This window comes from Macaca fascicularis, chromosome 3 (assembly GCF_037993035.2).
Source record: "Macaca fascicularis isolate 582-1 chromosome 3, T2T-MFA8v1.1".
NCBI lineage: Eukaryota > Metazoa > Chordata > Mammalia > Primates > Cercopithecidae > Macaca > Macaca fascicularis.
The window spans coordinates 160,879,277-160,951,365 of NC_088377.1; the positions used below are offsets into that span (position 1 = coordinate 160,879,277).

The window sequence follows — 72,089 nt, forward strand, 5'->3', positions numbered from 1 at the left end:
AGAAAGTAAAACTTCTTAATTATCTTTGCTCAAATGTGCCTTACCTCTATGTATTTTGCTGCCATTCTATTAATGATTTGTGTTGTCGTTTTACTCATTTAAAAAGTGGTGGTGGAGGAAAGCCTATTGGGCTGGCGAATATAATCTCTGACTTCACAAAGATTTATATTGTGATGAATATATGCTATGGAAAAGTCACTTCAAATTCCTGGAGTTATGCCAGCCATCTCTGTCTCATTGATAAAAATGCTGGAGAAGAAACAGGAATACATGTGCAACTTACTATCACTTAGCAAATGCTATTTAAAATGTATATTTATGAAAATATTAATGAGATTCAATATCTCTGTCCATTACTTTTTCTTTCATAAAAATTTTTTTTAAATGGATTATTATTTTATCACAGGAATGTGAAGAGTAAATAAATTGACACACAAAATATTTAATCTAGTGCTGGCTCATGGTGAGAAATATATATCTTTGTACCATTATTATTATGATCTTTGAGACTCTGTGTTTTCTGGGCTAGCATTTAGAAGACAAATAGGACTGGGAATGTGAAATGAAGGCACAGCTTGCCTTATACTGGATAGCCCATCAATTCCTCTATTGAAACAAGAGCCCTCTGTCTAATTCCCATTTCTGTGACCTTGTTGGCATCTAAGCCTTCAAAATATGATTAAAAAGTCTATCACATGTGAAATATTGTAAGATAAGTTGCCCCTGAGTAAGGCCAGAAGAATGTTTCTCTAAAAGGCTTAGACTGGATGCAAAAATGTAAATAATTGCTTCACTTGTCGTAAGTAGTGACATGAAATCCCACAGAATTTTACTCTAGGTAAGAGGAAGTGTTACTATATTAATCTAATAAGAGAATTATTAGCTTTACAGACATTTGACATTCATTTCCTAAAAAAAATAGCACATAGTTAAATTTAACTAAAGAATTTATTCAGCATTCTGCTAAGACCAGCTGTCACACAATGCCTGGCAATGTTGCAAACTCCTATTTGCATGCACATTCACAGATAGTAGGAATCCCTCCACTTTTTATAATGGATGTTGCATTTTTGGTGAAACATCTGTGTAGTCTGGAGTGTGTTATGACTTTTAATCTTTTAGTTAATACATTTGTAGATGTATTGTTTCAAATTTGGTTTAATAATTATTTAAATTTGTTTTAAATGTTCAATCTTTAAATATTTGATTAAATTGTTTTCAGTGTGATTTGATTTCCCAATGGAAGTTAAGGTACCTTATTTTGATTATGATCTGTTTAAATTTACAAAAAAAAGTATTGCAGCAATATTCTTAAGATACTGGCATATTTCCAGTTGTGATTGTCATAATTAAAGTTTAACTGAAGCTTTTTCATTAATAGTAGGATATTTAGTAGCATACATATCTTTTACCATTATTGTTGTTATTTTTGAGACCCAGTGTGTTTTCTGGGTTAGTATTTATGTTCACAGGATTTGAAGTAATGTTTTATGTGTGTGTGTGTGTGTGTGTGTGTGTATGCATTTATATACATTTCAAAGTAGATGCTAGGAGAATAAAGTTCTGATACAATAACTCTACTTTAATTTTTACATTCTGAAAACCTCCAAAGAATATTGCAACTACATTTCCAGCTTTGGAGATTTCTGCAAGTTTATTTATTTTCTTTTTAATTTTTTTGTCTGTCTACTTTTACCTATTAATTTGGAAATAATCATATATTCAGAGAAAGTTGTGAAGCTAATACAGAGAAAACCCTTGTACTGCTCATCTGGTTTCCCCCAGTTGTTACATCTGACATAGTTATGATATCAAAGCTAAAAATTGACACTGGCAAAATATACATTCTATGCCATTTTATCATATATGTAGATTTGTGTAACCAGCATCACAATCTACATACAGAATTATCCCATACCCCACAAATGTCCCTGGTGGTATTCTTTTATAATTGAACTTATGCTTCTTTCCAGCTTCTTCCCAGAACTTACGCTTCTTACTGGCAAACCCTAATGTTTTTTCAATTTCTGCAATTTTGTCATTTGAAGAATGTGATGTAAATGAAATAATTTATAATGACACCTTTTGAGACTGGCTTTTTTTCACTCAGCCTGATACCTCTAAGATCCAATGAAGTTTTTGCCTGTATCAATAGCCCATTACATTTTATTTATGAGTAGTAGTCCATGATATGGATGCACCAGGGTAATTTTTAATCGTTTTCACCTATGGAGGAGAATTTTGGTGGTTTCCGCTTTCTGTTGCAAATAAAGTGGCTATCAACAATCACATACACCTATTTGTGTGCATATAGGTTTTCATTTATCTGGGATGAAAGCCTAGGAGGGAAATTGCTGGATTATGTGAGTGGGTATATTTAGCTTCTTAAGAAACTGCCAAAATGTTTTCAAGAGTGACTGTGACTTTTTTTTTTTTTTTTTTTTTTCCTGAGACGAAGTCTCGCTCTGTCGCCCAGGCTGGAGTGCAGTGGCCGGATCTCAGCTCACTGCAAGCTCGGCCTCCCGGGTTTACTCCATTATCCTGCCTCAGCCTCCAGAGCAGCTGGGACTACAGGCGCCCGCCACCTCGCCCGGGTAGTTTTTTTGTATTTTTTAGTAGAGACGGGGTTTCACGGGGTTAGCCAGGATGTTCTCGATCTCCTCACCTCGTGATCCGCCCGCCTCGGCCTCCCAAAGTGCTGGGATTACAGGCTTGAGCCACCGCGCCCGGCCGACTGTGACATTTAACTTGGATTTCACAAGTAATAAATGAGATGTAGTTTCTCTGCATTAGAAACACCATTAGCCGGGCGTGGTGGCGGGCGCCTGCAGTCCCAGCTGCTCAGGGGGCTGAGGCGAGAGAATTGCCTGAACCCAGGAGATGGAGCTTGCAGATCGCGTCACTGCTCTGCAGCCTGGGCGACAGAGCGAGACTCCGTCGCAAAAAAAAAAAATAAAAATAAAAAATAAAAAAAAAGAAACATCATTAAATATTTTACTGTTCCTTTTTAAAGCTGTTTTAATTGGTTTGTAGTGATATATCATCATAGTCTTAATTTGGATTTCCTTGATGATTAATGATATTGAAAAGCTTATCATGTGCCTACTAGCCATTATATGTACAGTACTTTCAGAAAAAAATAGCTGTTTATGTATTTTGCCCATTTTCTACTTGGATTTGATTTTTGAGTTTTGAGAATTTCTTATATATTCTAGATATAATTTCTATTGTCAGATTTATGGTTTGCAAATATTTTGTTCCAGCTCATACCTTGTTTTTTCTTCCTCTTAGCATGATCTTTTGCCGAGAAAAAATTCATCTTGATGAAGTCCTGTTTATCAGTTATTTTATTGGTAATGCTTTTGGTGCCCTATTTCACCCTTCGCCATACCTTCATCATACCTTCCTTCATCATACCTTCGCCGAGATGTAGATTCTAAAGATTTTCTACTCTTTTATCTTTTAAACCTTCATTATTTTAGATTTTATATTTAATTATATGACTTGCTTTGAGTTAATTTTTAAATAAGGTATGATGAGGAAAGCTTATTTTTTAATTTTAATTTTTAATTTTTATTTTTTTGTTCATAGATGTCTACTTTCAACACTATTTGTTAAATAAAGCTATTGCCCCTCCATTGAAGTGCTTTTTCATATTTGTCAAAAAATTCATGTGGCTAGTCTCCTGCAAGGGCATTACTGAACTTTCTATTCTATTATATTAATCTATGTTTTCTCCTCTACCAATGTCATGTAATCTTTGATTACTGTAGCTATATAATGAGTCTAGTAATTTTACAGTAATTATATCTTTGAAAATTATTTTAGCAATTAGTTTCTTTACCTTTTCATATATTCTTTTAGAAGAATCTTCCTTATATCTAAAAAAAACTTGTTGAAATTTTGATAAGAAGTTTTCTTAATCTAACTGTAAGAAAAATTGTCATCTTTATCACGTTGAGTCTTCCGATTCACAATCAAGGTATGTCTCTCATTAATTTAGATATGGTGTGATTTCTTTCATCAGTGTTTCATAGTTTTCTGCAAAAAAATCCTAGACACTTAAAAAATTATACATATTTCATTTTTTAAATAAATAATATTGTAGTGTTGATTTTTTTTGTCTACATGTTCATTGCTAGAATATAGAAATGCAATGATTTTGTATGTTGATCTTGTACCTTGTGACCTTGCTGAACGCATTAATTAGCTTTACAAAATTTTGTAGATACCTTGGGATTTTCTATGATATTGATATGCTGTGGTTGTGTCCCCACTCAGATCTCATCTGGAATTCTCACATGTTGTGGGAGGGACCTGGTGGGAGGTAATTGAATCATGAAGGCAGGTCTTTCCCATGCTGTTCTCATGGTGGTAAGTCAGTCTCCCAAGATCTGATGCCTCCATAAGGAGGAATTTCCCTGCACAAGCTCTTTCTTTGCCTGCTGCCATCCATGGAAGGCATGACTTGTTCCTCCTTGCCTTCCACCATAATTGTGAGGCCTCCTCAGCCACGTGGAACTGGAAGTCCATTAAACCTCTTTTTCTTCCCAGTCTTGGGTGTGTCTTTATCAGGAGTGTGAAAACAGACTAACACAGACATTCATGACATCTGCACAAAATAGCAGTCTTATTTCTTCTTTTTGAAACTGTATGCTTTAAATTTTTTTATTACCTTGTTTCCCTGTCTAGAACCACTTGTATCAAATAGAATTAGTGGTGAAAGTGAGCATCCTTGCTTGATTTCCCATATTAGAGGAAAGTCATTCAGTCTTTCACCATTAAATATGATGTCAGCTTCAATTTATGGAGATACTCTTTACCAACCCAAGGAAGTTCCCACATATTTACTATTGTTCTGATTTTTTATAATCAAGAATGGATGTTGAATTTTGTCAAAGGCTTGTTCTATATCTATTGATATGATTATGTAATTTTTTAAAATTTAGCTTGCTAATTTCACAAATTAACTACTTTTCAAATGTACTATCAGCCTTGCATCCCCAAAATAAACCTCATTTAGTCAGAGTGTATATAGATATTTCTGTGTACTGCTAAGTTTTATTTGCTAATATTTGGTATAGAATTTTTGCATATATATTTGTGAGAGATACTGATGTGTTGTTTTTCGGAGGTGTGTGTGTGTGTGTATGTGTGTATGTGTGTGTGTGTCTTATCTAGTTTTAAAGTAATACTGACTTTAAAGAATTATTTGGGAAGTATTTACTTCTTTTCTATAAAAAAAGGTGTAGAATTTGTTTTAATTCCTTTTTAAGTGTTTCATAGAATTCTTCAATGAATGTCAGGGCCAGAAGATTTCTTGTTGGGATGTTTTAAAAATTATGAATTCATGTCTTAATAGTTACAAGGCTTTTAAATTATGTATTTGATACCGAAATAATTGTTTTAGTATGTACTTTTAAAAGAATTGCTTTATAGAGTCCAAATTGTTCAGTTCAGATATGTAGAGCTACTTCTATTATTCCCTTACTATCCTTTTGATTTCTGCAGTGTCTGTAGTTATATGCACTATTGTATTTCTTATGTTAGCAATTTGTGTCTTTACTCTCTAATTTTCTTTTTTGGTGAGACTTTCTAAAGGTTTGTCAGTTTTATCAGTCTTTTCAAATAACTTTGACTTTGAATTTAAATAATTATTTCTCCTTATTTACTTATAGGGGTTTTCATTTACATAGAACTCTCAAATGTACCTACACTACATAAACTACACTATAATGCCATACTAGCAACACTATTTTGTGAGTCAGGATGAATACCTCTAGTACCCTAAGTAATTATTATCCTGTGTTATGCATCTCAGCCAGATGCATTATACCACATTCTATGTCATCATAATGAGGGTCTATATTTTTCTTAATTATTCTGCCACATTTTAAGTCACAGTAAAAAGAAAATATTATATCAATAAATGAGGCTTAATTCACACAGGAGAAAACATGATTTTATGAAACAATTTATATGCAACTCTCTCATTATATTTAACCAATGTTTTAATTTACAAAACTGCAAACTACCTTTATCTTTTCATGATGGCTTTTTTAAAAATTTCAAGTATTTCTGATGAAGAGTAATTTTTTCAGTGTCCACTTAACGTCATTTTCAACATAATTTTAGGGTCATATTAGTGTGTAAAATAGTATTTTTAGAATTATTATTAATAATTACCATTATTCAAGCTAATTACCATTACTATTAATAATAGTAATCATGCTGATGTCAAATTTAGATTGCAACTGACAACTGAATTTAAGTGAGAAAAATATTCATAAATATATTTTTTAATTAACATGACCTCATTTTCTGTAACAACAAAATATGGATATTTAAAAAATGTATTATTGGTTTATACGTTCATTTATATTCTGTGTCTTTTGTGATAAATGATAAAAATAACTCATTTAAGTTTTTTCAGAAAACAAATTAAATACAGGCTGGCAACTTTGTGTTCTGGTTTGTTTTTATATGAATTAAAATCATTGAGTCATAAACTCGTGACAAACTGCAATTACAATAGAATGCTGCCAGCAAGATCTGCTATAATTAAGTTTTAAATAACAATAATGACAAAGTAAAATAACAATTTCCATGTTCATCTTGAGTTTAAAAGAACCCTTAACTTTCAGTGCTAAATGATAAAGACTCATTATTTTCAATGGGTTAAATTAATAAGAAAAGAAATCTTGCAGCAATCACATGTAAAACTTTTAGATTTTTGTCTCTGTGTAATAAGCTTTAAGTTTCACAGGAAATACCTATATCTAGTTAGCAGGTTATGATCTTATTGAGTAGTAATAGCCATTAGCACTTTATTTAAAATAGAAAAAACAACTTTTTTTTTCTCCCTAGAGTAAGTTATCATTGTCCACCTTTTGTAAGAATTTAGAATACCATTACGATTTATTTCGAACTGCAAAGTAGAATAGAAATGTTTTAGCAGCTAGTTGATTTAAAGCTTTTCCCATTGACACGTGTTAAAGCAATTTTTTTTGTTTGTTTTAGTTGAAAATGAGAAAATTTTCATATAGATTTGCACTATACTTCTAAATATATGTTCAGTTCACTTTTTAGTTTGTATTTGGAAAAAGTAGCTTGGGGATCCTAAATAAACCCACACTAATTAAAATCCAAGACCAGCTGTTACTTCCAAGGACACTTGCCAGGGACTATAACCCACCTCAGCTGGGGACTCTGAATTTGTGGGCGTCTTGCCCAAGGGCAGTGAGAGATATGCTCTGGTATCAAAGATTCTATAACTATGTTAATTCTATAACAATCATTGGCATTAGTATGAAAATGTAAGAAAACACAAACATAGACAGTTTTTTTTAAAGATGAACAATATTCACATTAAGTATTATTCTTCACCAATTAAAGAAATTAATATTATTTGAAATGGTTTTATTTTTATTAGAAAAGTAGCTTTTATTTATAGAGGATTATTATGTTTTTTAGCCAGGTGCAGTGGCTCACTCCTGTAATTTCAACACTTTGGAAGGCTGAGGCAGGTGAGTCACTTGAGGTCAAGAAGTTCAAGATCAGCCTGGCTCACATGGTGAAACTCCATCTCTGAGTTCGCACCATTGCACTCCAGCCTGGGCAACAGAGTGAGATTCTATCTCAAAAAAAGAAAATAATATTATTATTATTCTTTTTTAACTTGAGGCATTTACTAAACCAGACAGTTAAAAGAGTCAAACCAATTACTAAGAAGTGGTTTGCGTAGTTGCTGAATGATCATGGCTATAAGATCTAAATATTTAAGAACCAAAGTTATTTTTCTGTAACTTAGAAGCTTCTTTGTATATGACTCTCATCTAGCTCTTCTCTGTTCAAAATCCTGAATTTCAGTTTATAATTTTCCTGTTTTTCTTTATAGATTCACCTTCCCTGAATATATTAATAAACCACATGTTCTTTAGTTTCACCTGCTTTGAGACTATTTTGTTTAATTTTGAAAGGTTAATCTTTATATGTAATTAATTTGATGTTTCATTTGATACATAGAAATGATGTCTATTTTTGTATCTTCCAATCTGTTTCTTTTTGCTGTCTATGCATATGCCAAAGACACACTTTTTTAGTTATCAAAGCTGTGTGAGTACTTAATATATGATTAATATAGACTTCCTCTTTGCTCCAATGTACCACAGTTTCAGGTATACAACTGCCTCTATATTAATGTTAGAATTTACTTTATGAGTTCTGGGAAAACTTTGTACTGTTTTAATTTTGATATAATTATATTTGTTATCATTGATGTTATTGATATATTCTGTTTAATATTTCTGTCAAAAAACATAGTGTGTTACTCTTTTTACTTGTCAATTTTTCTGTTTCAGAAATGTTTTGAAATTTTTCTCACAAAGATATTTTGTACATTATTTCTAAAGGTTAAAACTAGATATTTTAAAAAGGCATTTCTTAAGAAGGGATATAATGATATTTTTAAGTGTTTGTGCCTAATTCTATGAAAGTCATTCACATTAATGCTATATTTTGCAATATCTTAGTAGTGTTATTTTTTGTTTGTGGGATTTTTTGTTTTTACTTGTACATCTTAGTTTTCCTGCCATACCATCTACAAGTAGAAATCGAACCAATTCTTTCATTTTAATTATTATACTTGTAATTTCATTGTCTTTTCTAATGTCATTTAAATAATTCAAAAATAATATCAAATGACAGAGATGACATGAACGTGAATATTATAGAAGTTTTATTTATAATTGCCAAACTTGAAAATGATCCAGATGTCTTTCAACAGGTGAATCAATAAACTGCTAAATACTATTCTTCAATAATAAGTAATGTGTCACCAATAAACACTACAACATAGATGCATCTCCAAGTAATTATGTTGAAGGACATAAGCTGGAAAAAAACATTACTCTTTGAATTTATTTACATAAAATTCTAGAAAATGCAAGCTAATCTTTACTGACAGAAAAGTCATTGGTGATTAGCTTGGTAAAAGAAGCAGAACGAAAAGGCTGGGAGCAGTTATTACATAGGGACACAAGGAAAGTTTATTCATTATCTTGACTATTATGAAAAGTTCCTAGAAGTATATACCCATCTCAATATCTAAATCTGTACACAGTATGTGCAGTTGATTGTATGTCAATTATATCTTAGCAAAAGTGCTTTTTAAAAGAGAATTGGCTATCTCAAGCAAATATAGTGACATTGTATTGTGAGGATTTATCATAAGTAGAAATCAAATGACAACAATAGTATAATGAGTAGGTGGTAAGAAACATTATATTGTTGAAAGATTATTATACTATTTGGTATAATTTTTTTTGTAAGTAAACTCAAAGATGTATAACCTCTAGGGCAAAGGTTAAATAAAAATTTATAACTAGAAAGTCAAAACAGAGGAAAAAATGAAATAAAAAATTGGACTCTAATCTACAAGAATGCAAAAACAGAGGAGAAAGGAACAAAGAAAGATGAAACAAACAAATGTTCATAATATGGTACTATTAGATCAAATCATATTAAGAATGTGTTACATACAACTTACATAAGTACATAGATTTTATACAACTATACTAATAACACATTGAGTGTGAATAATATGAAAACATTCCAAGTGAATGGTTTTCCAAATTCATAAATAAAGGACAGCATTATAGATTAAAAACATAGTTACATTGGAAGACAAAAGCTACTCTCTCATTTATTGATTAAAAAAATAAGAAAATCGGTTAGAATCTAGAAGACGTGCAAAACAAATCAATCCTATTAACCTACTTGATTTTCATAAGACACTTCACCTACCAGCAAAATATAAAGTTTTTCCAAGTAATATGAAATATTAACAAGATAGACCACGTTCAGACCAATAAAATATACCTTAATAAGCTTAAAAGAACTAACTTATACAAGGTATGTTCTCTTGTTATAGCAGAATTAAAGTAGAAATCAAAAAGTGTGAAATAGCTGAATACCTCCAAATGCTTAAAATCAAACAACAAAACTAAGTAAAATATGAATCAAAGAAAAATTCCCCAAAATTTTAAATTGTTTTGAAATAAATAAAAATTAAATCACAGCCAAAATTGGTGAGATATAGAGATATCAGTGATTAGAAGAGAAAAAAAGAGAAGAGGAAATTAAATCTAAAGCAAACAGTGATAAACAGATGTGGACTATAAAAGCAAAAATCAATAACATTGAAGGAATAAAAGCAAATAAAATCAATAAAAATAAAAGTTGAAATTTTAAAAGGATTAATAAAAGTGATAAAATCTTTGAAGAAACTGAGTAAGAGGAAGTTTCAAATAGACAAATCAAGAATGAAGAAAAAAATTACTTCATATCCTACAGGTATTAAAATTATAATAAGGAAATATTGTAGATAATTTATGCAATAAATTTGATAAAACAGATGAAAAGTTCAAATTCCATGAAAGATACAAATGCTAAAGCTCATTGAAAATAAAAATGTATGTCTTGAATAGCTTTATATCTATTAAAGAAAATGAATTAAATATTAAAAGATTGCAACACAGAAAACTCCAGGATCAGTTTCCTTCACTGTAACTTCCCTGAAATTACACCAGACAGTTAGGAAAGAAATGATAGCCATAGCACACGAAATATTCAAGAAAGAAGAGAAAGATGAAACCCATTCAAGTTCTTTATAAGGGCAATACTATCCACTACCACAATCAGAGACAACGACATAGAAAAAAAGAAAACTACAAACAAATATCTCTCATGAATATTAAATAAAAAAATTTTACCAGAATATTATCATATTGAACTCAGAAACATAAAAAAAAGATGACACTTAATGGCTAATTGGGTGTTATCCCCAACAAGATTGATTCAAAATTAATCACTGCAATTTGATAGATTAACAAAATTAAAAAGTAAAGACATGTATTGAATTAGGGTCAACAAACTATTTCTGTAAAGGCAAGATATTAAGAGAAGAGATTTTGATTATGGGACCACATGTACCTTATTGCATATTCTTTTCTCCTCCTCCACTTCTTTCTTTTTTCAATATTCCTCTGTCTCTGCCTCTGTCTGTCTCTCTCTGGCTCGCTCTCTCTCATGTGCACACACATCTTTAAAAACGAAAATCCCTCCTTAGCTTGGAGGTCATACCGAAAATAGGCTGCAGGCCCGATTTGTCCCACGAGCTGTTTGCCAGTCCTTAACCTAAGCAGAATTTTTTAAATTGCAAATTTAACAAACTCAGGATAAAAACCTGCAAGAAACTAGAAATAAAAATGTATCTTCTCAATATATTGAAAGTGACCTATATAAAACATATAGCCACCATCATATATAATGGTGAAAGACTACATTTTGTCTGATATCAGAAACAAAGTTAAATGTTCACTCTCACCACACTTATTAAATAATTAACTACAATTTTAGTCTACACTGCTGGTGTATGTTTTCTTAACATATCCCATGACCTTATTAATTAATTTGTTATTACTAAATTATAAATTTAGTAATAATACCTTAAGACAAAGAAAATAAAAGGCATACAGATTGGAGAGCAAGTTCTTATGAATGTTTTGTTCATCTAAACAGACAAATATTCTGCTACAAATTCTAATGGGAGTCATGAATAAATTTAGCAAGGCTGCTAGATACATTTAGGACTCCAGCTTTCTTTCTTTCTTTCTTTCTTTCTTTCTTTCTTTCTTTCTTTCTTTCTTTCTTTCTTTCTTTCTTTCTTTTGTCTTTTTTTTTTTTTTTTTTTAGATGGAGTCTCACTCTTGTCACCCAGGCTGGAGTGCAGTGGCATGATCTCAGTTCACTACAACCCCCACCTCCTGGGTTCAAGTGATTCTCCTGCCTCAGCATCCTGAGTAGCTGGGATTACAGAAACCCACCACCATGTCTGGCTAATTTTTGTACTTTTAGTAGAGATGGGGTTTCGCCATGTTGGCCAGACTGGTCTCGAACTTCTGACCTCAGGTGATCCACTGAAAAAAACTACCTTTGATAATAGAAGCAAAATATGTAAAACCGTTAGAGCTGTATCTGACAAAATAACTTCCAGATAAAGGCCTCAATTAATGGGTGGGTATCCTAGATTCATGAAGGAGTAGACTAAACATTTTCAAGATGCCAGTTTTCTATGTGTTATTCTATCAGTCAAATGCAATTCAACTCATACTGTGGTCTCTTTATAGCTATTTGGCCTCACATCCATCTTGGCCATGAACTTGTATTTTAGTCACACATCTTTTTTCAGTACCACAAAAATGATCCTTACACCCTTATGTTTTTCTACCTCTGTATTCTACCTCCTTGTCTGTTAACTCCTCCTCATCCTCAGATCCCTACTAAAATCTCATTTTCTCATTGAAGCCTTCACTACACCTTCAGACCAAGCCACGTAACCTCTTACAGACTCTCATGAAAACCTGCGTATTTTCTTCACAGCACTTCTAATTGTTATTTCACATTTAAATTAATATGCCTCTTTACCCCTAAACTGGAAGTTTCCTTAGAATAAAAATTATCTTATTTGTTGTTATATTTTTATTCTAATATAGCACATTGTCTTGTCCAGTGTAGGGACTCAGATTAGTTGAAGCAAAGGAAGAATTGAGAAGACAAAATTTGCCCTACATTGGACATATTCATTTGGTGCAAAAGTAATTGCAGTTTTCACCATTACAAGTAATGGGAAAAACAGTGATTATTTTTGCACCAACCTGATAGATACATATACATATATATACGTGTGTGTTTATATGTATATATATGTGCACACACACACAGAATCTAGGCATGTGTGCATGTGCACACACACAGATTCTAACATACAATCTGATTTATATCTCTGCTACAATATCAAGCTGTCTGTGGTAGAAACCTTTTCTAAAGCTGCAATATTATGAATGGAGATTTTGTTCTACATCTTTTATTATAACACAGTAATCAAACTAGATAAAGTAAATTTGAAAATAACATGAAATAATAATGAATGGTTTTTGAATATTTATTAACTATGAAAAGTAAAATACTCTATAAAAATCTGTCAATATGTTCCCTTGACAGAATTTATATATTTCTGCTGCTGGCTTTACTGAGGCCACTTTAATGTGAAGTCATTTGAATTTGGGGTGGAGACAGATAGTATCTACTCTCCCTAATACATTTTCTCGGGGTAAGAGTAAGCGCTCTTGTGGATCCAAAGAACTTCTTAATTCATTAAAATTTAAATACAACTTTTTTATGATTCAAACATTTTATGAAGGCAAAATCCTGTGAGATTATTCTACGGAAACAACTTCTAGGAGAACTGTATTCCTTGTTACCACTACTTTTTTTTTCTTCTTTTAAACTTTACATTTTAATGTCAATATGATCTTCAATAGTAAGCTCCTATGAATGAAACATCAACCACTTGACAATCTTTAAAGCAGAAAATTCTTGTTTCACTTGATATATTAAACACATAATTGATCAGTTTTGATGATGCCTGTTACAGGGTTCCAGACAAAGTATTTAAAATTCTCTCAAGACAACAAATTATATTCTACAAAATTATGTTAATGCTATTTCAATGACCACCTTTCAAGATTTGTTACCAGTTATTTAAATCGTTCATTGAATGTCTTTGACAGTCCTTTGATCTTTTCACTGTTTTTCTTGTCAATTAATCCAGACAGCCTTTGAAAAGCCCTTTGAAGGAAATAAGACCTTGGGAACAAAATGAGGTTAATTCACATGTTGATGCTTTTAAGGCACATAAAAACAATCTTTAATTTAGGATATTGCTTGTGAATTCATATTGTAATAAAATATGTTGCAATATCTGGAACAAAATAATGAAAAAAATTTTATATCGTCACATTCATTATACCGGAACTAGTGACTTGATGTTTTTATGTAATTCAATTCTGGAATGCTCTAGGGTTCTCAGAACAACAATATAAGTAATGCTTTAAACTTGTCTTTACTTTTTGTATCTGCCCTCAATAATATAAACAACATAATCAATCAATTCTTTTCTCTATTTGGACAATCATTGACTTGATTTTTATTCCTTGCCTTGTAGCAACTGGCAAGAATTTATTTACAAAATAATAATAAATATAATAAATATTGACAGCTTATTTTGCTTTAGGCTGTATTCTATATTCTTTATACAAATTATGTAACTTAATCATCATGGTAAACACATCAGGTGTGCACTAATATTGTTCCATATTAAAGTTGATAAAACTAAGACAGAACTTTTTGGTAACTGCGAAAAGCCACAACCTCAATGTGGCAGATTAAGGGATCATATCACACAATGTGAATCCAATAAGGTGTAGCTATCTTATGCACTACACAATAATCCCTCTCTCTTCCCAAAATGTTACTATATTTATCACTTTAAACATCTATTGGGAATATATGGAAACCTTTCTAATTAATGATTTCAGTTAAATTTTTAAGAAAAAAATTGTGAATATGTATTGATATTTAAATATTCCCCCGAAATTAAGAATAAGGCATTCCTTTCTCTACTGGAGCTGAATCTTTCTGTGTTGTCTCATCAAACTCAATAGTTGAGAATTTAAAAACTAGGTTATATCTTTGCTGAAAATTGTGTCTGCCTCAGAAAAATATGGAGTTACTTTATCTAATCGTGGTTTCATAACATCACATTTTGCCATATTGCCAATCAACCCATCATAACTTTCATACCAGATTTCATTGAATTGATCTATTAATCTTCACTTTTTCTCACTTTTCAATTTTCCTTTGACTTCTATGTATTACTACTACTTCAATTCAATTACAATTACTTTTTTTATTTTATTTTTATTTATTTTATTTTATTTTATTTTTTTTTTTTTTTGAGACAGAGTCTCGCTCTGTCGCCCAGGCTGGAGTGCAGTGGCCGGATCTCAGCTCACTGCAAGCTCCGCCTCCCGGGTTCATGCCATTCTCTTGCCTCAGCCTCCCGAGTAGCTGGGACTACAGGCGCCCGCCACCACGCCCGGCTCATTTTTTGTGTTTTTAGTAGAGACGGGGTTTCACCGTGTTAGCCAGGATGGTCTCGATCTCCTGACCTCGTGATCCGCCCATCTCGGCCTCCCAAAGTGCTGGGATTACAGGCTTGAGCCACCGTGCCCGGCTACTTTTTTTATTATACTTCAAGTTTTGGGGTACATGTGCAGAACATGCAGATTTTTTACATAGGTATACATGTGCCATGGTGTTTTGCTGCACCCATCAATCTGTCATCTACATTAGGTATTTCTCCTAATGCTATCCTTCCCCTAGTCCCCCACCCCCTGACAGGCCCTAGTGTGTGATATTCCCCTCCCTGTGTCCATGTATTCTCATTGTTTAGCTCCCACTTATGAGTGGGAACGTGCGGTGTTTGGTTTTCTGTTCCTGTCTTAGTTTGCTGAGAATGACTGTTCCCGTCTTCATCCATGTCCCTGCAAAGGACATGAATTCATCCTTTTGTATGACTGCATAGTATTCCATGCTGTATATGTGCCACATTTTCTTTAGTCTATCAATGATAGGCATTTGGGTTGGTTCCAAGTCTTTGCTATTGTGAGCAGTGCCACAATGAATATACAACACAATCAAATTAGTTTTAGCTCGTGTTATATACTGAAATGTGTTTCTCAAAATTCGTATGTTGTACTCCTAGACACTAATGTTAAGGTATTTTGAGATAGGGTTTTTAGGGAAGTAATTAAGTTTAAATCAGGTCATAAGGGTGGGGCCCTAATCCTATGGATTTAGTGTCTTTATAAACGGAGGAGGATTTCCAAAGAGCTGTTTCTCTCTCTGACCACGTGGGAGCATAGCAAAAAGGAGACTTCCTGCAATTAGGAAAAGAGCCCTAACGTGAAATAGATTTCTAGCCTCCAGAACCGTGAGAAAACGAACGTCTGTTGTCTAAGCCACCCGGTCTGTGGGTTTTTTTTATGGTGGCCCAAGAGGGCCAATACAATGAGGAATGTAAAAGCGGTTCAATGTTAGAAAGTATATACAAAGAAATAACCACATTAATAGAGCAACTAAAAATCTGTTATGATCAATTAATAAAGAATCAAAAGCATCTAAAAGATTGTAACTTATTTAGATAATAAATGTTAGAAAACTAGGAATAGAGAAATTTATTTGACGCGTTAAAAAGTTGAATACCAAAAGCCTTTAGCAAAGGTATCCTTAATAGATAAAAAGCAAAATGGTGTCCCAAAGTTTCGCAAACAGACTTGAATAGCACCATAATTGCTACTGCTTAACACGAGAATAAAGGTCTTAGACAATGCAATATGTCAAAACCAAACCAAACCAACAAACAAAATAGCAACTATAAAAACAAACCTATGAGGGCTTTATAAAACCTGAATAAAAGACATAAAATTCTCATTTTTGAAAGATGACATTATCCTCTACTTTCAAAAGCCAAGAAAATCGTAAGTTGTTAATCAAATAACTTAGCAAGGTTGACTGATACCAGATCAAGTTATAAAATTCAATAGCAATTTTCTAAAAATAAGTAAATGTAATTTATGGTGTGATGAGTATCATACAGGAACTCGTTTACAGTAAAAACATATTAAGAATAGCAAGCCATTCACAATATCATCAAAATAATAAAATCTCTAATAATTAATTTAATATTTCACAAGTTCCCAAAGGATAAAAATTTACAGATCAAGAAAATAATATAGAAGCTATGATAAATTTGTAAGTATTCTTGGATAAAGTGACTTAATATTAGATATATGCTTGCTCTCTCCAAACAAATTTATTAGGTAACAAAATAATAAAATATTTCACGTGGAAATCAAAAACCTATTTCTAAAATACTTATGAAAGAAAAAAGTTGTATATATCACAGTATAGACTCTTCCATTGAGATACACCACACCCCCCATCCCAATGCTTTTCAAGATACACTTCTCCATGTCTGTGCTTCTTTAGAATAAGACTATTTTTTAGAAAGTCTCTTACTTAACTTAGATGGTATATAAGGCACCAACACTTCAAATTTTTCAAAGGTTTTATCATAAGGTCTTAGAGACACAGGCTTTAGGCCTTGTTTTAGGTCTTGTTTCATTTTGAGCATCTTTTACTGACTGGTAAATTGGAGATGAAAAACACTTTTATTTCTCAGTGCAGCCATTGCAGAATCTTCTGTATTCTCTCCAAAACCTGCTTACAAACCAGAAAGTTCTTACTTAGCTCAGCGTTGTGATTTTCCCTTTAGAGGGCATTTGGAAATGTCTGGAGTTAAGTTTGATGCTATGCCTGGGGGTAATGGTGCAACTGACATTTAGTGTTTAAGACCAGTAATTCTGTCAAACATGGACTCTTCAACCCCTTCCCCCAACATAGACTTATCTAGCCTCAAATTTCAATAGTGCTGAGTTCTAGAAACCCTGACTTTAACTCATCTTTCTTACCTTGTGTCTGAACATAGGAAGCAGAATAAATCCAGTCGATATTTCAACATTCTGCATTGGCATCATCTTGCCGAATTCCACGGGTCCATTATGTGCATTTTCTAATTTCCAACTTGCCAAAAATGTTAGATTTAATTGCTCTCCTACTGTATGTCATGAATTGCCACATTACAAGCCTGTTTTACCACTTTCATTACCACATTTTCTTCTTCTGCCCACATTTTAGGCTTTTCTTACAGCAGCACTTCAGGTTCACGTGCCCATTTCTATACCATTTATCTGTCATTGCATTAAAACTAAAAAATTTTAACACTTCAAACAGTTACTCTAAACACAAATCCTCATGCAATTCATAACTGAATTGAATTCAGTTGGACATGTCCTTTGGTGATCTGAGTTGGACTTGCTCGGATATTTGCAGTGCCTTGCAGGCACATTAGCCTGCTCTGCTTCAGTGAGTTGACTTGCTGTCAGTTGGGGTGACTTTGGTGGCTAGACCATGTATCTCAAAATCCAGAAGGCTAGTCCAGGCTTGCTCATGGGGCGTTGTCCAAAATGTCAATACAGCAAGCTCTAATGTGCAAGTATTTGTAAAGTCCCAGCCTGCAATGCATTTCCTATTGTCTCTTTGGCCAAAGCAAATCACAAGGCTAGTTCAGATACAAGAGTTAGAAAATGAGACCATTTATTTTCCAAGTATGGAAAAAGTTAATTGAAAGAATTTGTGACCATTTTGCAACTCATCACACTGCTATCCAGAAATGTATTTCATCCATATGTATGTTAAAGACATATCACACATATAGCCATGAAAGTACATATATGAGAATATTTAATGGAACATAATTATGGTAACGAAGAAGAATTTGAAGTATTTGTCTTTAAGGAAACAGTTGTATAAAATATTTGAAATGCACTTCATGAAATGCTGAGTACAACACAGTTGCTAGAAGTACTGGATGAAGTACACACATAACAATGTTGAGTTTTTAAAACAGTGTTGAGTGAGAAACAAAAGATGAAAACAGAAAGAAATGTATATCATGATAGCATTTACACATATTCAAAATAGATACATATGTTATATGAAGACCTACAAGCAAAACAGGACACATTAAATTCAGTAGAATGTTTGTCCCTGGTTTGGACTGAATGAGGGTGGGAATATGATGCGAGAGGAGTACAGGTTTTGTGGAGCTCATATGTAAAGCCCTACTGTAGTGAATAGTTTGGTCCCTTCCTGCCCCAATAGCTACACTCCAGATCCATTCTTTATTGTACTTGCATTTTAATCAAACTGGCTTTCAAAAGTGCCATGTCCTTTATACCCCTGGGTACTTTCACTTGATATCTCTCTGTGTTAAAAAACTTTCCACATTTTTGCATAGTTAAGTGCTGCTTATTCTTCAGATTTTAACACAAATGCCACTTTCTTTGTGAGGCTTTGCTAGGCCCTCAGATGAGGCCAAGTGTCCTCTTGCAGATGCACATAAGATTATGAATAATTCCTTCAGAGCACTTGCCAGTTATTTTACATATAAATTCATATCTCTCCCCTGAGATTACATTTTATTATGATAAGGACTATCTTATTTATCACCATTTTATTTTCTTGAGCAGTACATTGTATGATGCAATGTAGAGACTTGAAAAATAGGTGGTGAAATAAGGAAATGTAGAGAAATTAAAATCACCCAATATTGGATGGCAACACACTCACACACACTGTCACAGACACCTCCATATATGTACACATGCACAGATATGCATATGTGAAGAGTTTGGATTATAATCCCAGAAAACACAATCCCAAATGCCATAATCCCCAATGCTGACATCATGAAAGATCAAAATTACTAAAGATCAAAATCTCTAAAGTCTAAATCCCTAAAATAAAAAGTCCCTAAATGCTAAAATCCTGAAAAATCACAATCACAGAATAATTGCATCGTGTTAGGTGTAAGTGTCACCTCTTACTTTATTTATTTGGAAATTAAGTGTGGTTTAAGATGTGTATTGATGCCATATTGACAAAGGGTGAACTTGTGAACTTAATTTTATGTATCAACCTGGCTGAATTAAAGAATAGCAACTTGGTAAAGTATTATTTTGGGTATGCCTGTGAGGGTGCTTCCAAAAGCAAATAGTGTGAGTCTGAGTGGATTTGGTAGGGAAGATCTGCCTTCTATGTTGGTGAGCCCCATCTAATCAACTGGGGACAAAGAGAGAACAAATACAGGTGAATTGGTGTCTGAAATCCGGGACAAAATTCTTCTGTGGCCTTGTATACCAGAACCCAGGCTTTCCATCCTTTGGACTCCAGGTCTTACATCAGTCATCCTTCAGGTCCTGGAGCTTTCATTCTGAACCACACTACCAGCATCCCAGGGCCTGCAGCTTGCAGATTGCCTGTCCTGGGACTACTTGGCCACCATAATTGTGTGAGCCAATTCTCATAATAAATCCTCGTATACATATATATATATGTATATGAGGATGTGTGTGTGTGTGTGTGTATGTGTGTATATATATATATATATCCTATTGGTTCTCTCCCTCTGGAGAATCCTGACTAATAACAATTTTGCACTGGGAAAGCCAAGTGTCATTCTTTTTTACTGTGTTTCTTAAAATACAGTGAAAGGATCTGTGAAATTGTTCCCTCATTTAAAAAAAAAAAAAAATAGCTGTGATAAGTGTAGGAGGCTACTTAATGGTAAAAGATAAAAGTTTAAAAGCTAATTATTATTGGTGCTGAGAAAGCAGAAAAATCACTTAATTGCCATAGTCAAACAATAACTAGACTTTCAAATGGATAGCATATACTTAAAAAATGTGTAGACCACAACCACTCTCCAAATGTTAAGTATGGGGAGTGTTTGTAAATCATGGAAGAATTAAAAACAGAAAACAATACAAGAAATCTCACCTTCAAAATTATACAGTCATGTATAATGTTTTTGCCTTCACACATAGTGCCATGCTTGCCTTCAAAAAACACACTTCATCAGAGAAGAAAAAGAATTCGACAAGCTCGGTGATCTTCTGAACCAAAGGCACTTGCTAATATTGTGGTCCCCCTTGTATTACAAAACACATTGACTGGTGAACTATTCTTGGTTAAGCATGGATTTGACTGTCAAAGAAGATATACTTATTACATTTACCACTAATTCTATCACAGAAAAACTAGCACATGCTTCACTTTGACTAATGGATGGCACTTTCAAAACTGTCCCCGCTGTTTCTTTAATCAACTATATACAATTCATGCCTCCATTGGATTAAAAAAATTCTAGAACTTATCCACTTGTTTAGGTATGAGTGACTGAAAAAAAATGGATTGATTTACACACTCTTATTTGAAGATTTGGTCGATTTTGCAGAAGAGAATGGATTTTAATTGAATCTTTAAACTATAATGACAGTTTGGGAATTAGGTGTGATCAAGTCTTCTAAAAGTGAATGTCAAGGTGTTACCAATAATGTTTGTTTTCCCATTCAGCCCACTGTGTTTGATGGAAAATCATGATCAGCGGATTGGCAGCATGATATGGCAGTAACAAAAACTTCAATTTAAAAACATATGATTTGCCTGAAGTGGCATTCTTTCTAGCTGTTGACATTGCAGGAACTCCTAATGAATTAAAGCTGCATTTGCCTGAAGAAGCCGTTGAAGTTACTGATTTGCTGATAGTTCTGTGCCTGATAAGATAAGAAGACACTTATGGAACAATGTTGCTGTTCCATCACCTGTATTGTTTCCACCTAATTTGTGATATGTATGTTAGTGCATATGGACTGTATAAGAGTGTGTATAGATTCTTGCATACCAAAAACAACATAGAAGCATGGCTCAGGAGATGAAGGTATTTAATATGGAATCCTCATGTTATTGTATATCGAATCATTGAAGGATTTCAAAAAGGGTGGTGACTCCTAGAAAATAAGTATCAATGCATTCTCTGAGGAAAGCAATGTCCTAAAAGATAAAACTAAACTAAACTAAAAACAAGCAAACGAAAAACAAAACAAACAAACAAAAAATAAGCAGCTATTCGTCATGATGCAAGACTTCAACATATAATGATTACAAAATTCAGCCAGCTCTTCTGGACAATCTTCAAGCAATTGCCCATAATCTATCTCTGCAACACACTTTTTCATTTCAAATTTTCTGTTTTAGTTTTTTTCTTTTCTTTTCCTTCTTTTAGTATTTTAAATTGTCAGAATTATTTTTTACAATTTGCTATACTATGTATTTATCTTTGGCATCATTTTTAATACTGGAGTGCTAAATTGTATAGACACTTTAGCGAGTTCTAATTCATTTTATGCATTTTTTTCTAATTTGGTTATACAAAAGTTTACTTATGTATATTGACTACGTGTAAGTATTGCTCGTGTACATAAAAATGTTGCAACTTCTTCAGTAAATGGAAAGATGCCCTTTTTACACATCTGTATTTTTGAGATAAAATTTCTCAAGACTTGTGCTCTTTGAGCAACTGCATATGACATGATGACCCATTATGATTTTCAATTAATCTCCTAAAAAGGATGAGATTGTCACAATATTTCAGAGGACAACCGTTAGAAAGCTGGATGCATAAAAATCTCAACTGTAGTAATATGCATTTATTCATTTCCCCTTTTGACCTACTTATTTATACACAAGTTGTCTGCTCATACCTGTTGGATTTATGAGACCATCATTAGTATAGCTGAATGTTTATGCTTACAAAAATCTGTATGTTATTACTGCCTATTTTATTGTGTAAAGTTGTCTGTGAAGTGATCTGTCATGTTCTCTATGTTTCTCAAATCTCCTTTTAAAAAATGTAAATAAATATCTTCTAAAGAGTTGTAATTATTTTTTCCAGAATTTTATTTTGGGCATCAAAAATCTTTTGGGATGTCAACATTTGGTAATATGGCATTCGAGATTATGTTTTTTGGGAGTCATGATGGGTCCCAAATGAACACACATATATGTGACATCTGAAATAAACCAGACTGATATTTGTCCAAACGTTTCATGCTAAGTTTTCCTCAATAGAATACTCTCGTTTTTGCCTAGTTAACTCTTATTAATGTTTTTGTCTTTCCTGGATTTATTACTTAAATATTATTCTCTCAGGAAACACTAAATTAGATCCTCAGACTCACATATTATATACTACATTTTTTCTTTTACCACATATTATAATGATATCTAAGTGTATTTTGATATGTACATGAAATATATATTACTATAAAAGTGAATAATATTATATATATACACATATATACACACATACATGAAATTACACACACATACTAACACACACAAAGTATCGGTATTTGGAAGGCTGCTAGCATTTGATTATTTGGTCATTTCATAATTTCCCGATCCTGGATTTTGTGGTAAATTTCAGCTTTCCATTGATTTTGGGAAGCTCGCAGTGATAGACTTTTATTTTCACAATTGTAAGGCTTTACTCATTGTTTTTAAGAAAAACACTAGGGTTGTTTTAAATTTGAATACGTATGCCTACAGACTGATTTTAAAAGATCTATCAAATAGTATTACTAGGCTTGTCAATGGAGAAAAATGATAAGGCAAGTTTCAATCATTTTAGGAGATTTATTTGCCAAAATTAAAGACACACACCCAGAAGACAGGTCTATGCCTTTCTCTGAAGATGATTTTGAGGGCTCCAAATTTAAAGGGGAAAAGGCAGGGTATTGAGAAGTACACAATTTGCATGTAACAGGGAGTTAGGGAAAAATAGTTATTCATGCCTTTGTCTGCCTCAGTGAATCGGCATTTTTTTTTCCATAAGATGACCTAGACAAATGGGGCAGAGGAAAAATGCAAGGAATCTGCATTTTACATATGATAACACAGGCAAAAATGGAGTAAGGGAATAATCAGATATGCATTTGTGTCTGGTGAGCCATGGGTAACTGCACCTGTAAAGACAATCTATCAATTTGCATTGGCATGTTGAAATTTTAACAGAAACACCTTAAAAGATCTTGCAGCTCCTCAGGAATTTCCCTGTAGGCAAAATATGGGGAAGGCATGTAGCTTTTCATCTTGTAGCCATCTTACTTAGGAACCAAATGGAGAAGGCAGATTTGCGTGACCCAGTTCCCAGCTTGATTTTTCCCTTTGGCTACATGTGTTCGGGGGTTCCAAAATTTAATTTACTTTCACCGGCTCCATTTTCATTCTGCCTGAAAAATGCAAGAAAGAGAAATAATTTTCCTAAAAGCAGAGTGAAAAAAATACTTTTGTAATCATGGGGTTATTTGAGAAATGTACTGTTCTCTATTCTTTGATGTGGAGCTTAACGCTTTTTCTAGCTGTGATTTTTGGACTTTTGAGAAAGAGGATTATGTTGAAACTGGCAGAAAATGCTAGGCCACACTTACTATGAAAGATTTTAGACAATGCTCTGATGTTCTCCTGTCCATCCCCCTGAGGAACTTCTGTGGGGTTGAGGCAACGACTGGAACACCTGTGGCCACACAGTCTGATGGCATCAGCTGTGGAGAATGAGGACCACATTCTCTGCTCTTCAGAAGAATCCGTGATTAGCACTTAGAGTCTTAGGGATATCTGGGAATTAAACTCCTAAGGAAGTTAAACCTATAATCAAAGAAGATTAGATTTCTCATAATTTGTAGAAAGGAAACTCAGAGTTAAAACATGAATAATAGGCAGAGGTGAGGGGTGAAATCGACCAAGCTAGTTATTTGTTTAATATCTGAGTGCTCAGCTAGGTTTCAACCTCTGTTAGGAAGTATCTTGTTGAGGGCTCCATTCCAGCAACTACATAAAGCCTTATGCAGAGAAATGATTCAGAGCATATGTCATCCTCACAACAAATTATTTAAATCTCTTTTGTAATCTATATTTTTACATACAGTTTGGCATTGATTTAAGCTGAAATGAATAGTGTGATGGACAGTGCTCTTGAATTAGAATGAATAAAAATATTCCCCTAAATTAAACAATATACATACACAGATAAACATGGGAATGGGACAAAAGCAAAAGAAGTGACTTCGAAAAGTGATCTTAGCATAGACAGAACTAGAGCGCAAACTGTCAAACTTATCTGACAGAATCTGACTTCCCAGTGAGTATAACAAGACCATCATGTTTCTTATAAGGCAGGTTGATGAGAGCACACTGGAACTATGGTATCTGATTTGATCTGGTATCTCCATACATACACATAGTCATAGGCTAGTATATAGATATAACTTTGATACATTTCAGTTCCATGTCACATCAACCATTTCCTAGACTTGATGGCTAATTCCATGTTGCTTTAATACATTTTTCTGGATGGAGTTTTATGCTTATGTAGGTTTGAGGATTCGATATAAATGGTTGGCACATGTTATACAAGAGGACGAAAAGATATATTAAATTCATCTATGTTTGGATGTATATTAGAGATGGTAAATGATATTATAGAATGTTTATTTTTACAATTCTCTACTTTATCTGGGTCATAAACTTCTTAAAATTTCTTTTTCAGTTTAAGCTTTCTATGCTTCTATTCAACCCCAAGATAATTTTCTTCTAAGATTAAGGAAAATCTATTCAGCTGTTTTAAAGCTAAGTGAATGTGAAAATTATATATTTTTTATCATCATAGGAAAGGCAATCTATTGTAATAGCTTTCTCAGTAAAACGCAAAAAAGACTTCTTTTGAAAAGTTCCAATCTAAATACAAATGATACCAGATAGAATAAAAACTATCTTGTCAGCATGTGAGGAAGAAAAAAAGTTCCCAAATTTCTACTTAAAAACATCCCATTGTCTGGACTCCTGATACTTAGAAATACAAATCAGTGAGTGACTTATTTAAATAGGCATTACTAGACATGCTATTGTCTCCACAAATATGTACAGGAGCCTTTAGCCATTATGTTAGAAGGACGGATAGTAAGTGCATCAAGAAAATGTGAAAGATGAAAATGAATAGTGTAATGCTTATTAAAAATTTAAAGATAAAAAGGATCTTGGTGTTCATGGGGTTTAGTCGTCCTGAAAACTGATTATAATGTGAAGTACTTGGAGGTCATGGTGTTCTTTACAGAACTCTTAATTACTGATGTAGTGCACCAGTGTGACAATCATGATCGTAATTTTTGCAAGTGAGATAACATGATATTTACTGATATTAAATAAGGAAGCAGAACTGAATATTAATGTTTTAAGACAAAAATATTTATTATGGGCAAGAAACAAAATTACAACCATTTTATTTGTTAACTTAATCTTTTTGTAAAAAAAAAAAAAAAACAAAGCAAACATTTAAATCAAGTGTCTGAATACCTTAAACTCAGAAAGTACAATTTTCATTGAAATTATATTTAATGACTCTTATGTAGCTCAAGTCTCGAATAATTTTTAGCACACAGGAGTGACTGTCCTTTTCATGGCCATTCACTTGCCCACTCTGTCTCTCAGAAACACCAGATAGATTATTGCAAATGTGACTAGACAGTCACAAGGAACCCACTTTTTATCCAAAAGTTAGACGCTGAAAAGTAAAAATTCAAGTATCCTCATTATTACTTTTACCTCCTTATTCTCAGACCCATAAATTTACGTAACTGCATCAGTTTAAGAGCTGTCCACATCCTAAAGAGCTGTGCCCACTCATCATGGGGTATCACTGAGCTGCTGGCATCTAACAAGCACCTTTAAGAGGCCAGTTCATCACTGTCTGCTGGCAGCTTCTGGAGTTATATGGGAGGACCAGTGGATCCCAAGAAATTGGCCCATCTCTCCTCTACATCTTCTTTGCTGAAATCCTGGCTAGCAAATATCAGGGGTTTTGTTTGTCCTTTTAATACAGGAAAGAGACAGGGAAATACTGGGTAGAAGAGGGTGGTTCCCTGGCAAAGGCCCCACCCTCAGACCTGGGGACTGCGGTTCTAAATGGGATTTCTGTTTTTGTGCCCAAAAAGTTGCTTTTTGTCCTGGCATGCCCCCCATCCTGTGCCTATGTAAACCTGAGACCTTAGCAGGCACACAAACAAGTGGCTGAACGTCCAGAGGAGCAGAGGAACAGAACAGCAGAGAACAGCAGAGAGTGGTGGAAAGTGGCAGAAAGCAGCAGGGCAGGACACCAGAGAAAAGGACGGGTGTCTGGACACCCAGAGGAGTTTGGCTGGGGACAGTCGGTGAGGGGTTCGGCTGTTGGAAGTTCCAACTCCAGGGAAGAATCACCTTCCTACTTCATCTCCCTGCTTCCAGCTCCCCATCTATCCTGCTGAAAGCCATCTCCATCATTCAATAAAACCTAGCACTCATCCTTGGAGTCCATGTATTAACTCGATTTTTCTTGGATGCTGGACAGAAGCTCAGGATCCAGAAAGCTGTCACACTGGCCCTCTGCCCTTGCAGAAAGGCAGAGGGTTAATTGAGCTGATTAATACTCAAGCCATCCTCAAATGGCAAAGCTAAAGGGCACACTGTAACATGCGCCCACCAGGGCTCCTTCACCTGCCAGTCTGTGTGCTCCACCTCTTGCAAGGGGTTTAAGCAGCCAGGCGACTGAACAGGCGAGCCACACCCTGTCACATTTCCTGCCAGGGGAATCAGGAAACTCTTCCATTTTACTTTCTACTATAATTACTCATATCTTGGAATCAAAGGATTAGTGTGGATATTCTGCTGACTGTTAGGTATGTCTATATAAAATGCATATTTGAAAATGGGGAAAGTGGCATACAGGTAGATTGGTTGAGCATAGTGAACCTAATTCTATAAAATCATGTCTTACGATCACCCCTGGCCATCAGAGGACAACTGCAACTGAGCTCTCAATCATGAAGCCAGTTGGTTACCAGTTTTGTTTTTTGTTGTTGTATAATTTTTATTTGTATTTTTTTGAAGGATTACTTTATAGACCTTTAGTGGAGTTCTAAGGAGGCACCTTTACAATATAAAGATACCCTGTTGCTACTTACCCTTCATACTTTCCATTTATTATTCTCCTCTTAATTACCAACTATATAAAACAACCAGTAAAAGTGGATATTATTCTCTGTAGAAAAGTTTGTGAAAATAAAATATTTGGCTTCACATTTCTTGCCTTGAGATGTAGAAATAGAACAACACAATAAATAGAATAAGCTACTGCTATGGTTTGAATGCATGTATTTTTCCAAAATTCTTAGATTGAAATATAAGACTTAATGTGATACTGTAAAGCACTGGGGCCTTCTGTGAAGTGATTAAGTTAGGTGGGCTTTACCCTCATGAATGGATCAATGACCTTATGAAAGAACTGGAGGGATTTAATTAGGCCATTTTGCCCTCTTGCCTTCCACCACATAAGGACACAGCAGGAAGGAACAGTATAAGAACTGCTGACAGTTCTGTTGACATCAACTTTGCCAGCCCCTTAATATTGGACTGTCTATTTTCCAGAACATAGAGAAAATTAATTTCTCTTACTTATAAATTACCTAGTCCAAGGTATTTTGTTACAGTAGCATGAACAGTCTAAGACAACTACTTAGCAATATTAGTATTGATTCTAAATGTCATAGAGAAGAGTTGGAGCATTTATTCTTAGTGAGATTAAAACCAACAACATGAATTAGCAAGATGCTACATATTCATCATCACCATTCTCTCCTTCAGTTTTCAATCAGCTTTAGTAAAATATAATTTACACGCAAATCCTCCAATTTTCAATGATTTCATGAGCTGTGTGTATAATAATAGAAACACCAACACGAACATGATAGAGAATATTTCCATTAACCCCCACATTTTTATGTGCTTTTTGACAATCAAGGTCACTTCTCATCTCTTACCCCTGACAACCACTTATTTGCTTTCTGGCACTATACTATTGACATATTTCAAACTTCATATAAATGGAATAAAGAATATATATCAATAATAATTGACTTCTTTCAAATGGGTTTTTAGATTATTTCCATTTTTATCTGTTATGAACAATCAGCAACAAGCATTTGTAAATATGGCCACCTTTGTACACATATACTTGTCTTTCTGGGGTACATATTCAATAGAGGAATTACAGCATAAATTATTTTAATTTTAATATATCTCGACAAAAATAGCTTAGAGATTTATGTTCCTAAAAGGTGATCTAAGAACAAAACTTTGTAGAAAGAGCAGATTTATAGCAGTGTCAGAAAATTGTTTTCTTACCCACTCAGGGAAACTTGATATTATCTGCCTTAGTTTGGGTCCTGCAAAAGCAAAGCCTGAATAAGAGATTAAAATGGTGACATTTTATTTGTTATGGATAAACCATGGGAAGTTAGAATAACTAACTTATTTTATAAATAACTTATAGAATAAATAACTTATTTTATAAATAATAAAAGTGCCTGGGAAAGGGAGGTAGGTGCTGGGTGGAAACACAGAAGAGAAGAGAGGCAAAGCAACACAACATCAATCATTAGCAGCCTGACTCCTCTTTACAACTAGCCGCTAAATAAATAAATAAATACCTTTCAGCTGATACACTCGGAAGGTTTGCAAACATGAACTGCACCTTGTGATAGTGCCCAGAGGGGAGAACAAACAAATTTATCCATAGTTCCCCCCCCCCCCCATTTCTCTACTTGCTAAGGTTCTCCCCTCCAGGAGCTAATTCTCAGTAACTTACAGTTTGTGTTAGCTTGTTCCTTGGCAGGCACTCTGGAAGCAAAATCTCAGGGACGTCAGTGCAGCATTTTCTCTGAGTCTGAAAGCTGAAAGACTCAACCAAGATTTGCTTAGTTTGGATCCTGGAGGCTGGAAGATAAAAATTTTCCTTTGAGAATTATCAATAACCATTTATTGTCCAGAGAGAAAGAATGAGGTGGTACAGGGAAAGTGAAAAGGTGCCCAAGATGTATGTTCAATACATTAAATGGATGAAGATTTATACCTGCTGATGCTTTAATTGATTGATAGGGAGGGAGGTTGAACACATTTTCACATGTCTATCATCCCCACGTATACATTTTTTTCTAGTCTTTTATTTCCTTGTGGAATATTTTTATTTGTTGATTTTTTAATATAAATTTTGGCTATTAATTTATTGTCTGCATATTGTAATATTTCCCTTTAGGTTATATTTGTCTATGGGCTTGCTTATGTTTGAATTTTATTCATGATGTTTTGAATATTATAGAAGTTACAAATGTTCATTTAGACAAGTGTATCATTTATTTATTTGCTGTTAGAAAGTTATGAAAAATTATTTTCCGCTATAACTCACTACATAATTTTCTTTGGTGTTCTTCTTATGTATTTATGGTTTATGTGTTTATTATTTGCATTCTTTTTATGACATCATAATATAGGATATACTATTTATATTTTTTCTAAATAGAAAATCAGATGGTCCAACATCAGGTAATTTTAAACTGTTATTTTCCCATCTAATTGAGATGCCATATTTATTGTGCACTGAAATTCCATTATTGAATTCCTTTTTCATTTTATTGATCTATTTTCCCATTGCAGCTTCAAATTTAAGGCATTTCAATGACTACAATTTTCAAACTTGTTTTAATATTTGGGAAGACAATTACTTTCTTTTTGCTTTTCTTAAAAAAAAAGTCTTACAACTTTTACTCACTTTTCTAAGTGAATTTTAGGTTGAGCTTGTCAAGTTCCTTAAAAATCTGTTGCTGGAATATTTATCAGAAAGTATTTAATTTATAGAGTAATTTAAAGAAAATTTAAAAGCCTTTATAAATGTGATTTTTTAAAATCTGGAATCTCAACATATAAAAAAGATAAAAGGGGAGACATTTGAGATTATTTGAAGGGTCAGACATATAAATGATCTATGAAGAACTTGTGGAACATAGTTCACGAACCACTTTTAAAATTTCTATCAGGAAAGAAATGCCATAATTTTATATTTTCTCAAGGGTCAGAAATTACTGAGTAGAGATTTCCAATGAGTGAAAGCCAGGGGAAATTCAGAACAGATGGAGGAAGGAGATGAATCATTCATTAGGAATTTGACTGACCTTTTGTGAGATAGCTCTGGTCATTTGCTGAGTGGATGTCAAGATCCCTGTTCCAGTAATAGCCTAAGCATTTTCTGTCTGTGTTTAGGATGCAGACATACACATATCCCAAAAACTTGACAGTTTTTTTTTTAATATAAATAATGTAATTAGGTAAGCAATATTTTAGGAAACATGATTGTTGAAAGTCAAACACCTATGATTAAATGTATTGCAACTATGTGTATTGTAATCACCTTGAGAAGTATTTGAAAATTATATAGAACATGGAATTTAAAACCCACAATGAGCCTCATTGAATTCTCTGTGATAGGCTGTCTAGAGTTTCAGAATCTCTGAGTAAAAAGGAAAGGTGATAAAATATTACAGACATTCTATCATACTTGGTTAGAACTTTTTAATACATAGGTAAAACTTGACTTTAACTTTGGTATTAGGTCTAAAACAAAGCTTTTTTTTTAGGGGGGTAAAATTTAGGCTTTAAAAATACTCCATTGAATGCTTTGCCTTATCACTATTTTTCATTTGATTCCCACACCTGAAACTTCTGTCTTGATTTTGAATTTCCTTAACATCTTCTCTAAGTTCAAATAATTGGGTTCTGTTGTTAGTGGTAAAACTGGAAATGTTGAAGGTGTTGTGGCAATATTGTTCTTTGTAATTATTTTAAGGAGCAGTTTGTATGATATTGTATGTAGAAGTTACAAATACACATAATCTGTTACTCAGAGCCCTTAATCTGCAGATATTACCCAGTTGGACAAACCATGAAAAACATACCATATGTACTTTAATTGTGTAAGGCAGTAGTTTCTAACCGATTTGAGAACAAGAACACATTTTATGGGTAAGCTTTGTATAGAAGGATAATTTTACTTTTAGCAATTGTATGTGGAGAAAACATATTACACAAAAATATTGTAACAAAGTTATATTTCAATTTATTTGCATATTGTCAATCAGAATATTTATATACTTTGAAAAACTCATATATGCAACTGAAATGTTATTCAAACGCAACTACCATGATACTTGAATGCTTGAATTTAACAGATCACTTACAACAAGCTCATAGCTTTCAAGGTATCGAAAGTTCACAGGTTGGTGACCACTAATACAAAATATTTTTTCCCTCTTCTTCTCTGTCTTTTATCATTCCCAAACTGGTTTTATTCCTATTTTTACTTAACTATCAATAAATATATTTAGCCTCAATTCAATATATTTAAAATCAAGGGCATGATTTTTGTGAAAACACATTTAATAAAAATTTATGGGCTGGGTATAGTAGCTGACTCCTGTAATCCCAGCATTTTGGGAGGCCGAGGCGGGCAGATCACCTGAGGTTGGGAGTTCAAGACCAGCCTGACCAACATGGAGAAACCTCATCTCTACTAAAAATACGAAAAATTAGCCGGGCGTCGTGCTGCATGCCTGTAATCCCATCTACTTGGGAGGCTGAGGTAGGAGAATCGCTTGAACCCGGGAGGCAGAGGTAGTGGTGAGCCGATATCGCCCCATTGCACTCCAGCCTGGAAAAAAAGAGCAAAACTCCATCTCAAAAAAAAAAAAAAAAAAAAAAAGAAAAGAAAAGAAAAGAAAGAAAGAAAGAAAGAAAGAAAGAAAGAAAGAAAGAAAGAAAGAAAGAAAGAAAGAAAGAAAGAAGAAAGAAAGAAATTATGAAGCCACTGAGCCAAAACACAATATCTGAGCAGCCCACCCACAAAATCACACCTGGTGAAATCGTTTTTTAAAAAAATCAATTGACAACACCTGTTACCTAAAGATGAAGTAGGAAATAAAGCATCACAAATGTTTACCGGTAAAGTGTGAAAACAAAATTATCCATATAAAAGTTTTTGTACCAAGATGCGTGTGTGGTAGCCATAGATGAGCTCAGAATCTGACAGCTGGATAATTTTAATTTCTGAGCAGTTGATACCTCAGGCAAAACAGAACAAAATATTTGAAAATTTGTAATCAGCTGAAGGTTTAGTGTGTTCGCAGTCTTCTGACACTTAATTATCTAATTTTAGCACGATGATTGAAATAAGCTATATAAGGCACATACATCAGTACATGTTGTGAACATTTAAGATATTCGAGAAGTTTTTTGAGTAAATGTAATTGTCTGATTCAAATATAATACTCTAGGACCGGGTATGGTAGCTCACATCTGTAACGCCAGCACTTTAGGATGCCAAGGAGCCTTGGGAGGATCGCTTGAGCCCAGGAGTTGAAAATCAGTCTCGGCAAAATGACAAAACCCCATCTTGACAAAAAATACAAAAATTAGCCGGGCTTGGTGGCACAGGCCTGTAGTCTCACCTACTTGGGAGGCTGAGGTGAGAGAATCACTTGAGTCCGAGAGGTTGAGGTTGCAGTGAGCCATCATTGCACCACTTCACTCCAGCCTAGATGAGGGAGTGAAACCCTGTCTCAAATATATATATGTACAAAATACTTTACTAGGGAGGATCAGTCACAGACAGAAATGACCATAACAGAATAATATAAAACAGTGTATTCCACAAAGTATGTGCATATATAGTATTATATTCAAAAGAAAAAAATTATCATTAAATTCAGAAACTTATAAATTATTTGTAATTTGTAACACATTTAATAAATGAATTTGTAATAAATTTCTAATAAAAAGTGTTCTTCATGATATAATGATAAAGAGATGTAAAATTAGGTATTAGGCCTGTATTGTACTGAATATTAGTGGAATAATCGCAATTAAACAAACTTTGCTTACAAAAAAGATACCAATGCTGTTGTTTCAAATATTTAATTATTAAGGAATTAAATTATTGAACAGGCAATGTCTTACCTGTTTCTAGATACACTGCAATGAAAGCAGAAGCAAGTTACAAATGCAGACTGTAAATGGACAATATTTAGACAATGTTAATGGCTGGAGCGTTTAGAAATCTTCATGAAAGTGGTGTATAAATTGGTGCCGTGAAAGATGTATGGAATTCCAACAAGCAAATATGAGAAAAAGGAGCATTTTCACAATTATAGGTGGAGAGAGAAGTGTAAACAGAACCACAAAGACAATTGTAATATGTATGAAGTTGGAAAAGTAAATAGAGACAAGGTTGTGAAAGGCCTAGAGCCAACTTTATCAGTCAGGATTCAGTTAGAAAAACAGAAACAATGTGATTATTTTAGTAATAGGCCTCACCAAGTTGCAGAAAAAAAGAAAAACAACTGGGGTGGTAACAATCAAGAAGATAACTTGGAGAATAATTGTAAAGTTAGCAACTATTTCAGAAACACTGACACGTGTGGGCATGTCTGAACTTGCAGGGAATTCTGGAAAGACAGCCATGTTCAGCTGCCAGAGTAAGACCATGAATTGAGGCTGGTGCAGAGGGCTATTAGAAAGTTATCATATCTGAATAACTGCTAGCTGCTGTTGTTCAGCAGGGCTGACAACTGGTAAGGAGAGCTGTCATGGAATGGAGAAGACAAAGGACAAGAGTAAGAACAGTACTACTGTGTCTGTATGTACACATACCTAATATGATGACCTTCAGGAAGGAGTGCCTGTTACCCCACTTGCTGGCTACTGTTCTGCTTCTGTTTTCCAAATTCTGTTCAACGTTAACTTTTGGTCAACTCTAGCAGAGAACCATGTGGTGAATGGGGATTCCAGGAAATATAGTCCAATGTAAACAAGTGACAGAGTATAAACTGCCACACCATTCTTATGCCTCTTGGCTTTACACATCATGCATTGGAGTCCTCAGAGATATTGAGAACAGGAGTGAAAAGATGAGATTTTGTTTTGTCTGAGGCCATAAAATTGTTTTTAAGAGTGATAAACTGGAAGTTAAAAAAAATTGCAAACGTTTTTTTCAGCCCTCTAGGTAGAAATGGTACAGTCTGAACTAAGACAATGACAATAGGCATGAGAAAGAGAAGACACATTTGAGTCTTGCAAGAGGCTACATTGACCGGACAAGCGTTGATTGGTTAGAGGAGATAGAGGAGGTGGAGAGTAGATAGAGCGTGCACAGTATTTAGCTTGGTGTTTGCAAGTGTGATATAAATGTCAAAGAAATACTGTACTAGGCAGGTTAAAGGAACAGAAAACTTGACATTCAGGACTACTGCAATCAGAGAAAGACTGAAAATCAACTTCACTGTAACAAAAGGTAGAGAGTTTTCAAGAGCTGTGGTTAGTTAGTGGAAAAGTAGTGGAAGACATTAAGGAGAAGGATGGTCAATGTGAATAGTATATCCGTATTTTTTAATTGCCACTTATTGAAATTAGGTTCCCACCCTCCCAGAAGAGACTGGGAGATCTGGGTTCTATCTGTTTTGATAGTTATATATCTCAGGTTCTTGAGAAAAGACGCAATATCAAATATGTGAAGAAGGCACCTTGCTTCCCCTTTGTCTTCTGCCATGAGTGTAAGGTTCCTGAGGCTACCCCAGCCATGCTGAACTGTGAGTTAATTAAACCTTTTCTCTTTATAAATTACCCAGTCTTGGGTATGTCTTTACAACAATATTAAAGCAGATTAATACAGTTTATATATACGATATGTCTGCCAATATAGGCTGAGGTTATAGTAGAGGTTATGTATAAATATATATATATATATTCATATAACCTATACTCATATATATTTGTAAGTATATATTTTATATATAACCTATATAAATATATCTTTATATATATATCTCTCCCAACCTCTCTCTCTTTATATATACATGATATACATGCATACACACACATCTGTAGGTATATATATGTGTGTGTGTGTGCATATGTGTGTGTATATATATATACACACAAAATAAACACTCTGTATATATGTATACAGAGAGGTTGGAAGACATATATATATATTATATAAAGGAGTAGAAAAGTGCAAGCATGCAGAGCTAAAAGGATGAAAAATATAGAAAAATAGAAAAATTACAGAAAATGTGAGATTTATGAGATTGATTCAATTCTAGAAGTATATCAGAAAAAAGAGCAAACATATAATATTTAGAAAAATGTAGAGTCACTTGTGTTGCTTTAACTATTCATTTTTGCTCAGTGCCTATACCCACCTGTCCTTTGAGACCTAGCACAATGTTTCTGAATACTTTAACAAGTGCTTTGCCATAGACCAGAGAAAAACAAACCACATAAGAAGGGGGGTGGAAGTATACGAGTTTTTGCCTCAAATGGTCAGTTTTCTGCAATGACACTCCTTTGAGGCTCTACATTTAGACATTACATAGAGAAATTAGTCCACTATTTATGATCATTATTTTAGTCATTATTACTTTCTAAATAATTTTAATCCCAAATATGCTTTTAGATCTGTCACAGAAGTGAGTACAAGCCTTTAATAAATTAATATCATTTGAATTCTACAGTTTTGAAAGAGCTAATTAATTTTACAAGAAAATTACAGGGATTCTGTGAATTGTTTTCCTGAGTAGAGTAATAGACCAAATCTGTTAAAATTTTTAAAGGACCAATTTTTGGTAAGAGAAAAACAATACAAATGTAATTTTTAAAAAGAAATGTTACCCTCACTATTGTTGGACTTGTATCTCAGCAAAATATGCTGAGATTTTGATTTGTCTTCACATTTGCTAGGTAATTATACGGTTGCTTTTAGGAATAATAAATTCATAAACTTTGAGGTGTTATATAATTTCTCTTTACGTAAAACAGTTTTCAGTACACTTAAATGAAGGGAAAAAGTAAAGGTTTTTGAAAAGAAATGTTTTATAGAGAAACATATCCCAGCAGTCAGAATTAACTTCAAAATCTGGGTTTTGAGTATCTACCTAAGTAGAGGCTGCTATGCAAACAATGATTAAAATAATCATTGACTCATTGTCTCATCATTAATATGAAGGAGAACTGTAAAGGAAGAATGTCAATAGTGCAACCTAAACTCCTAGAATGCTGCTACTTTGAGGTGCACCGATATCATTTTGATCCTCTGCAGACCCCCTTCTTTATGCATATGGAAATAACAGCCTTTAGCCAAATATTTAGCTTGTTCCAACAAAGTAGCAACAGAATTTAATCTCAAATCTACATCTCTATGTTTATTGATTTTCATTTCATCCCATTATACTTTCATGTCTTTCAGTAGCTTTATATCTTCTTGTTAGCCCAACATCTCAGGGACATTAAAATATTGTTATTTCATATCTTATAGTCATTATTTCATTTATTTTAAGAAAAACATGTTTAATTCTTACAGTTATGGAGGATGAGAAGTCTAAGATGAAGGTGCCAGCAGATTTGATGTCTAGGAAGGGTCTGTTTTCTAGTTCGTAGACGGTGCCCCCTCTCTGTGTCCTCTCATGGTGGAAAGGATGAGGGGGTCTCTCTTGAGCTTCCTAGGAGGGCACTATCCCAATAATTGCAGTTCTTCCTTCATTACCTAATCACCTTCCAAATTCCTCACTTCCTGATACCATCATGTTACAGGTAAGGATTTCGACTTATAAATTTTTAGGACATGCAAACATTCAGACCATAGCATGCATTATTAATTTAAAATTTTGTAGAAAACTGGGGAGAAAGGAGGAAATCTAATACACGTACAAAGATATAAGAAGTAAAGAATCATTTATTAATTTTATCCAGAATAGGATATCAGGTCTATCATCTCCAAAGACATTGTTTTTGGCTAAAATTAGAAGGTGCATTATGGCTGAATAACTATCAGACTCCTCTCACTCCTGAATTATCTAAACATCTTGCTTTTGTTCTAATTGTTGAAACAGAAAGTTGGCATTCAATAGAACACCCAAGAAAACTTCAGCCCAAAGTTGAGCTCTCCTGGAATTCTTGCAACTCTTATAAGTGAGAAAGTTAAAGTAATTATACTCCCACTCCACAAGAAATTTGGCTGTACTCTTAATATGGCAATATTTTTCTGCCCTAAATTGATCTTAATTGTGTTATTGTTGTTAAAATTTGTAAAAGTAGACCACGTTATGAACATCAAAACAGACCTCCTTTAAAGAAGACTAAAGAAAAGAACAAAAAGCATAAAGGTCATACTTTAAATTCTTTAATTCAGCTGATGGCTATTGTATCTGACAGCACTTATTTTCTACTGGTTGTTATGAAAATTACTGAAATAAGCAACTACTACATGTAAAATTAAATAAAATGTTTTATATAACTACTACATTCTCTCAAAAAGTTTTGCTGATGTTGAAAAAAATTATACAAGACTTTAAGGCAAAGTTTGCTATTCAGATTTGTTTTCTCCATTGTATAACAATTTGGAAATAAGTTATTCATTCTCTCTTTAAACTAAATTACAAAAAATTATAAATAATTACATACAGAGAAAATATAAAACAAAATAAACAGCAGTGGGTACACTAATATCACTTGAAATCTTTAACTCTGTATGATTATATAGCTAACAAAGTTATAGCAGGTTATAAAGTCAGTTTTCTTGTAAGGAATACATTATTACAGAAGTTTTTATGGAACAGCATTTGAATAAAAGAGGAATATTACTTCCATGGGGATTACTTTCTCTCTGTGCAAAACTATTTTGCCCATAATTTTCTTTGGTCCAGTTTTGTTGTTATTGTGGTAAAATACAAATAACGTAAAATTTACCATCTAAACCATTTTTAAGTATACAGTACAGTAGAGTAAAATACACTCATAATGTTGTGCAATAATCATCACCATCCATCTCCAGAATTCTATTCCTCTTGCAAATTTCCATATCCATTAACAATAGATCTACAGTTTATTTTTTCCTCAGCCACTGGCAACTACCATTCTACTTTCTGACTCCAAGATTTTGCATGCTCCAAGTACTTTGTATGATTGCAATCATATAATATTTGTCTTTTTTGTTTCTTACTTCATTTAGCATAGTATACTCAAGGTTTATTCATGTTGAAACAAATGTCAAAATTTCCTTTATTTTCCAAGTTGAATAATATTATTGGGTATAATAATGAATGGGTAAACAGAATGGAGTATATACATACAATTAATAATACTGTATACGCTCTTTGGGAGGCCGAGATGGGCGGATCACGAGGTCAGAAGAACGAGACCATCCTGGCTAACACGGTGAAACCTCGTCTCTACTAAAAAATACAAAAAACAAGCCGGGCGAGGTGGCGGGCGCCTGTAGTCCCAGCTACTCGGGAGGCTGAGGCAGGAGAATGGTGTAAACCCAGGAGGCGGAGCTTGCAGTGAGCTGAGATCGAGCCACTGCACTCCAGCCTGGGCAACAGAGCGAGACTCCGTCTCAAAAAAAAAAAAAAATAAATATAATAATAATAATAATAATACTGTATACAATGAATAATATTGTATGTATATGCCACATTCTGTTTACCCATTTATCAGTCAATGATTCTTGGATTGGCCTGCCCCAAATTTTAGCTATTGTGAATAATTCTGCAATAAACCCAGATGTACAAATATCTCCTTAAGAATCTGTTTTCAATACTTTGAGTGTATACACAGAAGTGAAATTGTCAGATCATATTTTAAATTTTTTGAGGAACCATTATACTGTTTTTCACAGTTGCTGTATGATTTTATATTACCACTAACTGGTCACAAGGATTTCAGTTACTACATAGCCACACCAATGCTCCAGTAACTTTTATTTTCTGGGAGATATATATTTTTTTTTTTTCTGGGATATATATACACACATACATATTTCTGGGATATATATATGTATGTATATATGTACATACATATGTATATATACACATACATATATATATTCCTAATGGGTGGCTTCTCTTTATAATTTCAATTGCATTTCCTTAATGATCCATGAATTTTAGCCTATTTTCATGTGTTTATTAGACATTATATATTTTTCATTAGAAAAATGACTTCATTAAATAGGGAATCCTTTCCCCATTTCTTTTTTCTCTCAGGTTTGTCAAAGATCAGATGGCTGTAGATGTGTGGTATTATTTCTGAGGACTCTGTTCTGTTCCATTGGTCTATATCTCTGTTTTGGTACCAGTACCATGCTGTTTTGGTTACTGTAGCCTTGTAGTATAGTTTGAAGTCAGGTAGCGTGATGCCTCCAGCTTTGTTCTTTTGACTTAGGATTGTCTTGCAGATGCAGGCTCTTTTTTGGTTCCATATGAACTTTAAAGCAGTTTTTTCCAATTCTGTGGAGAAACTCATTGGTAGCTTGATGGGGATGGCATTGAATCTATAAATTACCTTGGGCAGTATGGCCATTTTCACGATATTGATTCTTCCTATCCATGAGCATGGTATGTTCTTCCATTTGTTTGTGTCCTCTTTTATTTCACTGAGCAGTGGTTTGTAGTTCTCCTTGAAGAGGTCCTTTACATCCCTTGTAAGTTGGATTCCTAGGTATTTGATTCTCTTTGAAGCAATTGTGAATGGAAGTTCATTCCTGATTTGGCTCTCTGTTTGTCTGTTACTGGTGTATAAGAATGCTTGTGATTTTTACACATTGATTTTGTATCCTGAGACTTTGCTGAAGCTGCTTATCAGCTTAAGGAGATTTTGGGCTGAGACAATGGGGTTTTCTAAATATACAATCATGTCATCTGCAAACAGGGACAATTTGACTTCTTCTTTTCCTAACTGAATACCCTTTATTTCTTTCTCTTGCCTGACTGCCCTAGCCAGAACTTCCAACACTATGTTGAATAGGAGTGGTGAGAGAGGGCATCCCTGTCTTTTGCCAGTTTTCAAAGGGAATTTTACCAGTTTTTGCCCATTCAGTATGATATTGACTGTGGGTTTGTCATAAATAGCTCTTATTATTTTGAGATATGTTCCATCAATACCGAATTTATTGAGCGTTTTTAGCATGAAGGGCTCTTGAATTTTGTCGAAAGCCTTTTCTGCATCTATTGAGATAATCATGTGGTTCTTGTCTTTGGTTCTGTTTATATGCTGGATGGTGCTGGGAAAGTTGGCTAGCCATAAGTAGAAAGCTGAAACTGGATCCTTTCCTTACTCCTTATACGAAAATTAATTCAAGATGGATTAGAGACTTAAATGTTAGACCTAATACCATAAAAATCCTAGAAGAAAACCTAGGTAGTACCATTCAGGACATAGGCATGGGCAAAGACTTCATGTCTAAAACACCAAAAGCAACGGCAGCAAAAGCAAAAATTGACAAATGGGATCTAATTAAACTAAAGAGCTTCTGCACAGCAAAAGAAACTACCATCAGAGTGAACAGGCAACCTACAGAATGGGAGAAAATTTTTGCAATCTACTCATCTGACAAAGGGCTAATATCCAGAACCTACAAAGAACTCAAACAAATTTACAAGAAAAAAACAAACAACCCCATCAAAAAGTGGGCAAAGGTTATCAACAGACATTTCTGAAAAGAAGACATTCATACAGCCAACAGACACATGAAAAAATGCTCATCATCACTGGCCATCAGAGAAATGCAAATCAAAACCACAATGAGATACCATCTCACACCAGTTAGAATGGCGATCATTAAAAAGTCAGGAAACAACAGGTGCTGGAGAGGATGTGGAGAAATAGGAACACTTTTACACTGTTGGTGGGATTGTAAACTAGTTCAACCATTATGGAAAACAGTATGGCGATTCCTCAAGGATCTAGAACTAGATGTACCATATGACCCAGCCATCCCATACTGGGTATATACCCAAAGGATTATAAATCATGCTGCTATAAAGACATATGCACACGTATGTTTATTGCGGCACTATTCACAATAGCAAAGACTTGGAATCAACCCAAATGTCCATCAGTGACAGACTGGATTAAGAAAATGTGGCACATATACACCATGGAATACTATGCAGCCATCAAAAAGGATGAGTTTGTGTCCTTTGTAGGGACATGGATGCAGCTGGAAACCATCATTCTCAGCAAACTATCACAAGAACAGAAAACCAAACACCGCATGTTCTCACTCATAGGTGGGAACTGAACAATGAGATCACTTGGACTCAGGAAGGGGAACATCACACACCGGGGCCTATCATGGGGAGGGGGGAGGGGGGAGGGATTGCATTGAGAGTTATACCTGATGTAAATGACGAGTTGATGGGTGCTGACGAGTTGATGGATGCAGCACACCAACATGGCACAAGTATACATATTTAACAAACCTGCACGTTATGGACATGTACCCTAGAACTTAAAGTATAATAATAATAAAAAATAATAATAATAAATAAATATTCAAAAGGTTAAAAAAAAGAAAGAAAAATGACTTCAAGTCCCTTGCCTATTTTTTGAATTAGGTTTTTACATTTTTTTGTTGTTGTGATTAAGTAGATCTCCATATATTCTGGCTATTATTTCCTTATCAGATATATAATTGGCAAATGTTTTCTGCCATTCTGTGGGTTGCCTTTTTACTCTTTGGATGATGTCTTTTGATTTACATTTTTAAAGAAGTTTCATCAACTCCAATTTGTCAAGTTTTTTTCTTTTCTTTTAGTGCCTTTGGTGTCTTATCCAAAATTTTATTGCCAAATCCAATATCACGAAGCTTTTAGTGTAGGTTTTCCTACCAGATTTTAATAGTTTCAGGTCTTACATTTAAGTTTTCATTCAATTTATGTTAACTTACATATGTAGTGTTCAGTAAAGACCCAAATAGGCTTTTTTGTTTGTTGGTTGGTTTGTTTGTTTTGGCATATGGGTGTCTACTTTTCCCAGCAACATTTGTTGAATAGACCTGTTCTTTCTCCATCAAACCATCTTGAAACTCTTGTAAAAAATTACTTGACAATATATGAGAGGGTTTATTTATTGATTCTTCATTGTATTTTATTGTTCTGTGTGTCTTTATGCCAATACCACAACGCTTTGATTACTGTAGTTTGTAGTAAATTTTGAAATCAGAAAGTGTGAGTTTTCCAGGTTTGTTCTTTTTCAGGAATGTTTTCGTTTTTTGGAGTGTCTTGAGATTCCATTTGGATTTTAGTAAGGGTTTTTTATTGCTACAAAAAAAGTTATTGGTATTTTAATAGAGATTACATTAAATATATAGATTGGTTTGGGTAATATTGACAACTTAACAATACTAACTCTTCCAGTCCATGAAAATTAGATACGTTTTCATTTATTTATGTCCTCTTTATTTCAGCAGTGTTTCACAGTTTTTGATAGAAAAGCCTTTCACCTCCTTGGGTTAAGTTTATTCTTAAGTACATATTTTTTTTTCTTTTTTGATACAGAGTCTCGCTCTGTCACCCAGGCTGGAGTGCAATGGCGCGATCTCGGTTCACTGCAACCTCCGCCTATTGGGTTCAAGCCATTCTCTTGCCTCAGTCTCCCGAGTAGCTGGGATTACAGGAGCCTGCCACCAAGCCTGGCTAATTTTTGTATTTTTAGTAGAGACGGGGTTTAATTCTCAAGTGTTTTTTTATGCTATTGTCAATGGTATTTTTTTCTTAGTCTCCTCACAAGGTTTATTGTTTGTGCATAGAAGTGTAACTTGTATGTGTGTGTGTGTGTGTGTTGACTTTGTGTTCTACTACTTTGCTGAGTTTATGTATTATTTCTAACAGTGCATATGTATGTGTTTGTGTGTGTGTGTGTGTGTGTGTAACACTTAAGAGTTTTCTACATATTAGATAATATAACCTATGAACATAGATAATTTTACTTCATTCTTTCCAAATTGGATGACTTTATTTCTTTTACTTGTATAAATGCTCTGGCTAGAATTTCCAGTGTTGAATTGAATAGAAGTGGCAAAAATGAGCATATTTGCCTTATTACTAATCTTAGAAGAAAAACTTTCAATGTTTCATTACTTAGTAGAATGCTCATTGTGAGATTTTTGTATGTGACTTTTATTATATTGAGGTAGTTCTACTTCTGCTTTATTGAATGTTTGTCCCATGTGAGGGTGTATTTTGTCAAATACTTTCTTTGCAACAATTTAGAGTATAATGTGCATTTTCAAAATTCTGTTAATATGGTATATTACATTGATCAATTTTTGTGTATTGAACCCCTCTTGCATTCTGGAAATAAATCCCATATTGTCATGGTATATAATACTTTTAAATTGTGCTAAGTTCAGTTTATTAGTATTTTGTTGAGAAGTTTGCATAAATATTTACTTAAAAACTTTGATTTTTTTCCTTTAGTGTATTTGGTATCACAATAATGCTAGCCTCATAGAATAAATTAAGACGTGTTCCCCCCTCTTCATTGTTTTGGAAAATTTTGAGAAAATATCTCGTTCTTGTTTACGTATTTTGTAGACTTCACCAGTGATTACATCAGGTCCAGGACTTTTCTTTGTCAGAACATTTTAAATTGCTAATTCATTCTCCTACTTTTTATAGTTGTATTCCTTTTCTTTTTATTTCTTCATGATTTAGTCTTGATAAAATTTGTGTTCTGGGAATTTATTCACTTTGTGTAGGCTATCCAGTTTTTTAGCACACAATTGTTCATAGTACTCTCGTGATCCTCTTAGTTTTATGGAATAAGTAGTAGTCTCCCCTCTTTCATTTCTGATTTTAAGTCTGCTATTTTTTATTTTCTGTAACTTGATTCTTCTGTCTCTTTGTTTAGTCCATCTGGGTAATGATTTGCCAATTTTGTTGAACTTTTCGAAGTATTATCTCTGGGTTTCATTGATATTCTCTATTTTTTTCACTCTCTATTTAATTTGCCTCTACTCAATTCTTTATTCTTATCTTTACTTTCCTAATTGTGGATTTAATTTGTTTTCCTTTTACTATTTTCTTAAATTTTAAAGTTACATTGCTGATTTGTGATCTCTCTCTTTTTTTTACTGTAAGAATTAAAAGCTATACATTTCCCAGTTGGCACTGATTTTGTCATGTCCCAAAAGTTTTAGTAGGTTATGTTTTTAAGTTTAATTATCTCTGAAGTATTTTCTAATTTCCCTTGTGATTTTTCTTTAATATTTTGTTTGTATAATTTTTAAATAATTTCTAAATATTTATAAATTTTTCATTTTCCCTTATATTTTTTATTTCTAAGTATATTCTTCTGTTGTGGTTAGAGAAGATAATTTGTATGATTCTATATATATTTAAACCAATTGAGACTTAATTTGTGGCCTAAATTGTGGTCTGTCCTGGAAAATGTTCCTTGTACACTTGAGAAAATTGTGTATTATATTGTTGTTGGCTACAGGATTATTTAAGTGCTTGTTAGATCTATTTGGCTTATTATGCTGTTTAACTCTTCTATTTCCTTATGAATTTTCTGCCTGGTTATTCTATGCAATATTGAGGGTGGGATATTAAAGTCTTCTATTATTACTATAGAACTATCTATTTCTATCCTCAATTCAGTCAGTTATTGCTACATACATATTCATGGTCTGCTCTTAGGTGCATATAAGTTTATAATTGGCATTTTTATCTTCCTGTATTTAACCTTTTATCAAAACATAATATCTTTATTTGTCTCTTGTTAACTGTTTTGGTTTAAAGTATATTTTTTTCTCACATTAGTATAACCATCCTTGTTCTCTTTTGGTAACTATTTGCATGGAATATACTTCTTCCTCCTTTTATTTTCAATCAATTTGTGTCTTTAGATCTAAAATGAGTCTTTTTTATACAGCACAGAGTCAACACTTGTATTTTTACTCTGTTTTTTGATTGAAGAGTTTCATCCATTTATATTTAAAGTTATTACTAATAAGGAGGGAGTTTTATGTCTCATTTTACTATTTACTTTCTATATGCCTTATAGCTTTTTTGTCCCTCATTTCCTACATTAACATATTTATTTGTGCTTAGTTGATATTGAACATTGGAAGGTCATGTGCTTTGACCCTATCCCCACCAAAATCTCATCTTAAATTCCCACATGTTGTTGGAGGGAACAGCTGGGAGATAACTGAATCCTCGGGGCTGGTCTTTCCCATGCTGTTCGCATGATAGTGAATAAGTCTCATGAGAACTGATGATTTTATAAGGGGAAGTTTCCCTACACAAGTTCTCTCTTTGCCTGCCACCATCCATGTAAGACGTGACATACTCCTCCTTGCCTTCTGCCATGATTGTGAGGCCTCCCCAGCCCCGTGGAACTGTGAGTTCATTAAACCTCTTTTTCCTTATAAATTACTGTCTTGGGTATGTCTTTATCAGCAGGATGAGAACAGACTAATACAGTAAATTGGTACCAGTACTGTGGGGCACTGCTGAAAAGATACCTGAAAACATGGAAATGACTTTGGAACTGCGTAACAGACAGAGGCTGGAACAGTTCAGAGGGCTCAGAAGGAGACAGAAAAACATGGGAAAGTTTGGAACTCTCTAGAGACTTGTTGAATGGCTTTGACTAAAATGCTGATAATGATAGCAACAATGAAATCCAGGCTGAGGTGTTCTCAGATGAGACGAGAAACTTGTTGGGAACTGGAGCAAAGGTGGCTCTTGTTATGTTTTAGCAAAGAGACTGACAGCATTTCATCCCTGCTCTAGAGATTTGTGGAACTTTGAACTTGAGAGAGTTGATTTAGGGTATCTGGCAGAAGAAATTTCTAAATAGCAAAGCATTCAAGTGGTGACTTGGGTGCTGTTAAAGACATTCAGTTTTAAAAGGGAAGCAGAGCATAACATTTTTGAAAATTTCCAGCCTGACAATGTGATAGAAGAAAACTGATTTTCTGAGGAGAAATTCAAGCCGGCTGCAGAAATTTGCATAAGTAATGAGAAGCTGAATGTTAATCCCCAAGAAAATGGGGAAAATATCTCCAGGGCATGTCAGAGATTCTTGTAGCAGCCCCTCCCACCACAGACCCAGTGGGCTAGGAAAAACAAAATGGTTTTGTGGGCGGGTCACAGGGTCCCTCTTCTGTGTGCTGTATAGGGAATTGGTGCCCAGTGTCCTAGTCACTCCTGCCATGACTAAAAGGGGTCAAGAACAGCTCGGGTTGTGGCTTCAGAGCATGCAAGCCCCATGCCTTGGCAGCTTCCACATGATATTGAGCCTGTGGGTACACAAAAGTAAAGAATTGAGGTTTGGGAATCTTGGCCTAGATTTCGGAGGATATGTGGAAATGCCTGGATGTCCAGGCAGAAGTTTACTGCAGGGATGGGGCGCTCATGGATAACCTCTGCTAGAGCAGTGCAAAAATGAAAATGTGGGGTCAGAGCCCTCACAGAGAGTTCCTAGTGGGGCATCATCTAGTTGTGCTGTGAGAATAGGGCCACCGTCTGTCCTTCAGACCCCAGAATGGTAGATCAAGCAACAGCTTGCACCATTTTCCTAGAAAAGACAAGGACATTCAATGCCAGCCCATGAAAGCAGTCCATAGGGAGGCTGTACCCTGAAAAGCCACAAGTGCATAGCTGCCTAAGACCATATGGAACCCATCTCTTGCATCAGCATCACCCAAATAATATATGAGGTCAAAGGAGATGATTTTGGAGCTTTAATATTTGACTTCCCCAGTGGATTTTGGACTTGCATGGGGCCTGTAGCCCCTTTGTTTTGAACCACTTCTCCTATTTGGAATGGCTATATTTACTTAATGCTTTTACGTTTATTGTATCTAGGAAGTAGCTAACTTACTTTTGATTTTATAGGCACAAAGGCAGGAGGGACTTGCCTTGTCTCAGATGAGACTTTAGAGTGGACTTCTGAGACTTCTGAAATGAGTTAAAACTTTGGAGGAGTGTTGGGAAGGCATGATTGGTTTTTAAATGTGAGGACATGAGATTTGGGAGGGACCAGGGATGGAATGATGTAGTTTGGCTGTTTCTCAATCCAAATCGTATCATGAATTCCCATGTGTTGAGGGAGGAAGCTGGTGGGAGGTAATTGAATCATGGGGGCGGGTCTTTCCTATGCTATTCTCATGATGGTTAATAAGTCACAAAATCTGATTTATTTATTTATTTATTTATTTATTTTATTTATTTATTTATTTTTGAGACAGAGTCTCACTCTGTTGCTCAGGCTGGAATGCAGTGGTGTGATCTTGGCTCACCGCAACTTCTACCTCCTGGGTTCAAGCAATTCTCCTAACTCAGCCTCCCGAGTAGCTGGGCCTACAGGTGTGCACCATCAAGCCTGGCTAATTTTTTTATTTTTTGTCCAGATGGGTTTTTGCCATGTTGGCCAGGCTGGTCTCAAGTTCCTGACCTCAGGTGATCCAACAGCCTTGGCCTCCCAAAGTGCTGGGATTATAGGTGTAAACCACCACACCAGGCAAAGTGACATATTCTTGATGCTCCCTATATTACAGTCTTCTCAGAAATTTCATCATAATTTTCTTTAAATCTAACAAAGACATTTTTCTTCTTAGGTAGAAAAATGATATTTTTATAATCAGCAATATGTATAAATTTCTTTTTTTATATTTTTTGATTATATATTTCTCTCTCTCTGTGTGTGTGTGTGTGTGTGTGTGTGTGTGTGTGTGTGTATACATGTAGGAAGGTATTTGGTATGTGTTTTAATATGACATACCCAAGCTTCAGTTTCAACTTATATGAGTTTTATTATCTTCCTCTTTGCTGAATAGCTTCTCAACTTTCTAAACAAAAGCTCTGTCCAATGTCAGTTAAGTTGTTGGAAATAAGTTCTCTTGCACACAGTGAAAACAGCATCATTTCAGCATTCAGCCATATAGAAGAAAACCATTATTCCTAGTAACTGCACGTTTTTTAAATTCTTATTCTTCATAATGAGTTACCTGTACACAACTATCATTTCCAACTCATTGTCTCACGGAATTTGGCAGGTTTTCTTTCTAAAATGACTGGTTAAATAACTTGTAATGAACTTTAAATATTGCATACTCTTCTAGGAAAGAAATTTATGCATCTTTTACTACTCAAAATAAAATTCAAAGTCATTTAGCTTTCAGAGATATAGTGGCAATTGTAATTGAGAAACAGCTGTATTTCTATTAATTTATTCTAAAATATTTGCTAAATATCTAAAAAATGTTAGACTAAAAAATTCATACATTGGAAATTAATGCCAAAGTATCTTTGATATTAGCTATGACATGGAGATCACCCACCATTTATTTCTGCATGCTTGGTAAGTAGTGAATATTTAGCATCATAGACCCTACATGGTTTAAGCTATATTAGGTATGTGGTAGATATGAATAAGCCTGTGTTCCACAAATAATCACTTTTTCATGCCTTCATCCTCATAGTTACATTAACTGTGCCAGATATGAAGAGCTTCATACTTCTTAGTGACTTTTCAATACAGATTAAGTTAGAATTACAAATGTTTATCCCTACAAACAGTGCAGTTATAATCATAACACAATATCCAAAGTCCAGGAGATTTAAGCTAATGAAGAAGGATCTCAATGCTTTTTCATTAAAGGTAGGTATAAAAATACAAATTTTATGTTTGGATGAGATACATTCTCAAAACTGAGTGAAAACAGATTCTAGACTAGCACAAGAAATTTCTTTGGTATTTTTGCTATCACATATATAAATACTGTGTAAATTCAGTAGCATTCTGGAGATACCATTTCCAGATCTATGATGAACAAAATAGCATAATTAACATTTAGCGATATTTTCATATTTCGAAAATGGATACAGATCTTCATTTTAATGAGTAACAACTTTCCTCAGGAATTCATGGAAAAATCCTCCATGCTATGAACTAAAAAAAATCTCCTTATCTAAGTGGTGAGACATAATAAACAAATCAGAAGTTTTAGAAAGAATGGGAAAGAAAGAAAGAAAGAAAGAAAGAAAGAAAGAAAGAAAGAAAGAAAGAAAGAAAGAAAGAAAGAAAGAAAGAAAGAAAGAAAGAAAGAAAGAAAGAAAGAAAGAAAAGGAAGGATGGAAGGAAGGAAAGAAGGAAGGAAGGAAGGAAAAAAGAAAAGAAAAGAAAAAAGAAAAGAAAAGAAAGCAAGCCTCTAATGAGACTTTTTTTTTTTTTATTGCAATTGCCTGGATAACCTTTTTAGTTGCTATTGAGTAGTTTTCTGTAACAGACAAAAATTTCTAGCAAAATTGCTATGCCTTTAAGCTGTTGGGTATATGTCTTCTAAATTCTTATTTATCTCATGGGAAACAGTGTTGTGCCAGGGGCGCTTAAGACTGCTTTAGATTCTATGAGCTAGGAGGATTCACAGGACTCAGATACTGTTACACTTACGGTTACCATTTATGACACCACAAATATACAAATTAGAATAAACAAAGAGAAAAGGCATATGGAGAGAAGTTCAGGTCAAAGCAGCACACATTTCCAGGTATTCTCATTCAGTGGAGGCATACAAGGAAAGGCCTGATTCTCCCAGGAATTCTGTGTGAAAACATACACAAAGTGTTGCCAACCATGGAATTTCACTACGTCTTGATGTCCGGGCTTTTACTGTGAGTCATATAAACATGGAATGTCTGCATGACTGGCCTTACTCAGACTCCAGAACCCCTTTATCTGGGGGGGGGGGGGGGGAGGGAACAAAAAAAAACCTTTACCTTTATCTAGGGTAAAAACAGGCATTCGCCATAAATCACATTTATTAGCATAAACTGTCCTGTTATACTGGTCATTGTACATCTACAGCTTCAGGTTTACAAAGATATATTCACCTTTAATCATATATTTAGCATAAACTCTCTGGTCAAAATAGTACAGCATAGCCCAAGGATTCAGAAATATGAAAACACTCTTAACAGGTAGAATATTCTAAAGGCTCAGCCATCTAAGGATCAGTGAGAAATACAAGCTTTTCTTAGAAATTTGCAGGGTTGGAGAAACCCAGGTCTGCTGCTGCATTAACCCTTTCCTGTACAGCCCATCCTTCTGGTCTTGGCTGTTTTCCAGCAAAATACCCTTGGCTGTTTTCCAGGAAAATGATCATACTTTTCTGAGCATCTACATTTAGTAGAGCGTTTATATAACAGAGATAACAGTAAAAGCAGCCTGGTGAATTAACCCTTTCTTGCACAGGTAGTTAGAATTTTTTCTTGCCAGGAAAGCTTACCATTGTAACAGCTTTGCCTTTTAACACTGAAATTAGTGTACTATTGTGCATTGTACTATTGCTTGGGAAGTCACTGAAGCATAGCTGTATTTGTGAAAGCATCAGCTAAAATACCTGGAAGCAATACATGAACCAAAAGAAACATACTGAAATGTGTTGCTATGTGGCTACCCATGCAACACACAGAAAGAAATTTAAGAAGGTATTGCATATTAAAAGTGGCTGTCGTATAATAGAAAGCATGGACTTAGATGGAAGATCTTGTAATTTATAGTTGTGTGAGTAAGTAGAATCTGGTGTGGGACTTTTTAGCTTTTCAGTGAAATTTAGATTTAGAGTTTTCCATGACTATGAAAATAATCCTTTTATATGCTTTGTTAAAATTGGCAATACTATAGCAAAATATATTGTTCGTAAATGCTCTGTTCTTGGGTGACTAATAGGAACAAAATAAGCCTCATAAACCTGCCCAATTCTATTTCATATATTTTGTTTCTTCTCTGGGCAATAGATTTTTTGCACATACAATATAATCTATAAGCTCATGGATCAAATAAGCCATTTCAATCTGGGTCTATCCAAATATTAAGAAATTCTTATATTAAAGTTCCAGTTTTTGATTTGTACTGTACAAGATCATCCTGGGTCATGCTGAGAGTAAGCATGTGGAATGCATAAAGCTTATAGTAGCCTTTATTATCTGAAAAACAAAAAATAGCCCACTAACATTAATAGATAAAAGCATCCTAAAGTAACAAAAGTTGTATATATTCCCAAGATTATTTATCAGTCTTTACATATGATTAGGCTTCTATATATCCTGAAAAAAGTACAAATATAAACAGATATTCAAACAAGTAGTGTAAATTATAACTAAAATAAACTTTTAAATGCCATCACTTTTGCATTTTGCTTTTTAAAAAAAATTTAGATCTAATAAACAAAATAAAATGCGTAGATCTTAATCAATTCTATGAGGTTTGGAAACTGGAAGCACCTATTACTCACCTGTTTAAGACCTAATTATTATATTAATAACATAAATAAAATAATTCCATTCTACCTGAAACCCTTGGGATTCCTTCTACTATGCAACTTCATAAACTTGTTTTAACACATAACAATTTGGATAATTCCTCAAAATACTTTTTGAATTTATATATTAACAAAGTTTATTAGCAATTACCAACAGATAAATAAAGAGGTTTTTTATAAGATGAACAGGTAGTGATAAAGATGAATAGACTGATGCTCTAACAACCTAAGGATTTCAAGAAAACTGTATGCTTTATCTATATTTGTAATTCTATTCTCGACAAATAACCCATATAAAGATAAGATGATAGTGAAAATATGAAATGAAAAATAAGATAATTTAGGCTTAAAATGAAGTCATATCCATTTTCATGACATCTAAACTATCTTTTTGAATTGATCTTAATATTTTATTCTGTTTATTTGCACGTATCATTTATTTTGATCATTAAAGCATTATTAAATCCATACTTTATATCAGTGAATTTTATTTTCTTAAAGTAAGGCATTCGAAACAAAATTGTTAAAGAAAAACTACAATAAAAAAAGTGTATCCCACATAGTTGTCTCACATTAACATTTTCCCATATGTTTGTATCTTCGTTCTTTAATATAATCCAGAAAGTCTACATCTGGAAGGTGCTAATTCCCAGATCCACATTTCAAAGCAAGGCAAATTAAGGTGCTAATTGCAGAAACTTAATTTCAGGGAGTACAGTTATCACCACACATTTAGAAATACGAACATTACATAAAGAGGGAAATGTCACTAGATTTCATTTAGAAATAAAAGCATTCTAGAACGTTTTGGAGGTTTCTTTGCATTTTATAAATAATTCAATACAAATATTAGAGAATTCTAGTTTCTACTTTGAGATATGAAGACCTTGTAATTTGCTGTTTTTATTTTCATAACAAGAAAAAAGCTAAACACGCTGAAAATCAACAACTCATCTTAGATTCTTCTGAAAATTGAAGAGAATTAATAAACCACTGTCCTGAAAACTGAAGACAAAAGCAGATACAGAGAATCACAGCTTACTCGAAATAGAAACCCAGGAGCAGAAATCTACTCCTGGAGCCAGTACTAGTAGAAACACTTACATTCTCATACAATTTGAGTGCTTAGTGTGGTCTAGCTTGAGAGTTAAAAACACCAGGAGACTTAGTGTTAGAGGGAGCCCCAAATTTTCATAAATTTTACCTCCAGGAACTCCACCAGATTTTTGTGCTGAAGATTAGTGAAGAAATCCCATTATGCTTCCAATGGGGAAAGAGAAAGCATGGCAATTTTGAAATACACACCGAACTTTCTGTTCTCCAACTGTCCTCAAGGGAAAATACCCAAGCCTAACTATTGTGGGAAAAAGGAAGTACCTAAGTTGAGGCCGGTCTACCCTTCCCAGATCAACTTCCTGTATCAACTGAGTTTCAGACAAGGAGATCAAAGAAGCATTTATGAAGGTAACAGCTCAGACACACAGCCCCACTGAAATATCTGGACATAATAAAAGGATTATAGAGCATTTTCCTTTTCTTCACCTTTCACCACAATACTAATAGTGCTACTGTATAAAACAGGGGATTATAGCTGAAAGAATTTCAAGTGTCAGACTATACATCAGGAAGTTTTGTTTCTAGTAAGACCTAAAGACCACAGGGGGAACAAAAAAGAACACCTGAGGGTATTAAAGTCTCAGGCAGCAACAGCTCTAGAAAACTATAATCACAAGTTACCTCCTAGGAAGGTGTCCATAATCTCTCACAATAAAGACCTATTTTTCTTAGTTTCTATTATCAAATACATCATGTCTGACTTTCAACCAAAAATTACAGGGCATGCTAACAGGCAAACACACGCGCGCACGCACCTGCACACACACACACACACACACAAAGAAAATGCCAACAACAAAACATCTCTGGAGAGATAGATCAACCTACAGAACCAGACTCAGACATGACACAAATTTTGGAATCACCACAGCGGTAATTTCAAGTATCTATGTATAATATGCTAAGAAATCAAATGAAAAATGTGGTGAACATGCAAGAATAGATCAACTCTTCAGAAAGAGTGCAACTCTAAGAAAGAATCTTCACATGCTAAAAATAAAAAATATATAAGGAAAATATGCTTTTCATGGAAATAACACATTGAATTGTGTCTAAGGAAAGAATCCGTAGGCTTGAAAATGGCAATGGAAACTTCTCAAACTTAAATGCAAAGAAAAAGTATAATTGTAAAAAAAAATGAAAGAGAATATTCAAGAAGTGTGGGACAATTACAAAAGGTGTAGTATATGCATAATCTGAAACCAAAGAGAAAGAGAGAACAAAGCAGAAAAAATATTTGGTGTAATAACGGTTAAGAGTTTTTTCAAAATTAATGACAAAGACTAAACATCAAGTCCAGGAAGCACTGAGAAAATGAAGCAGGATAATTTTGAAAAAACAAATCTGCATATATTAATGTCATATTCAATCTGTAGAAAAACAAAGTCAAAAAGCAAACCTTGAAAAATACCAGAGTATGAAAATGTTACCTATAAAAAAATGAGAATAACAATTACAGTGAATTTCTTGTCAGAAACCATGTAAGCAAGAAGACCATAGAGTGAAATATTTAAAGTGTTGAAGGAAAAACCCCATAAAACTGGAATACTACATCTGGTGAAATTATCTTTCAAAAGTGAAAAAGAAAGACTTTGCTTTGGACTGAATTGGGTCCACCCTGCCTGCCCTCAAATTCATATGTTGCAGCCCTAACACCCAAAGTTATGATATTTAGACATGGGGATACTGGGATGTAATTAGGTTTAGATGAGATCATGGGGGTGGGGCCTTCATTATAAAACCAGTGCTCTCATAAGAAGAGATAACAGAGAGCTTAGCTTCAAGCTGTTTCTCTCTCTCTTTCTCTCTCCACCTAAAAAGGACTAGGAAAGACCATGTGAGGGCACAGTGAGAAGGCGGCCATATGCAAACCAAAGGGGGAACCCCAACCAGACACTTACCTTGCTAACACCTTGATATTCGACTTCCAGTCTCCATAACTGTGAGCAATTATTCTTAATATTTAAGCCACCCAGTCAATGCTATTTTAACAGACTTTCTCTGGCAAACAAAAACAAATGGTTTGTTGTCAGTAGAACCACCTTATAAGAAATGTAGTACACAACAGTGTATTATGTGACTATAGCTTATGTAATAAAAGCAATGCTATAAGTACTGAGAGGCAGGAATTGGTAATACCCTCTCATAAAGTCCCTGTACTACCTAGGAAGCAGTACAATGTTATTTGACAGTGGACATAGATAAGCTGTAAATGCATTTAATAAACTTTAAAGTAACAACTAAAATGTGTAAAAACATATAATTGATATACTAAGAGTGGAGAGAAAATGGAATCACATAAAATATTCCATTTAAATATATAATGAAGAATATGAGAAGGCACAAAAAGGGAAAAAATGCAGTAATGGATACAAAACCATTACAAATATAGTATTTTAGAATACTTCCTAACTAATTATCTTATGTCACCATTACCCTAATACAAATATTAGATAAAAATACTGAAAGAAAAACTAGAAACCATTATCTTTCATAAACATATACACAAAAATCTTCAATAAAATATTAGCAAATTTCAGCCAACTATATATTAAAAGCATTATATACCAAGACCTAGGAGAATTATTCCCAAGTATGCAAGTCTGTTTCAACATTCAAAAACCAATTAGTCCATCACATCAACAGGCTAAAGAAGAAAAATTATAATCATCTTAATTGAAGGAAACAAAAAATGTAACAAAATCCATTAGCCCTTCAGGATAAAAACTCAGCAAATTAGGAATAGAAAGAAATATTCTCAACATAACTAAGAAAATCCATCAAAAATCCTGCAGACTTTATACTTAATAGTTAGAAATTGGTTGATTTCCTTAAGACTGTGAACAAGGCAATAATATTTCCTCCCACTCTTTATTTTTAACATTCTACTGGAACTTCTACCTAGTATAATAAGGAAATAAAGGAATACAGATTAGTAAGGAAGAAATAAAACTGTGTTCGAAGATGACATGATTATCTCTTTGGCATGATATAATTATAATACAAAATTTAGAGAAAATACTCATGAGTCCATATTAATATCAATAAATAATTTAATAAATAAAGTAACAGAGCAGAGATAAATCTCCCATGCAGAAGAATTTCCAAGAAATTATGTATATATTATATTTTAAAATAGAGAGAGCATATTTCCTCACATTTTGAATGTGGGTTGTGTATTGTGACTTCTTCCTAAAAGTACAGTTTGCAAAAGGGCGAAAAAAATGTGTAGCATCACTCTGGAGAAACTTGACAAAAATCACTTCAGCCACATTAGCTAGGTCAACATTCACAGTCTCAAATGACATAGATAGTAGTATGCATCCTTATTAGAACATGGTGAAAATAGCAACTTACCTATGTGAACCTCCCTCAAATCCTGTAATCCACATCTAATCATGATAAAGCTCAGAAAATATTAACACAATTTTACTGGTTTTAAAATGTCTCATTATTTTGTTGTACATAAGTGAATATATAGAAGCTATAAAACTGAGAATAAATTATGATTAGTAACCAGTTAACTTTAGTAGTTTTAGAAACTTAGTCTAACTTCTTGTACTTAGACTCAGTAGCGTATTTCTAAATTTATTTCAGTGTGCATTTACATGAATTCATGTATAAATAAAAAATATTAACTCGATTGAAATCGAGTAAAACAATTTTGACAAGTCTTCATGAAATTTTTGTCAGTTTTCGTTTTAATGCACTTAAACTCAGAATATTAAAAGAAACTAAAAATCTAATTGATTTCTAAATTTTATAACCATAAATGGTGTGAATTACAAGCTTGAGGAATATGATAGACTCAAACACATATCCAAGAAGGCACACATCAGGAGCATCTTCTGTGTACTCATACAATATGAGTTTGAGAGAAAAGTTTCTTTGAAATCAGGCCATTATGTGATGAGTAAACTATTTAAAATATCTTCAGTAAAAATTTATATTTTTAAAATGTTCTGTTTAACCACACATTCAATCATTGCACATAGAAATTATATTTGCAACTGAGATTTTTGAGGACTGAATTTTATGTCTTCATATATTTCATATGTTGAAATCTAATCCCAATAGATGGTATTTGGAGGAGAGACTTTGAGAGGTAATTAGGTAATGAGGGTGGAGTCCTTATGGATGGAATTAGTTTCTCTTTAAAAATGGGGCAGGAAGATCACTTGAGTCCAGGAGTTAGAGACCAGTCTGGCCAACATTGGAAGACTCCATCTGTAAAAATAAAATAAATAAAATGAAATAAAATAAAATAAAATAGCAAGCCAGAGATCTAGCTTGCCCTTTTTCTGCCATGTGAGGATTCAGGAAGATAGCTGTCTGTAACCCAGAGGAAGACACTCACCAGAACCTGACCATACTGGCAACTCATCTCAGACTTTCAGCCTCCAGGACTTCCAGGAATCAATGTATCTTGTTTATAAGCCACCCAGTCTATGGTACCTTTGTTATAGCAGTCCAAACTGATTGAAACAGAGGGGTTATTTTTTATTTTTTTATTTTTAAGACTTTGTTAATGTCTTTAGATTAAAAGAAAACAGAAATTATTTAAATTGTTTAAGGTAACTTGTCAGCCCTTGAAGAGGGCATGCTTAGCACAATTCTCTTAGCAAAAATATTTGAGTAACAAATAAATTGATTCATTCATAAACATTTCTCCTTCTTAAAAAATGTATTTTACCATGTGGAAATTAGCAAAGAGGTTTTTAAGTGATTTTAAGAGTGGCTATGAATAAACAAAACTCAAATTTCAAAATCTAGGTAAACTGATGAAGGGGAGAAAAAGAGGAAGAGAGGAAAAAGACACAAATTTCAGAGACAAAAGAGGGGACATCTGTACAGATCCTGCAGACATTAGTATAATAAGATAATATTGTGAATACTTTTATATCAAATAATCCAACAGTTTGGATGATGCCATGGGTTAAATTGTGTCCGCCAAATGTCACGTTGACTTCCTAATATCTGGTACCTGAGAATGTGACCTTATTTGGAAATAGGGTCACATCTTAAGTATATGTAATTACTTAAGATGAAGCTATACTTGAATATGGTGGGTGCTTATTCCAATATGACTTGTGTCCTTGTAAAAGGAACCTCGTGTGAAGGGAGACATCTATGAAGGAAGGATGATGGAAAGATGCAGGGAGAAGTTCAAGTACCAGTTGTGGTCATCTATAAACCAAAGAGAGTCTTGGAAAAGATAATTTTCATACAACCCTCAGAAGGAGCCATCACTGCCAGCATCTTGATTTTGGACTTGTAGGCCCCAGAACTGTAAGGCAACAAATTTCCATTATCTAAACTACCCAACTTGGGATATATGGTTACAGCAGCCCTTGGCAAACTGATATCAGATGAAATAGACACATTCTTGAAAGTTGTAAGTCACCACAACTGGCACAAAAAGAAACAGAAAATTTGAACAGTGCAATATCAGTGAAAAAGAAAAATCAGAATTAAAGTATTTTTAAAAAGAGACTCAAAGATGAAGTGGTTCTTTTGAATCCTATTATTTAAAAAATGTTAATATCAAACCTACATATGCCTTTCAGAGAACAGGGGAGAAGAGAACATTTCCCAATGCATTTTGTAAGAATAACCTCATGCTGATAGCAAAACCAGTAAGAGATTTTCAGAAAAGATAAACAGGGAGCCATATTTCTCATGCACTGGGATGCAAAAATTCTTGGCAAAACTTTAGCAAATCAAATATAACAGTGTATAAAAAAGATAATCATGATGGGAATATAAGGTTGGTTAAAGTCTGAAATAAACAACTTTAAGAAAGAAGTAAATATATAAACATACATTAATGACAGATTTAAAATAATACAAATATACAGTAGAGGAAATCAAAATCAAAAGTAAGTTCCATGAAAGGGATTACATTTTTACCATTTGTAGAATTGATGAAGTATTAGCAAAATTAATTGAGAAAAAATAAAAAAGAAACAGAGTACCAATGTTAAGAATTTAATAAAAATAGACTTTACAGCAGACTTTACAGACATAAAGAGTATTAAATGGATATTATAAACAACTTTGAGATTATTTGAAATTTTAGATGAATTGACCTAAATACATGATATAACCTCAATTAAATCACAATATTTAATAATGGAATAATGTTATATATGATAAATAATAAACAGATACAAAAGTCTATCATCACATAGAATGTGAATATAGGAAAAAATGAAGGAACTCCTAGTCCATTTAGGGTTACGTGGCTGGATACATAGAAAATCCAAAAGGATACACACACACACACACACACACACACACACACATATATATATACACACACACACACAACTAGAAGGGAGAAATAGATTTTGCAAGGTTATCAGATCTAATTCTGAAATTCTAGGAATTAATCTAATGAAAGGTTGACAAGACATTCAGAACTATGAAACATTGCTGACATCTTAATGTACCAGAAAACTCAATATTTTTATGTAAAATCTTCCAAAGTGATCCATAGTTTCCAAGCAATCCCAATGAAACTCTCAGAAGTTTTCATGCATTTGTATGTGTGTGTTCGTGTGTGTAAATTAACATGCTAAATCAAAACTATATATGGAACTGCCAAGACAAGTCATAGTCAAAATTTTCTTAAGAATAATAACTTTGGAGGATCTTACCACATTTGAATATCTATTCTGTAGTAACAGTAACTAATAGTCTGTTAATGGCACAAGCATGGACATGTATTTGTTGGAACAGACACATCATGGAGCAGAAGAGTGGTCCAGAAATAAATTGACATATATGAGATTACTTAATTCACTGGGGAGAAAGGAATGGTTTTCAATATTTGATGGCAATCTCCCAACCCTCTTTGCCTGCAGGAGTATCAGATGTCACAATTTGTATGCCCTCACAAAGCAATTTCTGGCTTCTTAATAACCAAATTACCAACTGGATGGTTCGTGTAATTTTTTTTTTCCTTTCTCCTTCTCTCCTTTTGTTCTCCTTCCCATTTATTTTCTTTTGCATCTCTGTGTATATCTTTTTTCTATAATTTGTGTTTTAATTTTTATTTTTAATATATTTTGATCTGAAATTATTATATTTAACTATCTACCTAAAGTATGTGAAAATATTGTTCATGTTCTTTGAAATTCTGAATTAAAGTGTATAGATCAACACGAAAAAAGTCCTGTGGTTTTCTCTGTGGTTATTATTTTATGTATTTAAGTTGAAATAATATCATCTCATTGCATAGTATTTCTCTGGTAAGAAAATTCATGTCTTTTGGAATCCACACAAGGTCTTCGTATTTTTTTTTCCATGGGAAAAATAGGCAATGTATATCAAAATGCCTTTTGGTCGTTACTTTAAAGATAATTTGAACTAGTATTTAAACAGGATACTATTTTGGAGGTGAATATTGTTGGATGCTTTAAAATTTAAATTTCTTTTACTATTCCACTCCAACTTCATATTAAGGCATTTTACTTTTCAAAGAAAATAGGCATAATACATCATAGTCACCATCATTTTTTATATTTGTCTGCATTCACAGGTACAAAATGATATACTATTTTTTTTTAATCTTAGAGGCAGTTGTGCTAACATATGTTTCATCCTTTAAAAGATGCCCTGTACATTTTTATGAGAAATAACACACTATGATGTCATTGTGAGCTGGTAACATTTTACCCCTCAAATGCACGCAGGTGAAAATATATACACAAATGGTTTAATCATTTGTTCACTAGCTTTAAGGAAGGCATTCAAATGATATAAAAATTTCTTTTCAGCTCCAATATCTTACACGCAGGTGAAAATATATACACAAATGGTTTAATCATTTGTTCACTATCTTTAAGGAAGGCATTCAAATGATATAAAAATTTCTTTTCAGCTCCAATATCTTACACTTCAAGTGGCATATCATATTTGGATTATACTCCCATTTTCCATCTTACACATTTCTGATATCAGGGCTACTTTGAGCTTTTACACTTCCTCTAAATTTGTACAAATATCCTGCTCATTTTGCTTTCTAACCATCTTAAACTCAATCTGAGCAAACTAGTTTTTCTCATGACTGTTTAACTGAGGGCCCCTGTTAATCTTTCAAGTTGCTTGATAATTTGGTACTTAAATGAAATTCAGTCCATTATCATGGATACATAAATACAAAAATCTACCTGATAATGTCCTATTGGTCACTATTGCCTTTTGGTGACTTTACATTTTTATCTTCGGTGATTATACTCATACTAATTTAGCCACCAATACCTATGACCACACTGTAGACCTTGAAATTACCTGCAAATACTTATAATACACAAATTCAAGCATCTCATTTTTAGAACACAGAGTATTCTTCCATTTCACTCACTTTGTTAGTCTTTCTACACCTGTTCTTCAACAGTCATCAATATCTTGGAACTCTAGTCTTCAGACCACTGTTACTTCCTCCCTTTACATCACTGCATTTACTTCCACTATCTAAAGTAGAGTCTCCCCTACCCTGAGTCCAACAAACTCCTGCCAGTTTATTCAACTTTTTACCTTATTTTTTTCATCACATATTCTTGGTATAGGACCAAGCCTGAGTTAATCAAGAACTCACCCTTCTCTTCACTTATACCTAGAGCCTGAAGTGCTAAATGAAAATTTCAACACCTGTATCACTTAAATTTCCAACTCCAACATCAACTATGTCCTCGGTTTGCCAATGCTCCAGCTCATTAGATAGAACTGTTTCATTTTTTTTCACTTGCTTGTTTTTAGCAGATGACACTTCCTACATCATACAGAAGACAGTAGTGTGAAACTCCCAAAAGTTGTTTTTATGAAAACTTCAAGTATAGATGACTTTGGATCCATTGTTTATCCTTCCATTCTATTACAGGAGAAGCGTTGCCAGTTCCTGTTTCTGAGACTACCTTGTCTTACGTGATCTATATAACTACATTACTTTGCCCTTTGTTATTGGGACTTCATTATTTTATTAGTCTCTATTTTCCAAATTTCCCTTCCCTTTAGTGCCTTTCATTCCATCCTGAATTTCACTCCAATAAGAAAATAAACCCTTATTGAAATCTTTTCACATCTCTCTCTCTTTTTTTTTTTTTTTTTTTTTTTGACAGGGTCTTGCTCTATCACCTAGGCTAGAGTGCAGTGGCAGGATCTTGGCTCCCTACAGCCTCCACTTTCTAGGGTCATGGGATCCTAAGTCTCAGTCTCACATGTAGATGGGGCCACAGACCTGTGCCACCACACCCATCTAATTTTATTTTACTTTTTGGTAAAACTGTGGTCTCACTTTGTTTCTCAGCCTGGTCACAAACTCCTGGGCTCAAGTGATCTTCCCCACTCGGCCTCCCAAAATTCTGGGATTATAGTCATGAGCCACTGCACCCATCTTTTACTAGATACTGAAACATCAAGTTTCTGTAATTATTTCTTACCTTTCTAATCTTTTAATTGCTTGACTATAAAATGAGAAATTCGGGTATGAACAATTTAAACCATATCATGAACATAATCTAAAAAAAAAAAAAAATTGGATAAAAGATGGTAGACAGAGCCTGTATATCACTTTCTTGTTTCTCAAACACACACACACACACACACACACACACACACACACACACACACACACATTAAAATAAAATGAAACTATGAATCCACCCTAAAGTATACTTTTATCAACTTTAGACAGATCTTTAAAGTAATCTCTGAATTATATACTGTAAATGGTGTTAGATTGCTGGAAAATCCATAGCAGAGAAACCACAACACAGGCAGGTAAATATCTTCCTAAAGGGAATGAAAAGTTGTATTCTAACAATATTTTAAAATATACCACCTGAAGGAAGACATCAACAAAAATGGCAGAGAAAGAAACTCCAAAATTCTGCAATCTCCTTAAAAGCAATGAAAAAATTGGCAAAAATAGCAAAGTCAATTTTTCAAATCTCTGAAATTAAGCAAAGTATTGCAGCAACACAGGAAACTCTTAAGACAAAGGGGTAATCTTAAAAAAAAAAAAAGCAGCAAGTTTTGTAGTATGTTGACAAACTCAACTCTGTCCCCTAATTCCCAGCTCAGTGGTATTTGATAATATAACAGCCTGCATGTTGAGTGCCAGAGGGAGAAGAATGGAAGTAATTAAAAAATAATTTTAATGATGTGCTTTCTCGTGTCTCATGACTCTGTGGGACACTTGTTGAGAAGGCTAGTGTTTATTTTACTGGACTATTGAAACTAGTCCTGTCCTAAAGCTGATATGTGTGTGTACGGGGTGCATGAGACCTTTTCCAAAACATTTACAGGGAAATGTTTTAGTAATAGCTGCCTGAGGTGACAGATAATAGTGAGGGCAAATGATATGATAATCAAAATTTGAAGGAAAAAGTACTATAGTTGTCTACTTGAGATGCCATAGCAAAACACCAAAAGCTGCATCCCTTAAGTGACAGAAACTTGTTCTCTCAGAGTTCTAGAGGCAACAAGTATCAGATCAAGGTCCATCAGGTTCGGATTCTGGTGAGGGCTCTGCAGCTGCCTTGTAGACAGCCATTTTCTCACCAGGTCTTCACCTGGTCTTTGCTCTGTGCATGTACAGTGAGCATGGAGAAAAAGAGCCCCTGATGTCTTTCCTTTTAAGAACATGCATCCTATCAGATCAAGGTCGCAATTTTATACCTCATTCAACCTTAATTACCCTTCCTTAGAGGCCCCATCCTCAAATGCAGCCACACTGGCGATCTGGCTTCAACATATCAATTTTGAAGGGACACTAACATTGAGCTTATAACAAATGTTCTGAAATAAGATATCCTTAAAGGCTTTGAGAAGTTCTGATGTATTACTGGGATTGTAGAAGGCCACACACTTGGCAATGGCTGTGCACATGCTCAATAAATACCTGAAAAGATCATAAGTTCTCACCTGTAGTTGACCTTGAGGCTTTGCAGAAGCAGTAAATGAAGACTAAGACAAAGTTATAAACCCCTGGGTGTTGAAAGTTAAAGCCAGCACATTCACAGAGTCCCTTAGTAAAGTTTGGGCTTTTTTTTTTTTTTTTTTTTGATCTCAGGCACGTAATGAAATAATCATCTAATGATTAGAATTTACGTGGAAAAATTACTAAACAGACAATATAAACTACAATAAGCAGCAACAGCAACAAATCATAGGGATAGGAGAGAATATAATTTTCAAATTTATCACATTATGATATGCAATATGTTTAGTTCATAACCAAAACAATTATGAGGCATACAAAGACCCAGAAAAAAAGATCAAAACATAGGAAACAAAAACCAATAAATGTAAACTATACTTGATGAAGCCCAGATATTGGACTTTCTAGACAAAGGCCTTATATCAACCAATTTAAATATGCACAAGGAGCTTAAATAAACCACATCTAAAGAAATAAAGAAATGCATGAGAACAATTTCTCACCAGATAGAGGATATAAATAAAAATACAATAATTATTAAAAAGAATTCAATAATAATCTTGTAGCTAAAAAGTATAAATGAAATTATTACCAAAATAATTTCAATTAAAATCACAGCAGATTTGAAAAGGTGCAAAAAGAATTAATCAATTGAAGATAGATCAACTGATATTAGTCTATCCGAGTAACAGAAAAAAGGAATGCGTGAAGAAAAATAAACAATTTCAGACTCTTCTGGGACAGCAGCAAGCACACTAACTATATACAATGGGATATCAAAAGAGAAGAGATTAAAACAAACAAACAAAAAGAGTGGAAAGAATATTTGCATGACTAATGGCAGAAAACTTGCCAAATTTGATGAAAAACCTAAAGCATCTAAGAAGTTCCATGTAGGGAAAACTTAATCAGATCTACATCTAGACTTATAATCAAACTTAAAAAGACAAAGAAACAAAGAGAAACTCTTAACAGTTTCAAGAGATAAATAATTCATCTCATATAAAGGATTCTCAATAAGATTAACAGCCAATTTCTCATCAGAAACCATGAAGGCCTGAAAGCAGTGGGATGAAAGTGCTAAAAAATATCTCACTGGCTTCCTATATTAACTAACGATGTAAACACAATTTTCGACACATGTTCCTTTTATATTTACCTGCAAATTATTTTAACTTTCTGAAAAATATATTTTACTAATGACATTAATATGTTACTCTATTTTTTATTTTTAAAATTAAAAAATCAAAAAAAAATTTCTGCCACTATAACAAAATACCTGAGACTGAGTAAGTTATAAAAAGAAGATATTTAATTCTCACCCTTTTGTAGGCTCAGAAACCCAAAATCAATGTACAAGTCAATTCATTGTCCAGCAAGGGTTCTCTACTTCAAGATGATGCCTTGTTGCTACGTAGCCTGGAGGAAACAAACACTGTGTCCTCATATCATGGACTTAGAAGGGCAAAATGGTCTGAACTAGTTTCCTCTAACCCTTTATGACAAGGCACTAATTCATTCATGAGGGCAGAGCGCTCATGACTTAATTACTTCCCCCAAAATTCCATCTCTTAATACCATTACAATGGGGATTACATTTTAATACGAATTTTGGGGGTGACACATTCAAACCATTGCACCCAGATAGCAGATTAAACATTATTTCTGGATGAATCTGTGACAGTGTTTCTGGATGAGATTAGATTTGAATCACTGGACACAGTAAAGTAGGTTGTCCTCCCAGTGTGCGTAAGTATCATCCTATCTATTGAAGGCTTGAATAGAACAAAGGAGAGGAAATAGATCTTTCACTCCTTTTAGCATTACTTCTTAAGCTTCTTCTACCTTTGTATTGGGATTTACACCATCAGCCCCTCTGGTCTTGGGCTTTTGGCCTAAAACTGAATTACACCACTCCATTTTTGGTTCTCCAGTTTGTAGACATCAGATAGTGGAACTTCTTATCCTCCAGAGTCATATGAGCCAAGTTTTCATAATCTCTCTCTTTACAGATAGGGAGGTAGATAGATGTATATATCCATATCTATATGTCTACATAAATATATCTATCTCTATATCTCCTACTGGTACTCTGGAAAATCTAATATAATTCTTAAATAGAACTTGTGATCATTTTGATTTTTATATGAAAAGGTAATATGTGACATGCTATTTATAACTGAATCTACAAAGCCATGGAAGATACATCCATGGTGGAGGGCTACATTGTATATTATAGGTGCCAGAGTTATAGTCTTGATGTGAATGATCTTAAACAAAAGTTATTATTTTAATAATCTTTTGTTTAAAACAAAACATGATTTTACAACATAGCTTCATATATTTCAAAACTAGAATCATGCAGCTTACCTCACTATTTGTAAAGCAAATGCTCAAATAATTTTTAGATTTGAAGAGAAAAATTACACAACTGATAGGAAAGACAGAAGACAGAGAGAGAAAGAAAAAAGAGTAGCAGTAAAGAAGTGCAGAAAATGTCACAGAAGGAAAAAAAAAAAAAAAGAAGTAATGCTGTAGGTTACTTCTCCCAAAAAATATGTTGAAGTCCTAACTCCCAAGATATGTATATGTAGCTTTATTTGGTAATAGGTTTTTTGCATATATAATTAATGTAAAATGAGCTTATACTTGATTAGGGTGGGTTCTAAGCCAATGAATGATTTTCATATAAGAGGAGCAATCTAGATGCTTGGTAAGAGGCAGACATAGAGAGAAGGCCATGTGACAATAACAGCAGAATCTTCTGCTGCATACCAAGTAATGAAAATGATTTCCAGCAACAATCAAAAGCTAGGAAGGATTCTTTACTAGAGCCTTCAGAAGGAAGATGACTTTACTGATACTTGAGTTCAGACCGCTCTGCCTTCAGAACTATGAGATAATAAGTTTCTGTTGTTTTAGGCAAATTTGTTTGTGGTATTTTATTACAGCAGTCTTAAGAATCATATTACAGAAATGTGAAGGTGCCAGACACATGTATTAAACCACAGTTTTTCTCTTTCAAGTGTCTGGAGTTCTTGTTTTTTGTTTTTTTTTTGTTTGTTTGTTTGTTTTTAATGTTTAATATGTAATTTATTTAACTGAACAGATACATTAAATTTTGAAGCAGTGAGGGAAACTAAAAAATAATTATTCCTTGATAGCAGAATAAATAAATTCATAATTTAGATTATGGGTTTTCTCTGAGGACAACATAAAACATAAACTGTCATATTCTTTTTTCTTTATAAAGTAAGTGTTTATTACAGGGATTGGGATAAAATAAAGCACTTGCATATGGAGTTTCTAACTTTAACAAGAGAACAAATCATTAATTCTTATTATCAGTCACCAAGGCACTGAGATTGTTTTGTTAAACTAAAATTGCCTGGTAATAATTGTGTTTGTAATCAAATTTTACATGCATCTATTCTAACATTTGTCCCTGTATTAATTCATTTATTTTCTTAGATAAAAGTAGTTATTTTAAGACAATTACTATAGCAGCTCACCAAGACTAATGAATTTTAAATACCAGTACCATTGCAATTCACTTGCCCTGTCTTGACTTTAGATCTGTGATACTAAACTCTATTAATCAAATGTATAGGCATTGGATATGTTGATATGTTAATTTTTTTTATGATTTTCATCCTAAGATAGCTCATAGGAAATTGAGAAATAAACAGAAAAAATCATAGTCATCAAGGGATATATCTGCCTCTAAAATAACATTAATGGTAACTCACAGGCTATTGGGATTCAATACCATTACTGAATTCTTCAATAATTGTCTAGAACATTCTTACTATATCAACAGAGTTTATTTTATAGCTCTTATGTGCATATTTCTAATATTTAAAAACATAAAATAATCTGAATCCACCTATAAAATTGATGTTTACCAACAGTTTTCTAGTGGTAATAAAAGGCAGATGGGATAGAATACAATTATGTTCAAATAAAAGTAAAAACGATTAATGCAACATTTAGGAAGGAAAAGAGCAATTAAAAAAATAATAGCTGAATTAAGTAAAGCATCATCCTGCATATTATTTGAAGGCTTGTAAACATACAAATGAAATATGCAGATATTTATTTGTAAATATCCCTGAGTATTTAAACATTTTTAAAAATGTATAAGCAAAATAAATATTTTTATCTGACATATAGCCCACATCTATACTGACAGATTGAATTAAAGAAATTTGTCTATTTATCTTTTTCTTCAAATATAGTTATATAATGTTTATGATGTACCAGACACTACTTAAACAACATTACTAACAAAACTTTATAGATATTTAGTTCTCATAACAACTTATGTGGCATATTTTCTAAAGGTACATATCTAGGGAATAATACGGTGGATTTTGAAACCAGTAATAATTTATATGTGTGTGTGCTCTTTCTCCCACTATATCTATTTATACGGATATTTATATAATGTGCATACACACTGTTTATATAAATATATTTAATATTTATTAAAATATATAAATATCTAAGATCTATGTATATATATTTGTAGGTTTATATATTATGTAAATTATATGTATTATACATGTATATGTACATATGTGTGTATATATATTAAATTTGAATATTATGAGAACCAATTCCAATTAAGCTGAGGCTGTTAAAATGAAATTCATTAATTTGCTTGCTTTCCAGGTCTTAATTTAATAAGATGTTGCTGTGAAAACAAAGCATAATTAAGAGACAAAAATAAAATGGAAGACTTTGTAGTGAAAGCACAGTTTACAGAAAACAGCATAATACAAGTTTATGTCTATATAAATATGGTTGAAAAATAAAATGACTATTGAGATTCCCCTCATAGTCTTTTTTAAAATATTGATAAACAAGTGGTTTTGAACATATCTTTATGAATAATTGGTGACTAAAGCAAATATTAAATAATATTAGATTATGTAAAATTTCAATTAATTTGATAATTGATTTAATATATTCATGTAAAATTTATACCCCCACATAAAAGAGTTTCTTACCTATATGTGGAACAAGAGAAGGTGAGGAAGGTTGGATCAGAAATCATTTTGAATTAATTTTTGAGGAAGCCATTCCAAGACAAAACAAGAAGATGCTGTGAATGGCAGGGGTTGTGGGATTTCCATTAAATGTTGTGTCTAATAGCCTACTTTTAGTGGCTTTTCTCATAAAATACATATTGTCATACTGAAGATTGATTATAAATATGAAAATATGGCATAGATTAGTTTCAATGTTCAAAGCTGTGCTTATAATTAATTGATCTGACAGGAATAGAAACTCTTGTTTTCCTTTACGAAGCATAAAATACTTCACAATACGTACCAAGTTAGTCATATACTATATTATAAAACATATTTATAAATGTCAAAGTTTAATTTCATTATCTAAATTTAATAATGATTTTGTACACTATTTTAATCAGTATGCCCAGGTGCGGTGACTCACGCCTGTAATCCCAGCACTTTAGGAGGCTGAGGCGGGCAGATCACAAGGTCAGCAGCTGGAGACCAGCCTGGCCAACATGGTGAAACCCTGTCTTTACTGAAAATACAAAAACTAGCCAGGCATGGTGGCAGGCACCTGTAATCCTAGCTACTCTGAAGGCTGAGGCAGGAGAATTGGTTGAACCTAGGAGACGGATGTTGTAGTGAGCCAAGACTGTGCCATTGCACTCCAGCCTGGGTGACGGAGCGAGACTCCATCTCAAAAAAAAAAAAAATCAATCAGTATGACAAAATCTAGCAGTCTCTGTACACCTATACACAAGCGCACACACACACACACACATATATAAGACCCCCCAAGTGTGACAACACATAGTTTTAGATGGATTATAAACAATATCCAGTAAAATTGAACGTATATACATATGTAGCTGATTATATGTAGATTTCTATTTAAATATAGGCAATAGCCTTTTGAAAACTTTAGCAAGTATCTTAAGTGTAACTCTTGGGTCTGCTATTCCAGCAACAAAGTTCTGATCATGATATTACTGCCATTTCCCTCAACATTACTCAAAATTCTATTAAGAACAGTAAGGTATGACCCCAGCTTCAGCACCTCTCACAAAAGACACCATTCGACTTCTTCAGATATCTTCTCTATCATGCTCCTCAGACATCACTCTCTCATTCCCTAGGGAAGTTGAAAGTGCCACCACTGCCAGTGTAAACAAGTAGGTCAGATCTGACTGCCTGACTTTGGACAGTTTCTCTAACAACAACTAGACTCAATTATGTGAACTGAACTAGGATCCCTAAAACCTACTAGCTGACCAGGAGGCCACACTGGAGGCACTGTCAAGCAGAAGCTTACCAGCAAATGTCCCCCATTTTGGGGGAGGGTGGCAACAAAGTATAAGCAATATATTTCTTTCTAGGGTCACCATGTATAACCCCAAAATTGCACATCTTTATACAAAGCTAGGCATTAATGCACTCCTATTTCAAAAATATTACAGTTCGTACACTATGTGATGTCATAAGAGATCTTTAAGTGTTCATAGAAATACCACATCTGCCATGGAAGACATTCAGGTCAGCCTCAACTCAGTGGCCAAGTTTGTTTTGGATGCTAGAATTTCACTATAATTCATGCTTGAGGGCCAAGGTAGACTTTGTGATTTTTTTTAGCTGGTTGAGTCTGGAAACTTAGGGGGAAGGTTCAAGGTTAATATGACAGATTAGCCTTATTTTAAACTTGGAATTCTGCTGATAGTCTGAATTAAATGCTGTATGAAACAACTGAGATTATTTTTCCCCCGACTGTCTGTCATTGTTATTAATCACAACAGTTGGCAGAACAACATTCTCATGGGACAATTTACCAGAAACCAAGACAGGGGAGAAAAGAAGAATGGGCCTCTAGGCTTCACACATGTGTTATAAGCAGAGGCACTCATGGCTTTTGCTCTGTACTGTCTTTTCAATGATGCTTGCATAGCACAAAAACATGACTGAAAAGGAGATGGAGATTTTGCTTTATTCCAGAACTAATCGCAGGTTTATTTATTCCTAAGTGTAATAAAAATGATGTTTCTCTTTGGGACAAAGGTCAGCTATGTTCACTTGTGGTCCAAAAAAAGGTCATGGGGCAGCAAAGACAGCATCCTCTTGGTCCATTCTCCATCACTCTGTGGGACTCGCAGTACAAGCAAAGCTGGCATGTACTTCAAGATCATGCTGTCTGCTCTGTCCTGAATGATAAAGTTCTATGGCTGTCCCAGGAGTCTTGAATCTTCTGTCAACATATATAAATCTGCAACAGGCTAAATTGTTAGCTTACACTTTAGGTAAAATTCCAAGAACTCTTCAGTTATCAAAATGAACCCCATATATTAAACCTCAGTAATTTGGGGGGAAATTCATGATCTCTTGATATTAGAACACGTTATAGCAGTGACTTACAGATATTTGTGGTAAAATATGTGCAGAGAGGCAAAGGAATATATTTTATCACAGAAGGCTAAGAGTAGAATCTGAAGTTTGATTTCCATTTCTCTGTATCTTGAATCTTATTCCAAATCAGATTTTCACATGAGAAAGAGTCATGTTAATTTTGCTTTCCTCTACATAATAAATTCACATTTGTTTTTATATGAAGATTATTCCTGGAAAGATTCTTTATATTCCTACCAGTTGAGCTACTTAACTTGTTATCCGAGCCTCTCCACCATGCAGTCTTCATGTTGTGTATATGGACTTTATGCTCACTGGCATAATGTTCTTTGTAACTAGGGAGCACCACTCATAAATTTCCCCGAGGGTTTGTTTGACTAAGATTTCAAATGGTTGTTACTAGGTGGCTGTGAAATTCATCATCTCAAGCCCAGAATTTCTGATTATCTAGAATCATGTAAAAATCCAATAATATCATTTAGAGGAACGAATGCCTTGCACAGCATTTTCCCTTTGCCCGACTGTCTGCTAATTTTTCAATGCTCGCCGTGCTGTACTAAAACGTGGTCAGCCACCATCATGTTCCCTGGGAGTCATGAAATCATGACATCTTGGAGACTCCACAACTTTCTTTAATAGCCTATTTGGAAACACTTTTATAGCTGGCAGCTTCTAGATGAGATTTAAACTGACTCCTTCCCGCTCATTGTATCTGGATGTTTTGGTTATAAATGGATTCCAAGTTAGAATTTAATTTTCATTGGCATTTATTAATAGAATATAATTCTAGATTCAAAATGTTAGGATATACACAAATTAGAATTTTATAAATGGACAAATTTTAAGAGTGTTTAGTTGACACAAATTTTGCAACACTATTCATTATACATCAATCATGGAGGATAGACAGAAACAGAATAGATAACTTTTTTCAAACTTATACATACTCCTAAAGATGGAGAAAAAGTGAGGACATTTAGAAGACTTTATTTTTCCCCATGCCATTTTTATGCAGTGGAAATGCTTAGATAATTTATGCAGTGGAAACGCATAGATAATCATAGAATTACATTGAAAATTTGGATTAAAATACTGTGAACCTCCTAAGTTGAAACTCCTAAGACAATTAACATATGTAAGCGCAATCAAAATATTAAAT

General features: G+C 33.7%; 1 long non-coding RNA gene across 1 annotated transcript; it reads right to left on the bottom strand.

The window, feature by feature from the left end:
* Window positions 1-23,047: 23,047 nt before the first annotated feature.
* Window positions 23,048-52,780, bottom strand: LOC107129278 (uncharacterized). The gene is made up of 4 exons (XR_001489667.4): window positions 52,659-52,780; window positions 29,102-29,229; window positions 23,856-24,072; window positions 23,048-23,657 (listed from the first exon to the last, which is right to left on the bottom strand). It is a non-coding gene; the product is annotated as an uncharacterized lncRNA (long non-coding RNA).
* Between the last annotated feature and the right edge of the window lie 19,309 nt (window positions 52,781-72,089).